Below are 57,570 nucleotides of genomic sequence, written 5' to 3'. Positions count from 1 at the left end.
GGCAACAAAACTAGTATTCCGAAAACAAGACGTGCTGGCTTTTCTTCCCCGTATCTTCTTTTTGTGATTCGTTTATGGACGTGCCTCCTTTCCTGGGGGCAAGCAACATATGAAAGAAATGGCGTGAATTTTTTTGGGCAATACGAACACAGAATAAAAATTGAAGAATGTAGGGCGAAATTTCACAAGTTTTGGATTAGGAAAGCCTTGGTTTGCAAGTAAATTTCTGAAAAATTCTACTAAAATAGTTTTTTCCTAAATTTCCATGTCTGAATCTCCAGTGATTTTGGGACAAAACGCGACAAATTTCAGGTCAAACGGATGAGCATTCACCCACGAAAAGAAATCAAACAGTTTCACACACAAACGAACCTTCCTTTTAGCCTGGCAGTGATCAATAAAATATTTATTACGAATCTTGTGGGACTAATCTGGGGCTCAAATATCAGCAAAAATTCAATAGACACAGTTTCAAACGTCTGGTAAAAATTTCAGACCAAAAGACCTAAAGAGTGAGGTGTAGTAAGTCCCAGACCAATCTTCAACAAAACTAGTTTTCTGAAAACAAGACGTGCTGTCTTTTCTTCTTCGTATCGTCTTTTTTCTTATTCGTTTATGGACTTGCCTCCTTACCTGGGTGCAACTAACATATGAAAGTACTTGCGTGAATGTTTTCAACGCAATACGGACGCAGAATAAAAACTGTAGAAATTAGGGCGAAATTTCACAAGTGTTGGTAGAGGATTGCCTTAATTTGCACGAAAATTTCTGAAAAATTCATCCAAAATAATTTTTTTCCTGAAATTCCATGTAAGAATCTTCATTGAGTTTGGGACAAAGCTCGACAAATTTCAGGTCAAACGAATGAGTATTCACCCACGAAAAAAATCAAATAGTTTCATACACAAACGAAGCTTTCTTTCAGCCCTGGTAGTGATCAATAAAAATATTTATTGCCAATCTTGTGGGACTAATCTGGGGCTCAAATCTCAGCAAAAACTCAAAAGATACAGTTTCGAACGTCTGGTAAAAATTTCAGACCAAAATACCTAAAGAGTAAGGTGTAGTAAGTCCTAGACCCAGCGGCAACAAAACTAGTATTCCAAAAACAAGACGTGCTGAATTTTCTTCCCCGTATCTTCTTTTTGTGATTCGTTTATGGCAGTGCCTCCTTTCCTGGGGGCAAGCAACATATGAAAGAAATGGCGTGAATTTTTTTGGGCAATACGAACACAGAATAAAAATTGAAGAATGTAGGGCGAAATTTCACAAGTTTTGGATTAGGAAAGCCTTGTGTTGCAAGAAAATTTTTGAAAAATTCTACTAAAATAGTTTTTTCCTAAATTTCCATGTCTGAATCTCCAGTGATTTTGGGACAAAACGCGACAAATTTCAGGTCAAACGGATGAGGATTCACCCACGAAAAAAAATCAAACAGTTTCACACACAAACGAACCTTCCTTTTAGCCTGGCAGTGATCAATAAAATATTTATTGCCAATCTTGTGGGACGAATCTGGGACTCAAATTCTAACCAAAACTCAATAGAATCAATGACGAATGTCAGGTAAAAAATTCATACCAAACAACCCAAGGAGTAAGGCGTTGTAAATCCTGGACCGAGAGTGAACAAAACTGGTTTTCTGAAAACAAGACGTGCTGTCTTTTCTTCTTCGTATTGTCTTTTTTCTTATTCGTTTATGGACTTGCCTCCTTACCTGGGTGCAACCAACATATGAAAGTACTTGCGTGAATGTTTTCAACGCAATACGGACGCAGAATAAAAACTGTAGAAATTAGGGCGAAATTTCACAAGTGTTGGTAGAGGATTGCCTTAATTTGCACGAAAATTTCTGAAAAATTCATCCAAAATAATTTGTTTCCTGAAATTCCATGTAAGAATCTTCATTGAGTTCGGGACAAAGCTCGACAAATTTCAGGTCAAACGAATGAGTATTCACCCACGAAAAAAATCAAACAGTTTCACACACAAACGAAGCTTCCTTTCAGCCCTGGTAGTGATCAATAAAAATATTTATTGCCAATCTTGTGGGACTAATCTGGGGCTCAAATCTCAGCAAAAACTTCAGACCAAAATACCAAAAACTTCAAATCTCAAAAGACACAGTTTTGAACGTCTGGTAAAAATTTCAGACCAAAATACCTAAAGAGTAAGGTGTAGTAAGTCCCAAACCGAGAGTGAAAAAAACTGGTTTTCCAAAAACAAGACGTGATGGCTTTTCTACCCCGTATCTTATTTTTGTGATTCGTTTATGGGCATGCCTCCTTACCTGCGTACAAGCAACATATGAAAGTACTTGCGTGAATGTTTTCAACGCAATACGGACGCAGAATAAAAATTTCAGAAAGTAGGGCCAAATTTCACACAAGTTTTGGTAGAGGGTAGCCTTGGTTTGCACGAAAATTTCTGCTAATTTCAAACGAAATGGTTTTTTCCTAAAATTTGAAGTAAGAATCTCCAGTGATTTTGGGACAAAACGCGACATATTTTAGGTCAAACAGATGAGTATTCACCCTCGAAAAAAAATCAAACAGTTTCACAGACAAACGAACCTTCTTTCAGCTCTGGTTGTGATCAATAAAATATTTATTGCGAATCTTGTGGGACTAATTTAGGGCACAAATCTTAGCCAAAACCAAATAGACACAGTGGCGAACGTCTGGTAAAAATTTCAAACCAAAACACCGAAGGAGTAAGGTGTAGTAAGTCCCAAACCGAGAGTGAAAAATACTGGTTTTCCGAAAAAAAGACGTGCTGGCTTTTCTTCCCCGTTTAGTGTTTTTGTTATTCATTTATGGATGTGCCTCCTTACCTAGGTGCAAGTAACATATGAAAGTACTTGCGTGAATGTTTTGAACGCAATAGGGACGTAGAATAAAAACTGCAGAAATTAGGGCGAAATTTCACAAGTGTTGGTAGAGGATAGCCTTAATTTGCACAAATTTTTTTGCAAAATTCTCCCGAAATAGTTTTTTCCTGAAATCCCAGGTAAGAATCTCGAATCAATTTGGCACAAAACGCGACAAATTCAGGTCAAACGGATGTGTATTCACCCATGAAAAAAATCAAACAGTTTCACACACAAATGAAGCTTCCTTTTAGCATTGGCAGTGATCAATAAAAATATTTTTTGCCAATCTTGGCTTTTCTGCTAAATATTTCAGACCAAAACACCTAAAGAGTAAGGTGTTTTAAGTCCTAGACCCAGCGTCAACAAAACTGGTTTTCCGAAAACAAGACGTAGTGGCTTTTCTTCCTCGTATCTTCTTTTTGTGATTCATTTATGAAAGTAGTTGCGTGAATGTTTTCAACGCAATACGGACGCAAAATAAAAATTGCAGAAAGTAGGGCGAAATTTCACACAAGTTTTGGTAGAGGGTAGCCTTGGTTTGCATGAAAATTTCTGCAAATTTAAACGAAATGATTTTTTCCTAATATTTGACGTAAGAATCTCTAGTGATTTTGGAAGAAAACGCGAAAAATTTTAGGTCAAACAGATGAGTATTCACCCTCGAAAAAAAATCAAACAGTTTAACACACAAACGAACTTTCCTTTCAACCCTGGTGTTGATCAATAAAATATTTATTGCCAATCTTGTGGGATGAATTTTGGGCTCAAATCTCAGCCAAAACTAAATAGACACAGTGACGAACGTCTGGTAAAAACTTTAAACCAAAACACCCAAGGAGTAAGGCGTAGTAAGTCCCAGACCGATAGTGAAAAAAAATGGTTTTCCGAAAACAAGAGGTGCTGGCTTTTCTTCCCCGTCTTTTTGTCATTTGTTTATGGACGTGCCTCCTTACCTAGGTGCAAGCAATGTTTTCAACATATGAAAGTACTTGCGTGAATGTTTTCAACGCAATACAAACGCAGAATAAAAACTGCTGAAAGTATAGCAAAATTTCACAAGTTTTGGTAGAGGATAGCCTTGGTTTGCACGAAATTTTCTTAAAAATTCTACCGAAATAGTTTTTCCCTAAAATTGCATGTAAGAATCTCCAGTGATTTTGGGACATAATGCGACAAATTTCAGTTGAAACGCATGAGTATTCACCCACGAAAAAAAATTAAACATCTTCACACACAAACGACCCTTTCTTCATCCCTGGTAGTGATTAATAAAATATTTATTGCCAATCTTGTGGGACGAATCTGAGGATCAAATCTCAGCCAAAACTCAATAGACACAGTGACGAACATCTGGTAAAATTTCCAGACCAAAACACCCAAGGAGTAAGGCATAGTAAATCCCAGACCGAGAGTGAACGAAATTCGTTTTCCGAAAACAAGACGTGTTGGCTTTTCTTCCCCGTATCTTCTTTTTGTGATTCGTTTATGGACGTGCCTCCTTATCTGGGTGCAAGCAACATATGAAAGTACTTGCGTGAATGTTTTCAATGCAATACAGACGCTGAATAAAAATTGCAGAAAGTAGGTCGTTTTGGTAAAGGATGCCTTGGTTTGCACGAAATTTTTTGAAAAATTCTCCCGAAATAGTTTTTTCTGAAATTCCAGGTAAGAATATCCATTTAATTTAGGACAAAACGAGACAAATTTCAGGTCAAAAGGATGAGTATTCACCCACGAAAAAAATCAAACAGTTTCACACACAAACAAATTCCTTTTAGCTTTGGCAGTGATCAATAAAATATTTATTGCCAATCTTGTGGGACGAATCTGAGACTGAAATCTCTGCAAAAGATCAATAGAATCAATGACGAACGTCTAGTAAAAATTTCAAACCAAACCACTCAAGGAGTAAGGCATAGTAATTCCCAGACCGAGAGTGAACATAACTGGTTTTCCGAAAACAAGACGTGCTGGCTTTTCTTCTTCGTATCTTCTTTTTGTGATTCGTTTATGGACGTGCCTCCTTAGCTGGGTGAAAGCAACATATGAAAGTACTTGCGTGCTTGTTTTCAACGCAATACGGACACAAAATAAAAATTGCACAAAGTAGGGCGAAATAGTGATAGAGATCAAATAAGAGAGGATTTTACTAATGGAGGAAGAGGCCATCCACCCAAACATGTAAAGTTCTTCCTTGTAGTCTTCTAAAAAATTAAAGAAGAATTAAAATAAAGAGAGGACCAAGCCTAAAGCCAAAAGAATACTACAAGCATTCAAGAATGGGCTTCAATTAATATCTCTCTTTATAGTTTCTTTTCTATAAATTTATAAATAATATAGAATAGTGTTTAGGAAGGTGCTAAAGAGGGAATCCTAAAGATACCTCTTGTGTAAACCATCTTTAGGCGTTAGATTTAAGAAAAGTCTAGAAGGTGTCCCTTCACTCTCCATTTTAGGCGCTAGAAGTGGAAGAGTGTAGGCAACCCTTGATAGCTTCCCTTGTAAGCTTCTCTGTAACTCATGACCGGTCCTTACTCCTATAAAAGCAGGGCTTGAGTCTTTGAAATGATAAGATTCATATTTTGAGTAAAGAACCTCTCCCAAATTGGTGAGTGATTGAGTGAGACTTGTCTTCTCCTCTTCTAGTCTTATCTTGAGAGCATTCTTGGAACCTCAAGTGGCGACATCTACACTCATCTTGAAGCCTTTCATCCTCAAGTGGTCATCTCCAAGATCTCCAACCACATAAGTTCCCTATTTCGTTTCATCTTCTTCATCCATTTTCAATTCAAAAAAAATCCTAAAACATGTTTTTAATGTTTCTAGTCATTTTAATCAGTTCATTTGCATCTTAGCTTGTTTTTGTTCGGTTCATTTGATTCCTTGCTTGTTTTAATCGGTTCATTTGATTCCTAGCTTGTTTTGTTCGGTTCATTTGATTCCTAGCTTGTTTTAATGGGTTCATTTGCTTCCTAGCTTGTTTTAATTGGTTCATTTGCCATAATATGGGTTTCTGTATGAATTTGGCTTGGTTACTCATGATTTGGTGAGTTCTTAAATGTTAAGAACATTGATCCAATTCTTAGAAAGTGCCTAATCATATTCCAACTCAAGTTGAATCCAAAACATGTCCATATAATATCTCTTTCATGTTATTGAAATAACATCAAATAGTTAATTCCTAAACTTCCACGTAAGAATCTCCATTGAATTTGGGATTAAATGCGACAAATTTAGGGTCAAACGGATGAGTATTCAACCACGAAAAAAATCAAACAGTTTCACACACAAACGAACCTTCCTTTCAGTCCTGGCAGTGATAAATAAAATATTTATTAACAATCTTGTGGGACGAATCTGGGGCTCAAATCTCATCCAAAACTCAATAGACACAGTGATGAACCTTTGCTAAAAATTTCAGACCAAAACAACCAAGGAGTAAGGCGTAGTAAGTCCAAGACCGAGAGTGAACAAAACTGGTTTTCCGAAAACAGGACGTCATGGCTTTTCATCCCCGTACCTTTTTGTGATTCGTTTATGGGCATGCCTCCTTACTTGGGTGCAAGAAACATATGAAAGTAGTTGCGTGAATTTTTTTTGCGCAATACTAACGTAGAATAAAAGTTGCAGAAAGTATGGCAAAATTTCACAAGTTTTGGTAGAGGATAGCATTGGTTTGCACGGAAATTTCTGAAATATTATCCTGAAATAGTTATTTCCTGAAATTCCAGGTAAGAATCTGCACCGAATTTGGGACAAAACGCGACAAATTTCAGGTCAAACGAATGAGAATTCGCCCACGAAAAAAATCAAACAGTTTCACACACAAACGAACATTCCTTTCAGCTCTAACAGTGATTAATAAAATATTTATTGCCAATCTTGTGGGACGAATATGGGGTTCAAATCTTAGCCAAAACTCAATAGACACAGTGACATACTTCTAGTAAAATTTTAGACCAAAACGCCCAAGGAGTAAGGCGTAGTAAGTGTCACACCGAGAGTGAACAAAATTGGTTTTCCGAAAACAAGACATTCTAGGTTCTCTTCTTCGTATCTTCTTTTTGTGATTCGTTTATGGACGTACCTCCTGACCTGGGTGCAAACAACATATGAAAGTACTTGCATGAATTTTTTTCAGCTCAATACGGGCACAAATTAAAAATAGAAGAAAGTAGGGAGAAATTTCACAAGTTTTGGTAGAGGATAACTTTGGTTTGCACGAAAATTTCTAAAAAATTCTCCAGAAATAATTTTTTCTTGAAAATTCAGGTAAGAATCTCCACTGAATTTGGGACAAAACACGAAAAATTTCAGGTCAAATGGATGAGTATTCTCCCACCAAAGAAATCAAACAATTTCACACATAGACGAACCATCCTTTCAGCCCTGGCAATGATAAATAAAATATTTATTGCCAATCTTGTTGGACGAATCTGGGGCTCAAATCTCAGCCAAAACTCAATAGACACAGTGAGGAACGTATGGTAAAAATTTCACACCAAAACGCCCAAGGAATAAAGCGTGGTATGTCCCATACAGAGAGTGAACAAAATTGGTTTTCGAAAACAAGACGAGCTGGCTTTTCTTCCCGGTATCTTCTTTTTGTGATTCATTTATGGAAGTGCCACCTTACCTGGGTGCAAACAACATATGAAAGTACTTGGATGAATTTTTTCACCGCAATATGGATGCAGAATAAAAATTGCAGAAAGTAGGACAAAATTTTACAAGTTTTGGTGGAGGATAGCATTGGTTTGCACGAAAATTTATTGAAAAATATCCCAAAATAGTTTTTTCCTTAAATCCCAGGTAAAAATCTCCACTTAGTTTGGGACAAAACGCGACAAATTTCACGTCAAACGGATGAGTATTCTCCCACGAAAAAAATCAAACAGTTTCGCATACAAACGAACCTTCCTTTAAGCCTAGGCAGTGATCAATAAAATATTTATTGCCAATCTTGTGGGATGAATCTGGGGCTGAAATCTCAGCCAAAACTCAATTGACACTGTGATGAACGTCTGGTAAAAATTGCAGACCAAAACACCCAAGGAATAAGGCGTAGTAAGTCCCAGACCGAGAGTGAACAAAACTGATTTTTCGAAAACAAGACGAGGTGGCTTTTCTTTCCCGTATCTTCATTTTGTGATTCGTTTATGGACGTGCCTCCTTACCTAGGTGCAAGCAACATATGAAAGTACTTGCATGAATTTTTTTCAGCGCAATACGGATGCAGAATAAAAATTGCAGAAAGTAGGGCGAAATTTCAAGTTTTGCAGAGGATAGCCTTGGTTTGCAAGAAATTTTCTAAAAAATTCTCCTAAAATAGTTTTTTCCATAAATTTCAGTAAGAATCTCCACTGAAATTGGGACAAAACTATACAAATTTTGAGGTTAAACGGATGTGTATTCCCCACGAAAAAGATGAAACAGTTTCACACACAAACGAACCTTCCTTTCTTCCCTGCAGTGATTAATAAAATATTTATTTCCAATCTTTTGGGCGAATCTGGGGCTCAAATCTCAGCCAAAACTCAATAGACACAGTGACGAACATCTGGTAAAAATTTCAGACCAAAACACGCAAGGAGTAAGGCGTAGTAAGTCTCAGACCGAGAGTGAACAAAACTGGTTTTCCAAAAAGAAGACAAGGTGGCTTTTCTTCCCTGTATCTTCTTTTTGTGATTCGTTTATAGACGTGCCTCATTACTGGGGTGCAAGCAACATATGAAAGTACTTGCGTGAATTTTTTCAGCGTAATACGGACGCAGAATAAAAATTGAAGAAAGTTGGGTGAAATTTCATGTTTTGCCAAAGGATGGCCTTGGTTTGCGAGAAAATTTCTGAAAAATTCTCCCGAAATAGTTTTTTTCCTGAAATTCCAGGTAAGAATCTCCACTTAATTTGGGACAAAACGTGACAAATTTCAGGTCAAACGGATGAGTAATCTCCCACGAAAAAATGAAACAGTTTCACACACAAAGGAACCTTCCTTTCAGCCCTGACAGTGTTCAATAAAATATTTATTTCCAATCTTGTGGGACATATCTGGGGCTCAAATCTTAGCCAAAACTCAATAGACACAGTGACGAACATCTGGTAAAAATTTCAGACGAAAACACCCAAGGAGTAAGGCGTAGTAAGTCCCAGACCGAGATTTAACAAAATTGGTTTTCTGAAAATAAGACAAGCTGGCTTTTCTTCGCCGTATCTTCTTTTTGTGATTTGTTATTGGACGTGCCTCATTACCTTGGTGCAAGCTACCTATGAAAGTACTTGCGTGAATTTTTTCAGCACAATACGGACACAGAATAAAAATTGCAGAAAGTAGGGGGAAATTTCAGAAGTTTCGGTAGAGGATAGCCTTGGTTTGCACAAAAATTTCTGAAAAAATTTTCCGAAATAGTTTTTCCCTGAAATTCCAGGTCAGAATCTGCACTGAATTTGGGACAGAAGTTGACAAATTTTAGTTCAGACGGATGAGTATTCTCCCACGAAAAAAATCAAATTGTTTCACACACAAAAGAACCTTCCTTTTTGCCCTAGCAATGATCAATAAAATATTTATTTCCAATCTTGTGGGACGTATTTGGGACTCAAATATCAGCAAAAACTCAATAGAAATAGTGACGAACGTCTGGTAAAAATGTCAGACCAAAACACTGAAGAAGTAAGGCATAGTAAGTCCCAGACCGAGAGTGAACAAAACTGGTTTTTGGAAAACAAGACGAGCTGGCTTTTCTTCCCCGTATCTTCTTTTTGTGATTTCTTTATGGACAAGCCTCCTTACCTTGGTGCAAGCAACATATGAAATTACTTGCGTTAATTTTTTCAGCGCAATACAGACGCAGAATAAAAATTGCAGAAAGTATGGTGAAATTTCAATAGTTTTAATAGAGGATAGTCTTGGTTTGCACGAAAATTTTATAAAAATTCTCCAGAAATAGTTTTTTTCTGAAATTCCAGGTAAGAAACTCTACAAAATTTTGGACAAAACGTGACAAATTTCAGGTTAAACGGATGAGTACTCTCCCACGAAAAAAATCGAACAGTTTCACACACAAATGAACCTTCCTTTCAGCCCTTGTAGTGATCAATAAAATATTTATTGCCAATCTTGTGGGATGAATTTGGGGCTGAAATCTCAGCCAAAATTCAATTGACACAGTTTCGAACGTCTCGTAAAAAATTCTCAGCAAAACACCCAAGGAGTAAGGCCTAGCAAGTCCTAGACCGAGAGTGAACAAAATTGGTTTTCCGAAATCAAGACGAGCTGGCTTTTCTTCCCCGTATCTTATTTTTGTGATTTGTTTATGTTCGTGCCTCCTTACCTGGGTGCAAGCAACATATGAAAGTACTTGCATGAATTTCTCCAGCGCAATAGTGATGCAGAATAAAAATTTCAGAAAATTTGGCGAAACTTAACTAGTTTTGGTAGAGGATACCTTGCTTTGCACGAAAATTTCTGAAAAAATCTCCCGAAATAGTTTTTTCCTGAAATTTTAGGTAATAATCCCCACTCAAATTGGGACAAAACGCAACAAATTTCAGGTCAAACGGGTCAGTATTCTCCCACGAATAAAATCAAACAGTTTCACACACAAACGAACCTTCCTTTCAGCACTGGTAGTGATCTATAAAATATTTATTGCCAATCTCATGGAACGAATCTCTGGCTCAAATCTCAACCAAAACTCAATAGACACAGTGACAAACGTCTGGTAAAAGTTTCAGAGCAAAACACCCAAGGAGTAAGGCGTAGTAAGTCCCACACCGAGAATGAACAAAACTATTTTTCCGAAAACATATCGAGCTGGGGTTTCTTCCCCGTATCTTCTTTTTGTGATTCGTTTATGTCTGTCCCTCCTTACATAGGTGCAAACAACATATGAAAGTACTAGGATGAAATATACGCAAAATAAAAATTGCTGAAAGTAGGGCGAAATTTTACAAGTTTTTGTAGAGGATAGCCTTGCTTTACACAGAAATTTTTTAAAAATTCTCCCAAAATACTAATTTCTTGAAATTCCACGTATGAATCTCCATTGCATTTGGGACAAAATCCGACAAATTCCATGTCAAACGGATGAGTATTCACCCATAAAAAAAATTAAACAGTTTCACACACAAACGAACCTTCCTTTCAACCCTAGCAGTGATCAATAAAATATTTATTGCCAATCTTGTCAGACGAATCTGTGGCTCAAATCTTAGCCAAACAACGTATGAAAGTATGCACGTTATGGACGTGCCTCCTTAACTGGGTGCAAAGAACGTATGAAAGTATTTGCGTGAATTTTTTCAGAAAAATACGGACGCAGAATAAAAATTGCAGAAAGTAAGGAGAAATTTCACAAGTTTTGGTAGAGGATAGCCTTGGTTTGCACAAAATTTCTTAAAAATTCTCCCAAAATAGTTTTTTCCTGAAATTCCACATACAAATCTCTAATGAATTTGGGGCAAAACGTGACGATTTTCGAATCAAACGAATGAGTATTCACCCACGAAAAAAATCAAACAGTTTCACACACAAACAAACCTTCCTTTCAGCCCTGGCAGTGATCAATAAAATATTTATTGCCAATCTTGTCGGACGAATCTCTGGCTCAAATCTCAGCCAAAACTAAATAGACACAGTGACGAACGTCTGGTTAGAATTTCAGACCAAAACACCCAAGGAGAAAGGCGTAGTAAGTCCTAGACCGAGAGTGAACAAAATTGGTTTTCTGGAAAATAAACATCCTGGCTTTTCTTCCTCGTATCTTCTTTTTGTGATTCGTTTATGGACGTGCCTCCTAAACTCGTTGCAAACAACATACTAAAGTACTTGCGTGATTTTTTTCAGCAGAAACGGATGCAAAATAAACATTACAGAAAGTAGGGCGAAATTTCACAAGTTTTGGTAGAGGATATAGCCTTGGTTTGCACGAAAGTTTCTGAAAAATTCAACGTAAGAATATAAACTAAATTTGGGACAAAACGCGACAAATTTCAGGTCAAACAGATGAGTATTCACCCACGAAAAAATTAAACAGTTTCATACACAAACGAACCTTCCTTTTAGCCCTTCCAGTGATTAATAAATTCTTTATTGCCCATCTTGTGAGATAAATCTTGGGCTCAAATATCAGCCAAAACTCAATAGAAACAGTGACGAACGTTTGGTAAAAATTTCAGAGAAAAATACCCAACGAGAAAGGCATAGTTGATCCCACACCGAGAGTGAAAAAACTGGTTTTCCAAAAAAAAAACGTTCAGGTTTCTGTTCCCCGTATCTGCTTTTTGTGATTCGTTTATGGACGTGCCTCCTTACCTGGGTGCAAAGAACATATTAAAGCACTTGCTATATTTTTTTCAGTGCAATACGGATGCAGAATAAAAATTGCAGAAAGTACGGCGAAATTGCAGAAAAATTCTCCCGAAATTTATTTTTCGTGAAATTCCACGAAATAATCTCCACTGAATTTGGGACAAAATGTGACAAATTTAAGGTCAAATGGATGAGTATTCATGCACCAAAAAAATTAAACAGTTTCACAAACAAACAAACCTTCCTTTCAGACCTGGTAGTGATAAATAAAATATTTATTGTTAATCTTGCGGAACGAATCTGGGGCTCAATTCCCAGCCAAAACTCAATAGACACAGCGAAAAACGTCTGGTAAAAATTTCAGACCAAAACACCCAAGGAGAAAGGCGTAGTAAGTCCTAGACCGACAGTAAACCACATTGGTTTTCTGAAAGCAAAACGTCCTGGCTTTTCTTCCTCGTATCTTCTTTTTGTGATTTGTTTATGGACGTGCCTCCTTAACTGGGTGCAAACAACGTATGAAAGTACTTGCGTGAAATTTTTCAGAACAATATGGACGCAGAATAAAAATTGCAGAAAGTAGGGAGAAATTTCACAAGTTTTGGTAGAGGATAGCCTTGGTTGGCACGAAAATGTCTAAAAAATTCTCCCGAAATAGTTTTTTCCTAAAATTCCACATACGAATCTATAATGAATTTGGAAGAAAACGCGACGAATTTCAGGTCAAACGGATGAGTATTCACCCACGAAAAAAATCAAATAGTTTCACACACAAACGAACCTTCCTTTTAACCCTGGTAGTGATCAATAAAATATTTATTGCCAATCTTGTCGGACGAATCTGTGGCTCAAATCTCAGCCAAAACTAAATAGACACAGTGACGAACGTCTGGTTAAAATTTCAGACCAAACGACCCAAGGAGTAAGGTGTAGTAAGTCTCAGACCGAGAGTGAACAAAACTAGTTTTTCGAAAGCAAAATGTCCTGGTTTTTATTTCCGTATCTTCTTTTTCTGAATCATTTATGGACGTGCCTCCTTAACTGGGTGAAAAAAACATATGAAAATACTTCCGTGAATTTTTTCAGCGCAATACAGATGCAAAATAAAAATTGCAGAAAGTAGGGCGACATTTAAGATGTTTTGGTAGAAGATAACCTTGGTTTGCATGAAAATTTCTTAAAAATTCTCCCGAAATAGTTTTTTCCTGAAATTCCACGTAACAATCTCCACTGAATTTTGGACAAAACCCGACAAATTTCAGGTCAAATGGGTGAGTATTCACGCACAAAAAAATAAAACAGTTTCACACACAAACGGACCTTCCTTTCCGCTCTGGCAATGATCAATAAAATATATATTTCCAATCATGTGGGACGAATCTAGAGCTCAAATCTCAGCCAAAACTCAATAGACACAGTGACAAGTGTCTGGTAAAAATTTCATACCAAAACACCCAAGGAGTAAGGCGTAGTAAGTCCCAAACCAGGAGTGAACAAAACTGGTTTTCTGAAAACAAAACGTCCTGGCTTTTCTTCCCCGTATCTTCTTTTTCTGATTGGTTTATGGATGTGTCTCCTTACCTGGGTGCAAACAACATATGAAAGTACTTGCGTGAATTTTTCAGGGCAATACGGATGCACAATAAAAATTGCATAAAGTAGGGCGAAATTTCACAAGTTTTGGTAGAGGATAGCCTTGGTTTGCACGAAAATTTCTGAAATATTCTCCCAAAATAGTTTTTTCCTGAAGTTCCACGTAAGAATCTCCACTGAATTTTGGACAAAACGAGACAAATTTAAGGTTAAACGGATGAGTATTCACCCATGAAAAAAATCAAACAGTTTCACACACAAACGAACCTTCCTCTCAGCCAAGGCAGTGAGAAATAAAATATTTATTTCCAATCTTGTGGGACAAATCTGGGGCTCAAATCTCATCCAAAACTCAATAGACACAGTTACGAACGTCTAGTAAAAATTTCATACCAAAACACTCAAGGAGTAAGGCGTAGTAAGTCCCATACCGAGAGTGAACAAAACTGGTTTTCCGAAAATAAAACGTCCTGGCTTTTCTTCCCCATATCTTTTTTTTGTGATTCGTTATGGATGTGCCTCCTTAACTGGGTGCAAAAAACATATGAAAGTACTTGCGTGAAATTTTTCAGCGCAATACGGACCCAAAATAAAAATTGCAGAAAGTTCGACGAAATTTCACTAGTTTTACTGAAATTTCACTGGTTTGCACGAAAATTGTTGAAAAATTCTCCCGAAATAGTTATTTCCTGAAATTTCACGTAAGAATATCCTATCAAATTGGGACAAAACGCGACTAATTTCATGTCAAACGGATGAGTATTCACCCACGGAAAAAATCAAACAGTTTCACCCACAACGAACCTTCCTTTCAGCCTGGCAATAATCAATAAAATATTTATTGCCAATCTTGTGGGATAAATCTGGGGCTCAAATCTCAGCCAAAACTCAATAGACAGAGTGACGAACGTCTGGTGCAAATTTCATACCAAAACACCCCATGAGTAAGGCGTAGTAAGTCCTAACTGGTTTTCCAAAAACAAAACGTCCTGGATTTTCTTCCCCGTACCTTCTTTTTGAGATTATTTTATGGACGTGCCTCCTTACCTGGGTGAAAACAACATAAGGAAACTAATTGTGTGAATTTTTTCAGCGTAATACGTTCACAACATAAAAATTGCGAAAGTAGTGCAAAATTTCACAAGTTTTGGTAGAGGATAGACTTGGATTGCAAAAAATTTCCTAAAAATTCTCCCGAAATAGTTTTTTTCCTGAAATTCCACTTACGAATCTCCACGGATATTGGGAAAAAACGTGAAATATTTCATGTCAAACGGATGAGTATTCACCCACGAAAAAAATCAAACAGTTTCACCCACAACGAACCTTCCTTTCAGCCCTGGCAGTGATCAATATAATATTTATTGTCAATTTTGTGGGAGGAATCTCAGGCTCAAATCTCAGCCAAACCTCAATAGACACAGTGACAAACGTATGGTAAAAATTTTCGACCAAAATACCCAAGGAGTAAGGCGTAGTAAGTCCCAGACCTAGGGTGAACAAAACTAGTTTTCTGAAAACAAAACGTCTTGGCTTTTCTTCCCCGTATCTTCCTTTTCTGATTGTTTTATGGACGCGCCTCCTTAACTGGTTGCAAGCAACATATGAAAGTACTTGCGTGAATGTTTTCAACGCAATACGAATGCAGAATAAAAACTGCAGAAAGTATGGCGAAATTTCACAAGTTTTGGTAGAGGATAGCTTTGGTTTGCACAAAATTTCCAGAAAATTCTCCCGAAATAGTTTTTTCCAGAAATTTAACGTAAGAATCTCCCCTGAATTTGGGACAAAACCCGACATATTTTAGGTCAAACGGATGAGTATGCACCCACGAAAAAAATCAAACAGTTTCACCCTCAAACGAATATTCTTTTCAGCTATGGCAATGATTAATAAAATATTTATTATCAATTTTGTGGTACGAATCTGGGACTCAAATCGTATCCAAAACTCAATAGACACAGTGACGAACGTCTGGTAAAAATTTCAGACCAGAACACCATAGGAAAAGGGCGTAGTAAGTCCCAGACCGAGAGTAAACAAAACTGGTTTCCGAAAACAAAAAGTACTCGCTTTTCTTCCTTGTATCTTCTTTTTCTGATACGTTTATGGACGTGCCTCCTTACCTGGGTGCACTTGCCTGAATTATTTTAGCGCAATACGAACGCAAAATAAAAATTGCAGAAAGTAGGGTGAAATTTCACAGGTTTTGGTAGAGGATAGGCTTTGTTTGCACAAAATTTCCGAATAAATCTCTCGAAATAGTTTTTTCTGAAATTCCACGTACGAATCTCCACTAAATTTGGGACAAAACACGACAAATTTCAGGTCAAACGGATGAGTATTCACCCACGAAAAAAATAGAACAGTTTCACACACAAACGAAGCTTCCTTTCAGCCATGACATTGATAAATAAAAAGTTTATTGTCAATCTTGTGGGACGAATCTGGGCCTCAAATCTCAGCCAAAACCCAATAGACACGGTGACGAACGTCTAGTAAAAATTTCAGACTAAAACACTCAAGGAAAAAGGCGTAGTAAGTCTCAAAACTACTTGTGTGAATTTTTTCAGCGCAATACGTTTCTAGAATAAAAATTGCAGAAAGTAGGCCGAAATTTCACAAGTTATGTTAGAGGATAGCCTTGATTTGCACCATATTTCCGAAAAATTCTCCCGAAATAGTTTTTTTCTGAAATTCCTCGTAAGAATCTCTATTGAATTTGGGACAAAACTCGACAAATTTCAGGTCAAACGGATGAGTATTCACCCACGAAAAAAATCGAACAGTTTCACACACAAACGAACCTTCCTTTTATCCCTGGCAGTGATCAATAAAATATTTATTACCAATCTTGTGGGACGAATCTGGGGCTCAAATCTCAACCAAAACTCAATAGACACTGTGACGAACGTCTGGTAAACATTTTAGATCAAAACACCCAAGGAGTAAGGCGTAGTAGGTCCCAGACCGAGAGTGAATAAAACTGGTTTTCCAAAAACAAAACGTTCTGGCTTTTCTACCCCGTATATTCTTTTTGTGATTCGTGTATGGACATGCCTCCTTACCATAGTGCAAACAACATATGAAAGAACTTGGTGATTTCTTTTAGCGCAATACGGACGTAGAATAAAAATTGCAAAAAGTAGGACGAAATTTCAGAACTTTTGGTAGAGGAGCCTAGGTTTGCATGAAAATTTCTGAAAAATTCTCCAGAAAAATTTCAGGTCAAACAGATGAGTATTCACCCACGAAAAAAATCAAACAGTTTCACACACAAACGAACCTTCCATAATATATTTATTGTCAATCTTGTATGACGAATCTGGGGTTCAAATATCAGCCAAAACTCAATAGACACAGCGACGAACATCTAGTAAAAGTTTCAGACAAAAACACCCAAGGAGTAAGGCGTAGTAAGTCCCAGACCGAGAGTTAACAAAATATGTTTTCCAAAAAGAAGACGTCCTGGATTTTCTTCCCTGTATCTTATTTTTGTGATTCGTTTATGAACGTGCTTCCTTACCTTGGTGAAAACAACATATGAAAGTACTTCCGTTAAATTTTTCAGCGCAATACGGACAAAGAATAAAAATTGCAGAAAATAGGGCGAAATTTTGCAAGTTTTGGTAGAAGATATCCTTTGTTTGCATGAAAATTTATGGAAAATCTCCCGAAATAATTTTTTTTCCTGAAATTCCAAGTAAGAATATCCACTGAATTTGGGAAAAAACGCAACAAATTTTAGGTCAAACGGATGAGTATACACCCACGAAAAAAATCAAACAGTTTCACACACAAACAAACCTTCTTTTCAGCTCGTGGGTGAATACTCATTCGTTTGATATTCTAACATGGAAATTCAGGAAATATCTATTTCGAGAGAATTTTTCAAAAATTTTGCGTAAACCAAGGCTCTCCTCTACCAAAACTTGTGAAATTTCGCCCTACTTTCTACCACTTTTATTCTGCATCCGTATTGCGCTGAAAAAAATTCACACAAGTACTTTCATATGTTGTTTGAACCTAGGTAAGGAGGCACGTCCATAAACGAATCACAAAGAGAAGATACGGGAAAGGAAATCTAGGACATTTTGTTTTCGGAAAACCAGTTTTGTTCACTCTCGGTCTGGGCTTTACTACGCCTTACTCCTTGGGTATTTTGGTCTAAAATTTTTACCATACATTCGTCACAGTGTGTATTGAGTTTTGGCTGAGATTTAAGCCCCATAGTCGTCCCACAAGATTGACAATAAATTTGTTATTGATCACTACCACTGCTAAAACGAAGGTTCGTTTGTGGTTGAAACAATTTGATATTTTTTTCGTGGGTGAATACTCATTCGTTTGACCTGAAATTTTTCGTTTTTTGTCCCGAATTCGGTGGAGATTCATACGTGGAATTTTAGGAAATATCTATTTCGAGAGAATTTTTTAGACAAACCAAGGCTATCCTCTACCAAAACTTGTGAAATTTCGCCCTACTTTCTGCCACTTTTATTCTGCATCCGTATTGCGCTGAAAAAATTCACACAAATACTTTCATATGTTGTTTGAAACCAGGTAAGGAGACACGTCCATAAACGAATCACATAAAGAAGATACGGGAAAGGAAAGCCAGGACATTTTGTTTTCGGAAAACCAGTTTTGTTCACTCTCGGTCTGGGCTTTACTACGCCTTACTCCTTGGGTGTTTTGGTCTGAAATTTTGACCAGACGCTCGTCACTGTGTCTATTAAGTTTTGACGGAGATTTCAGCGCCAGATTCTTCCCACAAGATTGGTAATAAATTTGTTATTGATCACTGCGAAAGTTGAAAGGAAGGTTCGTTTGTGATGAGAATCAAATAAAGGAGGCTTTTATTAATGGAGGAAGAGGACATCCACCCTCACATTTGAAGTTCTTCCTTCTAGTCTTCTCAAAATTAAAAGAAGAAATAAAATAAAGATGAGGCCCAAGCCCAAAGCCCAAGCCCAAGCCCAAGAAGGCCAAAGCCCAAAGAGCCCAAGTCCATCCCATGAGGGGCAAGGCCAAGCTTTGAAATACTCTTGTATAGTTTTAGGAGGTTTGGTTATTAAATAAAGGTGTGTGAAAATGTAAAATAAAGTCACATTGTCCATGTGACTTAGGAGAGTGGTGTAGGTGTAGTTTTTGGGAGGTGTCATAGTAGAAAAAGGTCACACCTCCCATGTGACTTGTTTTTGGTGGGAATTTCAAATGAGTTTATTTGAAATTTCCCACCTATTTTTCAGCACCTTAGGCTATAAATAGAGGTGCTTCCTTTGTAAAATTCAGATTTGGAATTTGTAGTATCAAAACTCTCCCAAATTGGTGATTGAGTGTAGTGAGAACTTGTCTTCTCCTCTTCCTAGTCTCATCTTGAGTGCCTTGGTTCTCTCAAGTGGCGGCATTGCACACTTATCTTGGAGCCTTCACACTTCAAGTGGCGTGTTCATCAACCAAGAACTACAACCACATAAGTCCTCTTTCTTCTCCATCTTCTCATTCCATTTTCGTGCCTATTTGAATTCCTAAACATGTCTTAGGTTCCTTTCTTGCTTTCTATTCGGTGTTCTTGCTTATTTTCATGTTTCAATCGGTTCATCTTCTTTCTCCTTGGATTTGTTTGGTGCATTTCAGTTTTGAAGCATTTTAATCGGTTCATTTCATTTGTTATGCATTTTAATCGGTTCATTTGCATTTTTACATCTTTTAATCGGTTCAATTGGCAAGAAATGGGTCTTCCATGTGAGTTTGGTGTTTGGTGCAAGTTTTGGTGAGTTCTTGATTATAGAACCTTGATCCAATTCTATTAAAAGTGCCTAAGCTATCTCCAACTCAAGTTGATTCCTAAGAATGTCAAGAATCATTCATATTGTGCTATTGGAATCACATCATGTGGTATCATGAGTCTTAGGTTCATTCTTGTTTAATTGTTGAGTTGTGTGCACTTTATTTCAAGAGCTCTTTTTAATTTCTTGCAATTTAAGTTTCTGTTTTAGAATTTTAATTGAGTTTTCTTGCTGTTTTTCTTTTGCTCCAAGTGTTTGAGGAAAGGTTTATGGCACTCATAATTCTTATGAGTATGGTTGCTCTTTTGGAATGGCATTATCCTTCCTAGAGTTTACCTTAAGCTTCCTTTCATTTGTTACAATTTGTGTTGTGTCTTTTAATTTTTGAATCATGTCAAGTTGTGTCTTAGTCATGTTATTCCATATATGTCATTACTTCTAGTAGTACTTTTATTGTTTTGATTGTTTCTTGCTTTGGTGTCATATAATTTTCTGAATTGATGTTGATCCTTTGTGCATTTTCTTTTTAGAATTGAGTTCATACTTGTATTCTAGACCTATACAAGTTCCAATACATCATTTTCTATTATGTCTTTGCTAGTTCATCATTCTGTTTTTTTTATTCCTATTAGGTTTCCTCTGTTTCTGAAAAGAGTGCTTACTGTTTTTCCTTATTGCAACTGATTTACGTACTGTAAAATTCTGAAATTCTGGATTTGAGATATTCAAAGTGTTAGAAAAGAATAGAAAAAAGAATCATTCAAAAATATGAAGTACACAAAAAATGATAAATAAAATAAAAAAAGTGTACATTCCTGCTGAAAAAAATACGGTAATCTGGCAGTGATTTTAAAAAATTTATTTCTCTCAATTGGCTTACTGTTTTTAATTGATTCCAGTGCCATTATTGAGTTAACATCTTGAAGTTTCTGTGGTATAAATTTCATAATCCAGTTCGCTCTACAACGTTCCAGTTAAATCAGTGAATATCAAACACAGTTTGCATAAATTTTTTTTTTTTTTCCAGTAGCTAATATTTTTGTTTTCTTCATCTACTCTAGTGCTTTTCCTTAGGTATTCTTTTGTGTGCCTACTTTTCTCATTGAGTTCTTTATTTTCTTGATTGTCTTTCATTCTTATTCTTTGAGTTTGTCTTACATATAGTATTCCTTTTGCAATTACCTTTCCTTGCTTATACCTTTTCTTGTTTGTCTTTATTGTTTCTTTGGTTTTGTGGTGGTTTGCTCTTAAGATTGGTGTGCTTGCTTTGACATATTTCATTTGAGGATTCCAAGGCCTCAAGATCAGATTGGTGCAAGAACATTATTTCTTTGAGAGTGATCTCTTTTTTCAGCCTCATTTCACTTCGGCAGTTTCATTGCCAAGCTCACTGTTTTTGCTAATTTTGTTTCTTAACTTGTTTGCTGTTTTTGTGTGTTTGCTGTTTTTTATTTGCAAAATGGCTGGCTATTCAAGTGGTGCATCTTACAAACAGCATTCTCCTTCCAAAGCTTCAGTCCTTGGTGAAGAAGAACATAGAAGAAGGAGGCATCACCATCATTCTCATGAAGAGAGCTATAACCGTGACCAAAGATATCACCAAGTCTTCAACATTGCTTGTAAAAAAGTCCCTAGTTTTAATGGTGATAGTGATCCTAATGTGTATTTAGAATGGGAGACTAAGGTTGATCATTATTTTCATGTGTATAAGGTCCAAGATGACCAAAAACTTAGAATAGTTTCTTTATCCTTTTTGGGCTATGCCAAAGAATGGTGGCATAAAATTGTAATGGACATTATATATCGCAAGAAACCTCCCGTGGTTTCTTGGAATGCTTTGAAAGAGTGTATGCGCGCGAGGTTTGTTCCTCCTTCTAGGAAGGAACACTTGTTGAAGTTCCAAAGGCTTCCTCAAGGACATAGGATGGTAGAAGAATACATTAAAGATTTTGAAACAACTTTGACTAAAATGAATATGCATGCTAATGAAGAGTCAAAGCTAAAATGGTTTGTACGTGGTTTGAGAAGAGATATTAGAGAAATTGTAGAATTAAATGAGTACTCTTCTTTAAAGAAAGTGTTTCGCCAAGCCATCAAGGTAGAATCCTATCTTTTGAAAACAACTTTCAAAAATACTCATGATTATAATTTCTACAACTCTTCTAGGAAGGATGCCAACAAAATGTCTACTCAAAATTGTCCTTCCAATTTTTCCAAACAAACCATGTTTCCAAACAAAGTTTCTACTACAAATCTTTCTACTCCTAAGTCACCTACCAAAACTTCAAATATCAAATGTTTTAAATGTTTAGGTTTTGGGCACATAGCTCTTCATTGTCCACAAAAGCAAATCTTAAAGATAAACAAGGTAACACAAGACCTAACTCACCCACTTCCCACAAGTCAAAATAAAAAAGACAAAGAAGAACAAGTTGACATGAGTCTTCTCCTTTCACCTCCAAGGTGTTTTCCTTCCTTATCTTTTTCATTACCCAAGGTTTCTATTTCAACACCATCTTGGTTAAAAAGTGTTAGGGATGATTTCATACCTCCTAATGGTTTTCACCATTTAAGATGCCTTTTCCCAAAAGATATCATCATTCCCAAACAAATTTTTCCAACTTGGTCGATTTATAGAACCTCCTTTTCTGAAATCCCATTGTTTACAAAAGATAAGTCATGTTTACATTTTTCTTCCACTTTTAATTGTAAAACTAAACTGACTTTGTTATATGCAGGGATTCAGAATTCGTGGACGAATTCTCTCCAACTCGAGGAGTATGATGAGAATCAAATAAAGGAGGCTTTTATTAATGGAGGAAGAGGACATCCACCCTCACATTTGAAGTTCTTCCTTCTAGTCTTCTCAAAATTAAAAGAAGAAATAAAATAAAGATGAGGCCCAAGCCCAAAGCCCAAGCCCAAGCCCAAGAAGGCCAAAGCCCAAAGAGCCCAAGTCCATCCCATGAGGGGCAAGGCCAAGCTTTGAAATACTCTTGTATAGTTTTAGGAGGTTTGGTTATTAAATAAAGGTGTGTGAAAATGTAAAATAAAGTCACATTGTCCATGTGACTTAGGAGAGTGGTGTAGGTGTAGTTTTTGGGAGGTGTCATAGTAGAAAAAGGTCACACCTCCCATGTGACTTGTTTTTGGTGGGAATTTCAAATGAGTTTATTTGAAATTTCCCACCTATTTTTCAGCACCTTAGGCTATAAATAGAGGTGCTTCCTTTGTAAAATTCAGATTTGAATTTTATCTAAAGAAACTATACTCAAAATTGGAGTGAGCATTTGGAGAGCTTTGAGCTTCTTCTCTAGTCTTATCTTGAAGGACCATGGTTTCCCCAAGTGGCGGCTTCCACACTCATCTAGGAGCATCCATTCTTCTAGTGGCGTGATCATCCAACCATTCCTCCATCTTCATGAGCATTCTCTTCTCCTTCCTTTCTTCTTCTTCAATTTGTTCTTATTGCCTTGAGTTTTGAGTTGTTTTTGTTTCGGTTCCTTTAATTTTCCAGCACCTATTTTCTGTTTAGTTTTTAAATTCTGTTCGGTTCTTTTGTTTTGAAGTTCAATTCTGTTCGGTTTGTTCTTTTCCTTCTCCTTTGTTGATTCAATTTGACAATATTTGGTTCATCCAAATGAGTTTGGGATTTGGTACTTGTTTTGGTGAGTTCTTGATCTTAGAACTATGATCCAACTTCTAAGAAAGTGCCTCTACATTTTCCAGCTCAAGGTGATTCCTCAAAGTGTCAAGAATCTTGTTCTATGTGGCTATTGGAATCACATCAGTTTGTGTGTGAAACTGTTTGATTATTTTCGTTGGTGAATCCTCATCCATTTGACCTGAAATATTTTGCGTTTTGTCTCGAATTCAGTGGAGATTCTTACCTGGAATTTCAGGAAATATCTATTTCGAGGGAATTTTTCAGAAATTTTCGCGCAAACCAAGGCTTCTACCAAAATATGTGAAATTTCGCCCTACATTCTGCCATTTTAATTCTGCATTCGTATTACGCTAAAAAAATTCACACAAGTAATTTCATATGTTGTTTGAACTCAGGTAAGGATGCACGTCCACAAACGAATCACGAAAAGAAGATACACAGAAGAAAAGCCAGGGCTGAAAGGAAGGTTCGTTTGTTTGTGAAACAGTTTGATTTTTTTCGTGGGTGAATACTCATCCGTTTGACCTGAAATATTTCTTGTTTTGTCCCGAATTAAGTGGAGATTTTTATGTATAATTTCAGGAAATACTCATCTGTTTGCCAGTTTTGTTCACTCTCGGTCTGAGACTTACTACGCCTTACTCCTTGTGTGTTTAGGTCTGAAACTTTTACCAGACATTCGTCACTGTGTCTATTGAGTTTTGACTGAGATTTGAGCTCCAAATATGTCCCACAAGATTAGCAATAAATTTGTTATTGATCACTGCCTAGGCTGAAAGGTCATCCGTTTGACCTGAAGTTTGTCGCGTTTCCTCCCAAATTCAATGGAGATTGTAACGTGGAATTTCAGTAAAAAATTATTTCTGGAGAACTTTTCAGAAATTTTAGTGCAAACCATGGCTATCCTCTACCAAAACTTGTGAAATTTAGCCCTACTTTCTGCAATTTTTATTTTGCGTCCGTATTGCGCTGAAAAAATTCACGCAAGTACTTTCATATGTTGTTTGCACCCAGGTAACGAAGCACGTCCATAAACGAATCACAAAAAGAAGATACGGGGAAGAAAAGGCAGGACGTCTTGTTTTCAGAAAACCAGTTTTGTTCACTCTCGGAGTAGGACTTACTACGCCTTACTCTTTGGGTATTTTGGTGTGAAATTTTTACCAGACGTTCGTCACTATGTCTATTGAGTTTTGGCTAATATTTGAACCCTAGATTCGTCCCACAAGATTAGTAATAAATATTTTATTGATCACTGCCAGGGCTAAAAGGAAGTTTCGTTTGTGTGTGAAATTGTTTCATTTTTTTCGTGGGTGAATACTCATCCGTTTGACCGGAAATTTGTCGTGTATTTTCCCAAATTCAGTGGATATTCATACGTGGAATTTTAGGAAAAAAGTATTTCGGGATAATTTTTCAGAAATTTTCGTGCAAACCAAGGCTATCTACCAACACTTTTGAAATTTCGCCCTACTTTCTGCAATTTTTATTTTGCGTCCTTATTGCACTAAAAAGATTCACGCAAGTACTTTGATTTGTTGTTTGCACCCAGGTAAGAAGGCACGTCCATAAACGAATCACAAAAAGATGATATGGGGAAGAAAAGCCAGGACGTTTTGTTTTCGAAAACCAATTTTGTTCACTCTCGGTCTGGGACTTACTACGCCTTACTTCCTTGGTGTTTTGGTATGAAATTTTTACCAGACGTTTGTTATTGTGTCTATTCAGTTTTTGCTGAGACTTGAGCCCCTGATTCGTCCCACAAAATTGGCAATAAATATTTTATTCATCATTTCCAGGGCTGAAAGGAAGGTTCGTTTGCCCTGAAGTTTGTCGCATTTTGTCCCAAATTCAGTTGAGATTCTTACGTGGAATTTTTGGAAAAAACTATTTCGGAAGAATTTTTCAGAAATTTTCGTGCAAACCAAAGCTATCCTCTACCTAAACTTGTGAAATTTCGCCGTACTTTCTATAATTTTTATTTTATGTCCATATTGCGCTGAAAAAATTCACGCAAGTACATTCAAATTTTGTTTGCAAACAGGTAAGGAGGCACTTCCATAAACGAATCACAAAAATAAGATACGAGGAAGAAAATTCAGGACGTCTTGTTTTCGGAAAACCAGTTTTGTTCACTCTCGGTCTGGGACTTACTACACTTTACTCCTTGGGTGTTTTGGTATGAAATTTTTACCAGACGTTCATCACTGTCTCTATTAAGTTTTGGCTGAGATTTGGGCCCCAAATTTGTCCCAAAAGATTGGCAATAAATATTTTATTGATCACTGCAAGAGCTAAAAGGAAATTTGTTTGTGTGAAACAATTTGTTTTTTTTTCGTGGGTGAATACTCATCCGTTTTGACCTGAAATTTTTCCAGTTTTGTGCCAAATGCAGTGGAGATTCTTCCGTGGAATTTCAGGAAAAAAACTATTTCTGGAGAATTTTTCAAAAAATTTCGTGAAAACTAAGGCTATCGTCAACCAAACTTGTGAAATTTTGCCCTACTTTCTGCAATTTTTATTCTGCGTTCGTATTGTGCAAAAAAATTAACACAAGTACTATCATATGTTGTTTGCAAACAAGTAAGGAGGCACGTCCATAAACGAATCACAAAAAGAAGATACGGAAAAGAAAAGTCAGGATGTCTTGTTTTTAGAAAACCTATTTTGTTCACTCTTATTCTACGACTTACTACGCCTTACTCCTTGGGTGTTTTGGTCTACCATTTTCACCAGACGTTCGTAATTGTGTCTATTGAGTTTTGACTGAGTTTGAGCCCCAAATTCGTCCCACAAGATTGGCAATAAGTATTTTATTGATCACTGCTGGGGCTGAAAGGAAGGTTCGTTTGTGTGTGAAGCTGTTTGATATTTTTCGTGGGCGAATACTCATCCGTTTAACCTGAAATTTTTCGCGTTTTGTCTCAAATTCAGTGGACATTCTTACCTGGAATTTCAGTAAAAAACTATGTTGGGAGAATATTTCATAAATTTTCGTGCAAACCAAGCCAGTCCTCTACCAAAATTTGTGAAGTTTCGCCCTACTTTATGCAATTTTTATTTTGCGTCCGTATTGCGCAGAAAAAATTCACACAAGTACTTTCATATGTTGTTTTCACCTAGGTAAGGAGGCACGTCCAAAAACGAATCACAAAAAGAATATACGGGGAAGAAAACCAATTTTGTTCACTCTCGGTCTGGTACTTACAACACCTTATTCTTTGGGTGTTTTGGTCTGAAATTTTTACCTGACGTTCGTCACTATATCTATTAAGTTTTGGATGAGATTTGAGCCCCAGATTCATCCCACAACATTGGAAATAAATATTTTATTGATGACTGCCAGGGTTGAAAGGAAGGTTCTTTTGTATGTAAATCTGTTTGATATTTTTCATGGGTGAAGACTCATCCGTTTGACATTAAATTTGTCGCGTTTTGTCCCAAATTTAGTGGAGATTATTACGTGTAATTTCAGGGGAAAACTATTTCGGGAGAATTTTTCAGAAATTTTCGTTCAAACCAATGTTATCCTCTACCGAAACTTGTGAAATTTCGCCCTACGTTTTGCAATTTTTATTCTGCGTCCGTATTACGCTGAAAAAATTCACGCAAGTACTTTCATATGCTCTTTTCACCCAGATAAGGAGGCACGTTCATAAACGAATCACAAAAAGAAGATACGGGGAAGAAAAGCCAGGACGTCTTGTTTTCGGAAAATCATTTTGTTCACTCTCGGTCTGGGTCTTACTACGCCTTACTCCTTCGATGTTTTGGTCTGAAATTTTTACCAGACGTTCGTCACTGTGTCTATTGATTTTTGGATAAGATTTGAGCCCCAGATTCGTCCCACAAGATTGGCAATAAACATTTTATTGATCACTGCTAGGGCGAAAAGGAAGGTTCGTTTGTGTGTGAAACTGTTTGATTTTTTTCGTGGGTGAATACTCATCCGTTTGACATGAAATTTGTCGCGTTTGTCCCAAATTCAATGGATATTCTTACGTGGAATTTCAGGAAAAAACTATTTTGGGAGAATTTTTCATGCAAGCCAAGGCTATCCTTTACCAAAACTAGCGAAATTTCGCCATACTTTCTGCAATTTTTATTCTGCGCCCGTATTGCGTTGAAAAAATTCACGCAAGTACTTTCATATGTTTTTTTCACCCAGGTAAGGAGGCACGTCTATCAACGAATCACAAAAAGAAGATATGGGGAAGAAAAGCCAGGACGTCTTGTTTTCCCAAAACCAGTTTTGTTCACTCTTGGTCTGGGACTTACTACGCCTTACTCCTTGGGTGTTTTGGTATGAAATTTTAAGAAACGTTCGTCACTATGTCTATTGTGTTTTGGCTGAGATTTGAGCCCTTGATTCGTCCCACAAGATTGGCAATAAATATTTTATTGATCACTGTCAGGGCTTAAAGGAAGGTTCGTTTGTGTGTGAAACTGTTTGATTTTTTTCGTGGGTGAATACTCATCCGTTTGACCTGAAATTTTTCGTGTTTGTCCCAAATTCAGGGGATATTCTTACGTGGAATTTCAGGAAAAAACTATTTTGGGGGAATTTTTTAGAAATTTTCGTGCAAACCAATGCTTTTCTCTACCGAAACTTGAGAAATTTCGCCCTACTTTCTGCAATTTTTATTCTACGTCCGTATTGCGCTGAAAAAATTCACGCAAGTACTTTCATATGTTTTTTTCACCCAGATAAGGAGGCACGTCCATAAACGAATCACAAAAAGAAGATACGGGGAAGAAAAGCCAAGACGTCTTGTTTTCGGAAAATCAGTTTTCTTTACTCTCGGTATGGGACTTACTACGCCTTACTTCTTGGGTGTTTTGGTCTGAAATTTTTACCAGACGTTCGTCACTTTATCTATTGTGTTTTAGCTGAGATTTGAGCCCCAGATTCGTCCCACAAGATTGGCAATAAATATTTTATTGATCATTGGAATTGATTTGAAAAACCAAAACAACACCACTGAAAATATTGTGGTCCAGAAAGCGTGACTTAAATGATTTATGATGAGCTGGATATTTTGTATTTGTTTCTAAAAATTTAAACACAATCAGTTCAGTTTCTTAACAAACTTTTGGCGTTGTTTTGACTCTAATCACATGTGCCAATTAATTATGATAATTTTTCCAAAAATAGTGTCCAATTACCGTCAGGTGTAGTGCCAGAATGCACACTTCTTTTGTATGATTTTTTTTTTCAATTTCGTTTTTTCAACTGATTCTTTTTTTGTTCTTTTGCTAATACCTCAAACTAGTGAGATCCAGAGGCTCAGAATTTTCTTATGATGCATTTAATTTTCATAAAACAAAACAGCCAAAACAGAATGGTGAAAAATAGAGGATTCTGAAATCTAAAATGAAAACAGAAAGATATACTTTGAAAACATAATGTAATTAGTGTAATGGAATTTGTGTGGATCTAACACACAAATATAAACTCAAACTAAAAGAAAAATGCACTAAAGGATCAAAACAATATAGATTTCAGATCAAGCATTCAAACAAAAACAAGAAACAATTAAATCAAGAAGAGTACTACTAGAATTTGTTGACAAATTTGGAAAACACATGACTAGACAAAACTTATGGATTCATAAAATGAAAAGACTCAAACTCATTAATATGAACCGAACAATATTGCAATCAAGACTCAAGCAACCTAAAAAAATTAAAAACAGCAACACAAAGTATCAAGAATCCTAAACATATTTGCAATTAGATGTTCAAGCACAATTTGAACACAACTACCGATTGAATTGAATAGAAAAACATTCAAATCATATTAAAATAAAAAAAACAGAAAGACAACTTGAAATAGAGATGAACAACTCAGAAATAAGAAGAACCCAAACACAAAAATGAGAAGAGAAACTTATCTCTTGAAGACCATAGCTCATGATACCAAATGATGGCATTGAGGTCTTCTTTTGGTGTAATTTTGGATGAGTTTTGCGGAAGCTTATGGAAGTTGATGGAGTAAGGCCTTCATAGGAAGTTGATGGAGCAAGGCCTTCATAGGAAGTGTGGTTTCCTTGAAGGTGCATGAAGAGTGGAAGGTTAGGGAGGTTCGGCCAACCCCTTTGAAGGTGTAAGGAATGAAGACTAAAACCTAGATGCTAGGCAAGGAGTAGAGATTATGGCTCAAGTTTGGCAGCATAACAATACTCAATTTAATCTTGAAATACATGAGGTTGGCTCCTCCTTTTATAGGCTAAGGAGGACCTGAAATGATAACCTAAATGATGAGCAAATGCAAGCCAAATGAAGTGCAAAAGAGTAGCACATGGAGGCACATGGGTGCACATGGCCTCCTAACTTGCACATGGACGTCCTAGATTAGTGGAGAGCTTCTAGAAACCGTAGCTAATCTAGGTTAACTCCTCCTTAATCCTAATTTGCAGAATTTAAACAAAGGTTCACAAGGATATGCTATTTACACCACAATTAAGACTAAGCTACACTTTGTTGGGCCTTTTTGGACGTCACCCTTCTTGGATGTCAACTCTCTTAGACGCTCCTTGTGTGGCCTAGACGCTTCTTGTGTCTCTTAAACGCTTCTTGTGTGGCCTAGACGCTCCTTGTGGGTGCCCTCTATGTAAGGTTGGTCCTAGACGCTCTCTTGGTTGCCTTTCATGCAAGGTTGGTCCTAGACGCTCCTTGTGGGTGCCCTCTTCCATCAAATACCGCTTAGGGTTGTATTACCTAATTCTTAATGGTGGATTAACTTCACTGACCTTGGTTTGAGCGTTAATGGTAATAGGGGTCGGGCGTCGGGCAAGTTTACCTGGTATGTGTCGGCCCTCGGCCAGATTTCCATGGTCTTAATCGTATTGGTCAGGTCTTCTAAGGTTCTCGGCCAAGTAGGTCGTCGGCCTCGTCGTTTCGGCCAAGTCTCTCAGGTCTCGGCCAACTTTCCCTTAGTCTTGGTTAGGTTGACCAGGTCTCGGTCAACCACTTAAGTCTCGGGCAGGAAGATCAGGGTTCGGCCTCGCCCATACCGGTACAAAATCAACTTAAGATAGGTTGAGACAAGTCATGTGTTGGAGATTCCAACACATCGACAACAATAAATCAATTTAAGATAGGTTGAGACAAGTCATGTGTTGGAGATTCCAACACATCGACAACAATAAATCAATTTACAGTATATAAATTAGTATAGTCTTCTCTTTACAAATGGTGAGGATGTAATGTCATAATTTCCTACAATAAGTGGATTGTTGCTGCATTCTAGAAGTGAGCTTCTTAGAGAAAAAGGTAATATGATGCATATTTTGGCTCAAAACTGCACCTATTTCAATGCTCCGGGCATCGGTCTCTAAGAGAGAAGGCTTAGAAAACTCTCGAAGGGCTACTACAAGGGCCTTAGTAATGGCAGCTTTCAGATTTGCAAATGTTGAGGCAGAAACATCATGCCAATAGAAAGTAATTTTGGTATAGGAAAAGCTATAGAAGCATAGCCTTTAAGTACCTGCAATAATACCTCAATCGTTTGGTACTGAGTGGTGTAGGCCAATCTAACACAGCTTGCACCTTGTCCATAGCCAGACCTTGTTCAAAAATTGTATGACCTAAGTATTCCATCTGTTGTAACCCAAAGGTGCATTTGGATAGTATTGCACACAACTCATTGTTGCAATAATTGTAAAACTGATTCCAAAATGTTTCAAATGAGATAACTATGTTGGACTATATACCAAAATATCACCAAAAAAAACAAGACATTTCCTCAACAAATTTCTAAACACATCATGCATCAAACATTGAAAACAGTGGCAGGGCATTAGTAAGCCAAAAGTAATAACAAGCCACTCATAAGGCCTTGGTGAGTTCTGTAACCAGTTTTATACTTATCCTCATCCTTGACCAAGATTTGATGATATCCGGATCCAAGATCGAACTCAGAGAAATATTAAGCTTCATATAACTAATCTAGGAGCTCATTAATAGTTAGGACAGAGAAATATTAAGCTCATACTACTAATCTAGGAGCTCATTAATAGTTAGGGAAACTATGTAATGATATTTTCAAAGCTCTACAATTAGTGCAAAACCTCCAAATTTCATTCTTTTCTCTTAACAAAGACTTGGAGCATTTAAGGGATGCACCAACCTTTAATGGGTTACCTGTAGTCCCCAACCATAATCATATCTAAGCAATTGGTCATTACATCCTGAAATCTGCCTATTGGCCCTTACAAAAAATTCATATACCTTATCCTACTATGGTGTATCCTCACAACATATATCTTACAAATGGTAATTAACCAGCCATGTACTCTACAGATTTTATGCAGCACTCGATATACATTAGGGAAATAAAATATCAGTGACAATGATTGAAGATGTTTAATTTGATTTGCATGCCTGTGCCACCAGCTTACAGACTTCATTAAAACCAAAGAAGTTCAATTCATGTGCACCAGCAACTGTGTTGCAATGATTCCCAGTACATAGCACCCTATGTAGCTCTCCCAGTACACAGAAGACTCTTTTTGTCTCTTCTTCATTGGCATCATTTTCTAAGGTCCAACCAGCTTCTGGGCACATAGCCTTTACAAGAGAAAGTCAGGTGCAGAGAGCAACAACTTTCCATGTTATTAATGCTTTCATCTTTATCTTTATTAGTTAGTTATCTTACTAATTTAGTTTTTATAGCTGTTTACGTTTTTTAATTTGATTCCTATAATCAAAGAAAACAAATTAAGAATACTAGGAATCAAAAAAGCATATGAGTGTGCCTCAAAAAGTAACCTTGGCAACAGTAGTGAGTCGGAGATCTTTAAAAACCTCTGATGTCTAAAGCTTTACCGAATGTTCTAAAAACCTCTGCTCAACATTTGTTCTTGAAGTGTAAATTTGTTGCTTTGGTTTGGAGCAACTACTCAGATGGATTGGTATTCTTTTTGTCCAACATAAAATCTCGTGTGGAATGGGGTATGAACAGCAATAGTGTGGAGCATCTGGGACCAAAGGAATAAGATTGTCTTTAAGCAAGGAAAAGTTGATGTGGAAGAAATTTTTCATATGACACAACTTAAAACCTGGCTATGGTTGAAGTATTGGAAGTTGTCCTTTAACTTTTCGTTTTCAGATTAGTGTTTGAATCCTTATATATGCATGAAAAGTTGTTCTTAGACAGGTAAAAGTGATGGGTAGGGGTAAATAAGCGGAGGGTCGGTGTCTTGGAATAGTAAGGGTGTAGGAAATAGTAGAGCAGGTGCTGTTTTGTATCTGTGTAGTCAGGTTATGCATCACTACACTTATTCTTCACTTTATAGGCAGAGCAGGAGGTGTTTGTGCAGGGAGAGATGGAATGCTAGCTTCTACAATCTTTTGTAGAAGTTAGTTAATAGTGGTGCACAAAGGGACACCAATGAGCATGTTGCAGCAATTTTGAGAATTCACGAGTGGTAAGCAAAGCTGGGATATTCTATGCTTTTGTTTTAATTGTAAAAGAAGCAAGTAAGCCTATACTGTTTTTTTAGCTTTATTTTTTGTTATGCTGATTGGGTGTGCTGGTTTTTGAATGTAAGACAGCAACTGGTATTTTAGCTAGGTACACCGCCAATAGTTTTGTTGGGTCTGTTTATTTTATAAGGATTGGCACACCCCCCTAAGTGTTCCCTTCAATTTAATTTATTCTTCACTGATAATGTATGATCATGATGATACCTTTGCATGCATAGTGTTTGGTAGTGGGGAATAGGTCAGATATACATATTGTAGCACCAAATTACAATGATTTTTATGTCTGGTACACACTTATGAATCTGGTGTATCTAGTTTTGAGTATTTGTTTCTTTCAATTATATTGTTTTTTATTGGAGTTTTATATAGGAATTTTGTGAAATATTTCATGTAGCTTTTTTAATAAATAAGGATTCAAGTATCCTTAAATATTTTTATTTATTAAGATATGTTATTGATTATTTATACGATTATATTTTGGTAGTTACTATATTTATTTTGTTTGAATTAGATTTAATTAGCATATATTTATGTATTTTTTGCAGCTTGAAGAATGAACTTATTGATATGTAGTAAAGAAACAATACATTATGTTTTTTTTCACTAAGTTTGTAGTTTTAAATTTGAAGACTTCATCGTTATCATTATACTTTAAGACATATTTTTTTATTATGTAGTTTGAACACATCTATTGAGATTTGTGAGATTTCTTGTTGAGTCACTTCTATTTCAATACACATTATCTTCAATATTTATTCTTTTTATCATAAACTTTTGTATGAGTAATTCTTCTAAAATTAAAGAAATGTATTGTTGTTTTTATCAATACTTTAAGCAACGCTTTTAAAATTGTGGTTGTTATCAAGATTTTAGGCAACAGTTTTAAAATTGTTGTCTTTATAACAACTGTGGCCTATTACAAACAACCACACTCACCTACACCATGGCTTAAAAACTGTTGCCTAAACTTTAGGCCACGGTTTTAATGCTTTAAATCATGGTCTTATGTTTTTGCCTAATGTAATAAGTGTTGTAGTGTGCTACTGAAAGTACTTTTTGGACAAATACAAGAAGATGATTGGCATGATGGATGGTAGAAACATTTAAGTTTATGGGAAAGTTTTGTTAAATAAACTTTAAATTTATTTTGTGGGTTTTAAATTTAGAAGTTAGTGAAAAGTAAAAGAATTAGAGTTTCAATAGATGATAGGCCAATAGTTATTAGTGGGGTTTTATGGCCATCATAAGGTTTTATTATGTTGTTAGTGGGGTTTTAGCCCATAATAAGATTTTATTATTTTTTGTTTTAGAAGAGTTGTTAATCCTATAAATAGGTTACTCTCTCAATTGTAACATGCACAAAATGAAAAGATATACAACAGAGAAGAGTATTCTTTTCAGAAAATAGAGTGTGCATGTTAACTTTGACAAAATTGATTGCTTTTACACTGCCATGATAAGAATAGCGAATGGAGTGGATGAATGAAACTGATAATGGAGTGCAACGGAAATTATAGTAATAAGCTAAGTTTTGAATGATGGGATTGAGTTAAGGTTGGTGAACATTTTTTCCATGATGGCTCGTCAACAACCATAGGCGTGGATTCTTTCCACGACTCTGTCAATAATGAATTGACATGAAGGAATGAGTGGTTATGATATAGTCAAGCTCATAACCTTTCTTCTATTTTCCATGACTTGTGAGTAGAAAATGAATCACATGCATCATTCTCCTCTTAGATTGAATGGGGTCAATGGAAGAACAAGATAAATAAAAAGAGACTAATTCATAATTACTGCGATCAATGAGATAGTAATAAAAAAGAAAGCTAAGAAAAGATAGAAAAGATAGAAAAGATAGAAAAGATAGAATAGAGAAAATAGTTGTATTTCCTTCTAAGTTAGATTTTAATCCGTGGAAGTTTCACCCTTAGTAATCCCATAACAAGGTAAATCTAGCAACATATTTGGTATATTTTTAGAAAATTACAACAACATTGTTTAGTTTGTGTAACTAATCCCAAACCAGTGAAAATAAGGAATATGTTATTGTTGATGTCACCATTGTTGCCTTGATTGAAGTTATTGTGCCACGTGGGAGTGATAGATTTCAGAATCCCTTTCTGTCACATCACTCGTTATGAAGCTTGTTGTTTCCTACGAAAAATGGGAATTGAATTGGGACGTTTCCGTAGCAGAGACGTTTCTTAACATTCAGATTCGTTTTTGTTTGTGTGGTGCATAGTGTAAAAGTCTGCACATGTTGAACGACTTTGAAAGTTCATGATACTTGGTTGGTTAGTATTTAGTAGTTGAACATGAACCAACATTAATTGTTTTGTACCAAAATGAACGTTATTAGTTGATTTTGGTGAATTATTTAACTCTGATCTTGTCCAATTACACGACCAAAGGTAAACAATGGTGGTCTTATCTTCTTTCTGCTGCTCTGCACAATCACTACTTGCCCGTGTGGCTATCATTATTGTGCTATTCCGGCAAATTCACGCTGCCAAGGATCGTTCATTCTGTGCTCCTTCTTCCTGTGGGAAAATTGGCAACATAAGTTATCCTTTCCGATTGAAAGGCGACCCACCTGGTTGCGGCCTCCCAAGGTACGAATTAGATTGCGTAAAGAATGTGACAGTCTTCACTTTGTTTTCAGGGAAATACCATGTTCAGCATATCAACTACCAAGCATACAGCATACAATTGACTGATGCAGGTCTTGAGGAGGACACTGCTTGCTTCATTCCTCGCTATTTCATCTCTTTAAGGAACTTCACTGACTTTGGTAGTCCTGAAAATTACGCCACCGATCCAGTAAATTTCTTGAATGGGTATGTGTATGAGCCTTCTAATTGGCCTCCGTATGTAGCGTTTCTAAACTGTAGTGATGGAGTGAGTGATGATCCTCGATACGTGGAAGTGAATGGCAGACTTTGTGATTCTGGAGGCCATGTCTATGCTGTTCTTTCTTCTTCTGCTAAATTCACAATGATGGACATCAAGGTTGGCTGCCATTTAAAGGCTGCTACCTTTACAAACAATAATCATTGCAACAAAGTTTCCTATGCTAATATACATGAGTGCCTGCATAATGGGTTTTCGTTGTATTGGGTGACACCAGTTATTTGTATAGACCATTGTGGAAAGGGTGTGAGATGCTTCATCAATGAAACCACTCATGAAATTGAATGTGAACAACATTACTATTGCCAAGTTTTCGGTGTAGGATACGGAAACAGGGACTGCGGTGAGAAAACATTCTTCTACCTGCAATTTTTCTTTGTCTCTTTTGTAAAGTACAAAATTTAATAAAGCGTGCGGTACAAAGAAATAGCTTTACTCTTTACAATATAAGCTAATGTTTTCTTTTTCTGTTCAAGGAATTCAACATCAAATTCTCTTATATATATTCGCAATTCTATACAACATAGCAAGTAAGTGCTCTCTCTCATATCTTTGTTCTCTCAATTACTACTGTATTGACTACTTAAAAGTTCATCATTTTCATTTTGATTAATTAGTAAGCTATACATCTTCTGTACTATTCATTCTAATGACCTGAAAGTTGTCACTTAATAAATTTTGAAACCCAAATCCTTCTATACTCTAACTCAACAAGTAGTTGACTGGATTTTCTAAAGAAAAAGCCTTGAAGGGATGTTCAATGGAAGTTTTCAAAGCATTCCTATATTGCCATAATGAATATTTTTTTTTCCAGCAAAGAATTAATTAAATAAAAGAGAGTATTTGAGGATGCTCTAACATTTTAGACAAAAGAGGCAAGAAACCTCCCAAACAAACAAAACCAGCAAAGCTCTGATCCAACTCAGAAAAATTCTTCAAAACTCCAACAAAACTTACAATCCTGTACCAAATTCTGCATGAAATGGTTTGTACAGATCCTATTCCCCAGCCCCCACAAAAACACTTACAATACTAAAACCAAAGGTAATAATTCCCCAGCCATATTGCATCATCTATATTGCCATTATGCATTCACGATATTTCTAAATTCATTTCAACATTAACCAAGACATATATTTGTTTGAAAATTATTTTGGAAAAGGAGCATGAACTCCATCCCCCCCAAACATCAGACAAATCAGAAACCAAAAAGTTATTTGAATGCATTGCATGACGCTAGAAATGCATAGAATCCTCAGAAATAAACGTTTTGTGGGAAAAGAAAAACTTACGTTGTTTTATACTGTATCCAAAGTATCCTTTGAATATTAGTGTTCTTTTCTTTTGATGCTATTTTATCGCTATTTTGCAGGATTCTTCATAATGGGTAATCGCTTGTCAACTGATTTCATATTTGAATAAACTTACTTATTAGACCAAGCATGGTTTATTTCCTTACACATTCCATGAAATTTATCCTCACAGGACTAATCTACAGAATAACAGGTTTACGTTACTTTTCGGAATGGCAAGAACAAGATTTTATTTCATTAGGCCCTATTTCAATATTTCTGGCTGCCAGATTCCTATTTGGAGTCGCAATTTTGCTTGCACTATTTATCCATACGTGGCGACGTAGGCATTACTCAATGTATGAAAACATTGAAACATTTTTGCTACACAACAATCTAAATCCTATTAGGTACAGATACAGAGAAATTAAGAAAATGAGCAGAGGTTACAAAGTTAAATTGGGGGAAGGAGGTTACGGATCTGTATACAAAGGAAAACTTCGAAGTGGGTCAGAAGTAGCAATAAAGATGTTGAAAAAATCGAAAGCTGATGGACAAGATTTTATGAATGAAGTGGCTAGCATTGGAAGAATACATCATGTGAATGTGGTACATCTCATTGGATATTGTGCTGAAGGACAAAAGCGTGCTCTAGTTTATGACTACATGCCAAATGGTTCATTGGATAAATACATATTCTCCAAAGAGGAAAGTATCCCTTTAAGTTATGAGAAAACATATGAAATATCTCTTGGCATAGCTCGTGGAATTGCTTATCTTCATCAAGGCTGTGATGTGCAAATTCTACATTTTGATATTAAGCCTCATAATATTCTTCTAGATGATGACTTCATTCCAAAGGTTTCAGATTTTGGACTTGCAAAGCTATATCCTGTCGAAGATAAGTCTGTTGCTTTGACTATGGCTAGAGGAACTTTAGGTTACATGGCTCCAGAATTATTCTACAATAATGTTGGTGGAGTATCCAATAAGGCCGATGTGTATAGTTTTGGAATGCTTTTGATGGAAATGGGAAGTAGGAGAAGGAACTCAAATCCTCATGCAGAACATTCAAGCCAACAGTACTTCCCCTTTTGGATATATGATCAAATTAAAGATGAAAAAGAGACTCACATAGAAGATGCCTCAGAAGAGGATAAGATTATGGTGAAAAAAATGTATGTAGTTTCCCTTTGGTGTATACAATTGAAACCAAATGACCGTCCTTCAATGAAGAGAGTTGTGGAGATGCTTGAAGAAAAAGTTGAAAGTCTTGAAATGCCTCCTAAGCCTGTTTATTATCCCCCTGAAACAGTTGGACATGATTGTGGAGACAACTCAAACCAAACATCATGGAGTGGTTCAACTAGTTCTAGCGAAAAGCTTGGCAAAACAAACACTAACATCCATGGGAGAGCAACGCTTGACGAACAAGAAAATTGCTTAGAGCTAAATGTTGGTCGTCCTTTAAATGATTGATTTGGAAGGAGTTAGCCGTTACCAGGGAAAAGGTTTTTAATTTTAAAGTGGTTGATTTCATATTTGTTGTTGCCTAGTCAGTAAAGTTTCATTTAATAATATATTTGAATAAATTGATTCTCCAAATTAAATGTACTTGAAACTTTTGGCAAAAGGTTTGGGTTTCAAAGAACTATCACTTGCACTTAATTTATATAACTCTAATATCTTGAAAATAAAGAGTTTATAACCTTCTGCAGTTGCAGGTGTGTATCTAGTCTAGTAGTTATAAAATCAAATCCACACATGTGCTCAACTAAAGTTGGAGACTCAAGTGAAAATCAAGAATGGAAACTATTTAAAACTTTCGACTCAAACTAGTTTTTTTTTTCTGCTATTATTGGAATAAATGATGCCATATAATGTCAACGATAGTCTCCTATAAAGCAATAAAATTAATTTCATATTACTCAACATGTATGAATACTTCAATCGGATGTAAAAATGTAGAAGGCAAAACCAGTTTGGCTATATCTAAGCTCTGTTTGTAGCATAAAAAGAACATTTTCTTTTCTTGAAAATCAATTCTCGTACAATTTTGGAAACAAAATTAAACAGTGAAATATTATGTCAACAGTAAATTCCCACGTCAGTGTAGCACATGAAAACCCTTCCACAGATGATTATTTACAAAATTCACATCAGATCATATTTATAAAATAGACAGGTTTTGAACATGAGCAATCTTTCTCCAGTCTTGGCCTCCCGGTTGCTGACAACGCTCTCTGAGCAATGGACAATTGCCTGAAATGGTAAGATATGAAATGGATTTGGGAAGACCCTCATCTGGTAAGCATTGGAGGCTGGGGCAGTTAACAAGAAACAATTCCTTGAGAGAGGAGAGGTGACAGAGACCCTTGTAGTCCAGTTTTTCAAGATTTTGAAAATCATAGATCCGTAGAGAAGTAAGAGAGATTGGAAGAAAACCTTCATCAGGAAAAGACTGTACATCCAGATTTCCAATAAACAATGCTTCTAGAGAGGAATTGTCTCCAAAAGACCCTTTCAGTGAGGCAATAAGTTTGGAGGAATTAGTGAGATACATCCTTTTTATATTTGATGGCAAATATCCATCAGAGAAGGACTCAACTTTAGGACATTCTCGTATGCTTATGAATTCAAGACATGGAAGGAGGATATGTATTCGTTCAGGCAATGATTCAAAACGAGGGCAATCACTGATTGTCAGATCCTGGAGCTGAGTATGAGCATGTACCTGTAAAATCATTTGTAGATTACAACAGTTGCGCAGATAAAGGGACCTGAGTGTTGGGAAGAAGTCTATAGGAAAGGTGGTTAGAGAGTCACAACTGTCATTAATCGTCAAAGTTACAAGGAAATCATATTGTCGACTCATGGGAATATTCATATTGGGGCAAGAATAAACTTTCAAGTCTTCAAGAGAAGCATGAGATATCATTTTCCCAATCCATTCCACAAACCATTCTTCCATGTTGTGTACTTGATAAATGGTGACCTCTTTCCCATTCATTTTCAACATTCCATCGTTCCCCAGAAGTTGTTTGCAGTGCCGAATATATAGTGTCTCAAAATGAAGAATTTGTACTGGCAGGTGGTCTTTCAGCTTGGGACAATAATGAATAGCAAGATGTTGAAGACGTGGAAAAGCACCTCCCATAGTTTCACATTCCCATTTCTCCCATCCTTTCATGCGGGAGAATTTCAATGTCTCCAAGGATGGAAAGGAACAAGAGCTACTCGTGTAAAAGTCAGCATCAATACTCACTACCCCATCAAGCCCTGATATTGTGAGGTCCTTGAGAAAGGGCAAATGTCCAAGGGAAGGTAAATATTGGCAGTATTTACATTGGAACAAGCTTAATGACACCATATTCAATAATGAATGATCACCAAACCAAGTTGGAAATTTTGTACCATCGTATTGGCTGATTGACAACTTCTCCAAATGCTTGGAAGGTTGGAGATTCTCAATGACATTTACATCCCTTTCTTTCAATGAGTCAACAGGGTCCTGATCCCTATTCCATTCTAACTTTAGCTCCAAGAGGTGTGTTTTATTTTTCAAATCCACTGCTTCTGCATCCGAGGGGTTCTCAATATTCTGCAGCTCCCCAATTGATAGCCTTCCATGCATATCGAGTTGTCCTAGTTGTTGAATGCTGAATTCCTTACTTCTGCCAACATCAAACGAACTCATCAACACTTGAAGATTCTTCAATTTTCCCAAATGTTCTGGCACCTTTGTCACTTCAGTATCCATAAATTCAAGGCGACGCAAATTGGTGAGTTTGTGTAAATTTGAGGGCAGTTCCTTGAACAGTGCACAATTGTTGAGCTTCAATATTTTCAAGTTGTAGAGTGAACATGTTGACTCAGGCAGTCTTTCTATGTGAGTATTGGAGAGGTCTAATGAGCGGAGATGCTTAAGATTGCCTACTGAGTCAGGCACCTTTGTAAGGTTAGAACAGTTAGACACAGACAAGACACGTAGGAATTTGAACTTGGAGAATAAATCATCTATCGACATCTTGCAATGCCAACTCCAATCTGTTGGCATAAATGTGTGTAACCTTTCAACATCATGTACACTTCCAAACCCATCAAAATATTCCACATAATTGTTTGCAAATGTAAAATGACGGGTTGTTTTGGGAATACCTTTTGCTTTGTCAACTCCCAATCTGAAACAGACGTCCTCACAAACATATTTTGCCAGATCGTTTAAAAGATCATGCATGACAAAACATGTTTTATATCTGTTTGATTGTTGAAAGAAAGACCTCGACAATAGATCATTGAAATATTGTTCACCAATATCTTCTGGACTCTTCTTAGCATGTGGATGACATTGTACAAAATTTTCAGCAATCCATAGTTGAATTAAGCACTTCTTATCAAAGTCATAATCTTTAGGAAATAAAGCACAATAACCAAAGCATCTCTTGAGATGGGAGGGAAGATGGTTATAGCTCAGTGCTAAAGCAGGAATAACATCACTATCCTCTAATTCCCAAATTTCACTTTCTAATACATTTTTCCATTCTGAAACTGATGGTTTATTGTATAGCAGACTTCCCATTGTTTTCAAGGCTAGAGGAAGTCCTCTGCATTTTTCAACTATCTTCATACCAATCTCCTTGCAGTCTGTATTTGGTTGAGTATCATTTTGAAATACATGTTTTGCAAACAGCTGCCAACAATAGTCTTCTTGTAATTCCTTCAGGTGGTGTTCGTCCGAGTGCATTGAGAGAGCAACTTTTTTACTGCGTGTGGTGACAAGAATCCTACTTCCATGAGCCCCAGAATCAAGAGCTTTCTGCATTTGTTCCCATCTAGACCGGCTTTCATTCCAAACATCATCCAAAACAAGAAGAAATCTCTTACCTAAAAGTATATCTCTTAATCTTCCCTGAACCATTTCTAGGTTTCTACTATCGTCAGTTGATCTAGTGATCGCCTCAAGAATTGTTCTTGTTACCTTGAAAACATCAAAATCATCCAAAACACAGACCCAGGCTTTGATATCAAATGTACCCTCTATCCTTTGGTCATGGTATACATGTTGGGCAAGAGTGGTCTTACCCAAACCGCCCATCCCCACAATAGAAAGTATTAATAACTTGTTACCATTGTGAGTGTGAGGTGCGAGCCAGTTAAAGATAATATCTTTGTCATCATCTCTGCCATAAATATCGTCTCTTTCACTCAAAAAAGATGTTGATGAAAATTTTTGTGACACTTTACTATTGGATCCTGAACCAACTCCAACCCCATCAGCACTAGCCTCTTTCAAACCTAGACGACTGCCTTCGTTTGCTAGTTCATCTAAGTCGTCAAGGACTTGTGCTATCCTTGTTTCAATTTCATTTTCACTGTTAAAGAAACTGACAGAAGATATGGGGGAATTCAAATTCCACACATTGTTTTCAGTTCTCTGAGATTCATCTTCCACTATGCGCATCGAGAATTCATATATTTCATCCAAGAGATCCTCAGCTTCAAACAGAGCATCTTTGACATCAGCAAGCCATGCTTTCACACGTTTATTTATGAACTGCTGTAGATCTGCATCATCAGCCAGAGCATCAATGGACCGCAGCTTCCACTTCAACTTTTTAAGCAGCTTCTGATCAAGTTTTCTTCCACGAAAGAATTCCAGAACTTGTGGAGAAGCCAGCCTGTCGAATGCAACCTGAAGGAAAGCAGAGAGAAGAGCACCACCAACCAACTCTGCAGCCATGGTAGGAATTTGGAAAGAGTAGATGAATGAAAATTGCAGCTAGTGGCAATGGCTCAGTGTTCTGAGTTTGGATATTTTTCAATTAAATTTTCTTATTTTTAACGAAAATAAATTATATTTTTAGTAGTAGTCTAGGAAGCCAATTATAATGGTCAATTTCGGTGGCTAACTAATCATTAAATAAACCGAAATCATCTAACCTTGCATGTATATATTTGAAAATAACATTGCAAAGGACAAAAAGAAATTGATGTTGCAGTAAAATATAATATAACTGAAACTCTCATGACATGAATAATTAGATTATAACTGTACTGGTAGGCCGACCGGCCTTATACACTAAATGGAAACGAACGCACGTGGCCGACCGGCCTTATACACTAAATGGAAACGAACGCACGTGGCCGACCGGCCGTATACACAATAAATGTAAGGGCATTTATGTGACAAGCTAAGGTGGTTAAGATACACCTCCGAAGAATAAGGAATATGCGTTTAGAGAAGATATGTTCCCCGGGTATTCCGGAGCACGACTGACAAGACATATCCATAACCACCCTGAGCCCAAGGGATAGAAAGCCCATTAGGCAATCCTATAAATACTGTGCTCAAGCCAGAGAAAGGTACGTTTTCATTCACTTACGAAACTGCGCTTAGAATCTCATACTTACTTGAGCGTCGGAGTGCCTTCGCAGGTACCCTCCCCCGCCCGACCGAAGTTGATAGCACGAAGGGACGACCGACCAAAGGAGACAGCAAGAAAGGACAATCGACCAGAGGAGAAGAAGATCAACACGTCAGCAATTACACCACGTCAACCGACCGTGCCTGGGCCCCATCTCTCCACTCAGGTACAATAACAAAGTGTGATGCAGCTATGTAGTAGTAGATTAAAGCATGAGGCAGGTAGCAGTATATTATAATAATGAGGAATTTTATGCATGGCTGCTCAAAGATGGTTCTGAAGTGCAGATAGTGTCAAATTCTGACGAAATGAAAGGAATTTTATGAATGATTGCTTTATTTTAAGGTTGGTGAGCATAATTTGCTTTTGATGGCTTAAACCAACAATAATTGTCAGTTTCAGCCACAAACTAACAAATAAATAAATCCAAGTAATGTAACAAATAAATAAATCTCTCTGTCTGCTATGATAATCTTTCCGTAAGTAGTAAAACTATACTTATTGATTGCTTTAGAATGGATATTTTTATCTTTAAATTCTAATCATAGATAAAATATACATGATTTATGCTTGTTTTATACAAAATTCATTAATAACTATTGTTTTTTAGTAATAACTGTTAAAGTAACATTTTTCTTAGGGAGTAATACATTGTTGGTGTGGTCATAAGTGCTTAATTTCAATAATATTTCATATTAAAATATAGATATTTATGAGTATTAATTGTTAAAATAAATATAAAATAATCTCTAATATATGAATTTATACCTTTATTTTATGATCTTTATTTAAATAAGAACATTTTATTTCCAAATTTGGTGTTTATTTCAAGTTTTTAGGGAAGAATGGAGATGACTAGACTAAAGAGGAATAATATAAGAGAAAGCTGGAGAACACACAAAAGAAGCTCAAATCCGCATCAAAGCATCTCGTTCAAGCGAGCTATATCTCGTTTGAGCGAGAGACTGCAAAAAACATTGGGCCTTTGTATGTTTCAAACGAGTCCATCAACGCGACACAAGAAGTCACCTAACCCTATCCAATTATGTTAAATAGGGGGCTTGAGACTCAACCCTAGTGTGCAAGATTAAGAGGAAAACACCATTGAGTGACTTGGAAACCCAATTGGAAGAATAGTAGGTGCTAGAAGATGTGTGGAGAATTCTACCCTGTGAATTTGGAGTAACAAGTTTAAACTCTTATGTACTAAAATGATATTTAAATATGATATAATACTGTTATTGATTGATTATTGGTATTGTTGTTTTATTTCTAACTCTTGATCTAGAATTTTAAATCTAAGTTGTATTTGTAGGTTCTTACCTAAACAACAATACTTAACATATTTGAGTGCTAGAAATAAACTTGAAATGTTAATTGTTATTATGCGTGATTCTAAGTTGTCAAAGGCTTTGTATGCACTGGTGTATAGGCTAGGGATTATTTTTTAACTGTATTATTTTTAAATATTCGTTTACCTGTTTGTACCCTTTAAACTAATTTTTTTTTAATTTTCATACACTCTTAATCATGATTAAAAGTTAAGAAAAATTATTATATAATTATAACAGTTAATAAAAAAATAAATTACTATTTTTATGCGTACTTTATTATATTTTAATAATTACCTTTTATAATGAAAATAGCTATAGCAAATTTTGTAGTTATATTTACTATTTTATAATATATAAAATAAGGTGTACCGGTATGGGCAAGGCTGACTCCTAGTCTCCCTGACCAAGACGCACCTGGCTGCCCGAGACCTGGTCTACCTGACCGATACCAAAGGAACTTGGCCGAAACCTAAGAGACTCGGCCGAGAGGACTTGGCCGACGGTCTACCTGGTCGAGACCTTAGGAGGCTTGGCCGAGACAACCAAGGCCAGGCCGACACCTTAAAAGACTTGGCCGACAGCCGACCCATATTACCACTAATGCTCAAACCCAGGTCAGTGAAGGTAACCCGTCATTAAGGATTAGGTAATGCAACCCTAAGCAGGGTCCATCTCGATAAACGGGCTCAATAAGGTAGGCCCATTAGAATAATAGAAATAGCACGCATTCCAAGGAGTAAGGTATGTCATTTATTATTGTTCACCTACCTGAGAGCTGACCACGTGCTTTACTGACTTGAGTGTCGTAGTGCCTTCGCAGGGACCCCCACCATCTGCTGTTCACCCGAAACCGAGTGCCGAAGGAGAAGCAGGAGGACGAGAAGAATCCCAGCTCATCACCCAGTAATCGCAACCTAACCGACCGAAGGAATGAGAAGACGACTTCAATAGTTCTCTAGGTCCCATCTCCCTAGTAGGAACATAAGGATTTTTTTATAACTTTTTTATACATATTTATTATCTTTTGTGTATACTCATTTTTTTTTCAATTAACTTTATAGTTTTCATGATATTCAAGAAACTACCTTCGAGTAGTTGCAATAAAACTCGGATGAGTCATCATCCCACGACCATAGATAGAGGAAAGTAATTGATACACATTCAAAAGAAGAATAAACTGTAGCCATATGCATCAGTGTTCAAAACAAACAACATCACTACACTAAGTACACATCTTCGATCTGAGCAATCTTTTCCCAGTCTTCGCCTTCGTTTTCCAGACAACGCTGTTTCAGCAAACGACAGAACCTTATTTCAAGATTTGAAACTGATTTGGGAATACCCTCCTCTGGTAAGCGTTGGACGTTGTTACAACCACAAAGCATCAATGTTTTGAGAGATGAGAGTTGATAGAGACCCTTGTAGTCTAATTTTTTTAGATTTTGACAATGACAAATGTATAGAGAAGTAAGAGAGAGTGGAAGCAAACCTTCATCAGGAAAACATTCTACATCCACTTCTTCAATCCACAGGGTTTTCAAAGAAGAACTGTCTCCGAAAGCTCCTTTCAGTGACCTAACAAGTCTAGAGCACTTATTGATTTTCAGGTCTTCTAGATTTGATGGCAAACCTCCTTCAGGTAATGACACAAGTCTTGGACAGTCTTCTATGTATAGATACACGAGAGATGGAAGCAGCATATGCATGTTTGCAGGCAATGATTCTAATTTATGGCACCTACTGATTGACAGACTCCTCAGATGATTATGGATGAGACCCTGTGAAATCATCTGTAAATTACCAAACCCACTGAGTTTAAGGATCCTGAGTGTTAGGAAGAAATCCAGTGGAAAGATACACATAGAGACACAGTCATCACTTATTGTACGTAAGTGATCAATAGTGCTGGACGACCCAACAATTTCCAGCAATGATGCTTCCATGTGTTGTCCATCCATTGTAAGCCTTGTCACGGAAGCCTCAAGTTGTTGGCAGTCTTCAATTTGTAGTCTTTCCAAAGGAACAAATGGCAGTTGTCCTTTCAGCTTTGGACATTTTTTTATGGAAAGTTGTCGTAGAGATGGAAAAGCACCTGTAAGGGCTTGACAGTCCCACTCTTCCCATTGACTCATATTGGAGAACTCCAATGTTTCAAGAGATTTAAATGAAGAAGAGTTGTTTCCATGAAAATCACCATCAATTCTCACTATCTCATTGAACCCTGAAATCTCCAGCTTCTTCAGAAATGGCAAAAGACCAAGAGGAGGAAAACGTTGCCAACATATATTGATCAACGCTAAGGCCACCAGATTCGGTAATGAATTATCGAGTAACCAATTTGGAAATTTTTTACCCACATAGTTTCTTATTGACAACTTCTTCAAGTGTTTTGAAGGTCGTAGATTCTCAATTACATCCCCAGCTTTGGTTGAATCGACAGAGGAGCTGTCCATAATATTCCATTTTAACTTTAGCTTCACAAGGTGTGGTTTGTTCTTCAAATCTGCTTTTAATGCGTAAGAGGGATTCTCAATATTCTGCAGCTCATGAATTTTTAGACTTCCATGAAGATTGAGTTCTCCTAATTTCTGAATACTGAATTCCTTATTTTTCTCAACGTAAAACGAACTCATCAATACTTGGAGATTCTTCAGTTTTCCCAAATGTTCTGGCACAATTTTGACTTTAGTATTTATAAATTCAAGGCATCGCAAATTGTCCAGTTGATGCAAATATGAGGGAAGCTCCTTCAATCTTCGACAATAGTTCAGCTTCAGTATTTGCAACTTATAGAGTAAACTTATGGAGTCAGGTAGCTTTTCTATTTCTGTTAAAGAGAGATCTAATGAGCGGAGATGCTTAAGATTTCCTACAGATTCAGGCACCTCTGTAAGGTTACGACAATTACGCAAAGACAAGACGCGTATGAACTTAAATTTGGAAAACAAGTCATCTATCGACATCTTACAATACCACCTGAGATGAAAAGTATTATTCATTCTCCAGTCAGTTTGCATAAATGTATGCAACTTTTGAGAATCAATCAAACTTCCAAACCCATCAAAATATCTGCCACGAGGTGTTGGAAATGAAAAATGACGGCATGTCTTGGGTATACCTTTTGGTTCATGAACTCCTAACCTGATGCAGATGTCCTCACAAACGAATTTTGCCAAATCATTTAGAAGGTCATGCATCATAAAATGCTTTTTCTCTTTGTTTCCGGATTGTTGAAAGAAGGACCAAGATAACATATCATTGAAATACTGTTCTCCAACTTCTTTAGGACTCCTCCTCTGTAGAGGGCTTTCTAGAAAATTTTCAGCCAACCACAGTTGAATTAAACACTCCTTGTCAAACTCAAAACCTTTGGGAAATAAGGCACAAAAAGCAAAACATTTCTTCAGATGAGAAGGAAGGTGGAGATAACTCAATCTTAAAGCAGGGAGTATATCACTTTCATTTTCTGAAAAATCCCATATCTCACTCTTCATAATGCTTTCCCATTCCCAAAAGGATGATTTATTGTGTAATAGACTTCCCATTGTTTTCAAGGCTAAAGGAAGCCCATTACATTTTTCAACTATCTTCTTACCAATCTCCATGAACTCTGGATCCGGTTGAGGACTAGCACTCTGGAATGCATGTTTTGCAAACAAGGTCCAACAATAATCTTCTTTTAATACCTTCAAATGGTGTTCTTCTGACCGCATGGTAACAGCAACTTTCTCACTTCGTGTAGTGACAAGAATCCTACTTCCTTGGGCCCCAAAACAAAGAGCTTTCTGCACTTGTTCCCATTTACATTGTCTTTCGTTCCAAACGTCATCCAAAATAAGAAGAAATTTCTTCCCCGTCAATTTTTCTTTCAGTCTTCTTTGAACCACTTCCTGCTGTATACTATGATCAGTTGAACCTGTAATTGTGTCAAGAATTGCTCTTGATACATTGAGAACATCAAATTCCTGTAGAACACTGACCCAAGCTTTAATATCAAATTTACCTTCAATCCTTGGGTCTTTGAATACATGTTGGGCAAGTGAGGTCTTACCCAACCCACCCATACCCACAATAGAAAGTATAGATAGGTTGTTGTGAGTGTCAGATGTGAGCCAGTTAAAGACAAATTCTCTGTCTTCATCTCTGCCATAAATAACACTTTCATTTGGCAAAGATGTATATGTTAATCTACTACTCGATCCTGATCCAAACCCAACACCACTAGCCTTTTTCAAACCTAGAAGATCGCTTTGGGTAGCAAGATTTTCTAGGTCCTCAATGACTTGTTCCATCCTGGATTCAATTTCATTTTCAAAGAAAGTGACAAAAGAAGATTTGAGGGAATTCCACACCTTGTTAGTAGCACTTTGAGACTCAGCTTCCACTTGAGTTTTGAAGAGCTCATAATCTATTTCCTCCAAGAGATCTTCTGCATCAAACACAACATCTTTGGCTCTGAGAAGCCAATCTCTCACATGTGGATCTGTGAACTGCTTTTGTTCTGCATCAAAAGCCACAACATCAATGGCTAGGAGCTTCATCTGCAACTCGCTGAGTTGCTTCTTATTGCGCTTTCTTGCACGAAATATGTCGACATAACGTGAAGCCAAAGTGTCAATGGTCTTCTGGACGAAAGTAGAAACAAGAGCACCGGTAACCATTTCTAGTGCCATGGTAAGAATAGGAAAGTGAGTGGATGAATGAAATTCAGTAATTTGGAGAGAAGCTTAGGCCTTTGATTGGGTGCAGTGCAATGGAATAATAGTAATAAGCAAATTTTTGAATGATGGGCTTGAGTTAAGGTTGGTGAACATTTCTGCTGCGATGGTAAGAATAGGAAAGGGAGTTGATGAATGGAACTGACTAATTAAAAGTGAAGCTTATGCCTTTGAATCGGTTTAGTGATATGTAAACAATAGTAACAACCTTTTTTTTTTTCATGATGCCTTTGAAGGCTAGTGAGCCAATAATAATGGTCAATTTCGGTGGCTAACTAATCATTAAATAAACCCAAATCATCTAACAATTGCGTACATATATTTGAAAATAACATTGTAAAGGACAAAAAGAAATTGATGTTGCAGTAAAATATAATATAACTGCAACTCTCATGACATGAATAATTAGATGATAACAAAGTGTGATGCAGGTATATAATAGTAGATTAAAGCATGAGGCTGGTAGCTGTATATTATAATAATGAGGAATTTTATGCATGGTTGCTTAAAGATGGTTCTGAAGTGCAGATAGTGGCAAATGCTGACGAAATGAGTGATAATGAGCTATTTTATGAATGAATGCTTTATTTTAAGATTGCTGAGCACAATTTGTTTTTGATGCCCTAAGCCAACAATAATTGTCAGTTTCAGCCACAAACTAACAAATAATTAAATCCAAATAATCTAACATTAATATTTGAAAGCAACCATATAGTATTGGCAGAGAGAAATTGATTTTGCAGTAAAATATAATATAACATACCTGCAACTCTTTCAATGTAATGCAACTCATTTCATAATATGCAAATAAAGTTACATTAATTGGTTAACATCCTCTTCATTTCAAAGGGAAAACTACATATTCAAAATTTTGTTGTCCTTATTGAATAGAAGAGCTCAGTCCAACCATGTTTAAAACCCAAATATATACATGATTTATGCTTATTTAATACAAAATTCATTAATAATTTTGTCTTACATAGGTTAGCTAAAGAAAGATATAGATTTTGAATTAAAAGAGTTTTAATTAACCATTACTCTCTTTGCTTGAAAGTTATTTTCACAGCTTTATCTTACTCTAAGGGTGGAAAAATACATGCAGGTCAAAATTGCTCAGAAGGTTATGAAAAGAGGATCGAAGAATGAACTAATAAGAGAGATGGTCAAATCCAATCCATCCATGTCTCCCTCTATTACAATGAAATCCTTATAATAGCTCATTCACCATATAAAATCTCTAGTCCTTATAATATGTCAGCTTGCTAAATTACTGAATTTGAGATTGCAAATGGTCTCCATGAAAGATTAGTTTTCAATTTAATTGTTCCAGATTATAACCGTTAGAAGTAAAGGAAAAAATAATATTTTACTGAAATGTAAATCTATATGAGGAAATAGAAAATTTTTAAAAATTATAAAGTGGTGCTTTTGAGCATTCACTTATGAAAGTAACATTTTTCTTATACTTTACCGGACAGCTGGGTATCTACCATGTACTACCTTGAAGGAGTATTACCACTGCTGGTGTGGTATGAAGTATTGTGAAGAATCAAAAGTAAAGCATCTGAATTACATTTCAAAGACACTTGTTCAAAGCTTCAGACTTGAATAAATAGTACTAAAACTGACTTGTAAAACTTGATCTTGATCAAAGACAATAGTTTGAATTCTGTGTAACTTCACCACCAATTTCATAAATGACTCTGCCACTTGTTTATTGGCATAGTAAGCATTAATAGGAGAAAAAAATGAGGGTTTTTAGGAAGCATGTCAATCACTCCACAGATAAATCCCTGGGATGGAGGCAATCCCACAAAATCCATGGCTAGATCTTCCTAGCAGAAATAGGAGATGGTTGCAGCAAGCTAGAAGGCAGGGTGTTAGTTGCTTGCACTTGTTGGCTAGTCAACCATTGTACAGCTAGAAGAATATGATTAACTGCTACCTTCAATTAGAACTTTAATGGTGTGTCATATAAGATGTTGCATGCTTTGCTGAACATTTATGCAGTGAATCCAATCCATGATAATCCATAAATATTTCTAATGGTAAAAGTGTTTGCTTAATCAATTTTAATAAAATTAATAACTTAAATCCATGATGTCGTATAATCCTATAAATAGCTTAATTTGTTATACATGAAAAACATGGTGAATCTTTGCCTCCAGAGACCATTGTAATTTGTTCTCCATTATATCCAACCTTAGCAGTGATAGGAAAACGTTCAAAATACAGACACTGGTCCTCTCCAATTGTAAACAATTTGGAAGTGTTCTATTCTAGTCTATTCATATATTTTTATATTGTATAATTAAATTAATTACACATTCAAATTAACATGTATAAGACTGAAATTGCATATGCAGTTTTGAAAAACTGAAAAGGATTTTTTTACCTATGATACTTAAAGTTGTGGAGGCCTATCTATACAATTATAAGGCACTGTATTAGGCACAAAAACCAGTCCTTATACAAAACTTGACAGGAAGGGATTTTACTTTTCATCCACGTTCATACTTTCAATTGGACCATTTAATATGGAATATTTCTTCAGCATATACCTTCCCATCCTTAAAATTAACTCTATTCCTATTGTCTCATAGACTCCAAATATTTTCCTTTGATCTTAGTTGAGAAAGGTTAAATTGTTGGAAATGGTTCATTGACTTATTATGAAGGACAAATTGGATTTCCACCAAACTAAAACACATATTCCAGATTTTGAACGCAATCTTACAGCTGAAAAATAAGTGTTGAATAGTTTTCTCATTACCATTGTTTAAGGGGCATACCGTGCTACTTAGTTGTATCCCCTCCTAGTAAACCAATAAACTTAGTTACAGTTTGAGTTAAATTGACATGTCACTTGTTTCTGTCTCATTTTCTATATCTAATTCAAACACCTTGTCATTATATGTTTAACTTAATTTTCAATTAATATATAAGGTTGAAAAGAAGGTTTGAGAAGAAGTAGGTTGAAGTCAGATGTTTATAGAAACTCGTCAATGTTGTTCTGGTTGAAAAGAAAAAGTAGAGGAAGAAGAACTACAGGATGACAAAGTTTGATATGAGCCATCACACTACCACCAAACAGGAAAGTTAGTTGATACACATTCTAAAAAAAACAAATATTAGTAACCGAGCATTCATCAATATTCAAAACAAACAACATCACTAAGATATAAACAGGGCTTCAATGTGAGCAATCTTTTCCCAGTCTTCACCTCCTTTCTGGCAACGCAGTTTCAGCAAAGGACATTGCCTTATTTCAAGAATTGAAATTGATTTGGGAATACCCTCCTCCGGTAAGCGTTGGAGGTTGGGGCAGTTCTTAAGAGACAATGTTAGAAGGGATGAGAGTTGACAGAGACCCTTGTACTACAATTTTTCTAGATTTGGACAACCACGGATGGTTAGGGAAGTAAGAGAGAGTGGAAGCAAACCTTCATCAGGAAAACATTCTGCATCCAGTTCTGCAATGTACAAGCTTTCCAATGAAGAACTGTCTCTAAAAGCTTTTTTCAGTGAGCCAACAAGTCTAGAGCAATTAATGATTGTCAGATGCTTCAGATTTGATGGAAAACCTCTGTCAGGGAACGACTCAAGTCTTGGACAATCATATATGTTTAGCGTCATGAGACTGTTGTAGTCCAGTTTCTCTAGATTTGGACAATCAGAGATGGTTAGAGAAGAAAGAGAGAGTGGAAGCAAACCTTCATCTGGAAAAGATTTTGCATCCACCTTTTCAATCCACAAGCTTTCTAGAGAAGGATTATCTCCCAAAGCTCCTTTCAGTGAGCCAACAAGTATAGAGCAACTCTTAAGTGTCATGTGATATAGATTTGATGGCAAACCATCGTCAGGGAACGACTCAAGTCTTGGACAGTCTTCTATGCATAGCCACTTAAGAGATGGAGGCAACATATGCATGTTTCCAGTTAATGATTCAAAATTAGGACACTCTTTGATTGTCAAATGCTCTAGATTTGATGGCAAACCTCCTTCAAGGAATGACTCAAATCGTGGACAATCTTCTATGGACAGCTTCGTGAGAGATGGAAGCAACATATGCATTTTCGCAGGCAATGATTCAAATTTAGGGCACTCTTTGATTGTCAGATCCTGGAGATGATTATGAGCATGATCTTGTGAAACCATCTGCAGATCACAAAGCCCGCTGAGAATAAGCATCCTAAGTCTTGGGAATAAATCCAGTGGAAAGGTTCTTAGAGAGACAGAGTCATTTCTGATTGACTTCAGTGGAGAATTAATGTGCAAGTATTCAAGAGAAGTGTAGAATATGATGTGCCCAACCATTTCCACAAATGATGTTTCCATGTTGTGCCAACCAGTTGTGTGCCTTTTCATTGTACCCGAGTCCAACTGCAGCTTTCCACACTCTTCTAGCCAGTTCCACTTTTCCCATTGACTCATATTGGAGAAATACAATGTTTCAAGGGATTTAAAGGAAGAAGAGTTGTTCCCATGAAAATCAGCATCAATACTCACTATCTCATCAAACCCTGAAATCTCCAGCTTCTTCAGAAATGGCAAAAGACCAAGGGGAGGAAAACGTTGGCAAGATTTACATTTGCGCAACACTAAGGACACCAGATTTGGTAATGAATTATCGAGTAACCAATTTGGAAATTGTTTACCGACATAGTTCCATATTGATAACTTTTTCAAGTGTTTGGAAGGTCGTAGATTCTCAATTACATCCCCAGCTTTTGTTGAATCTACAGAGGAGTTGCCGGTAATATTCCATTCTAATTGTAGGTCCAGAAGATGTGGTTTGTTCTTCAAATCTGCTTCTAATGCATAAGAGGGATTCTCAATATTCTGCAGCTCGTGAATTCTTAGACTTCCATGAAGATTCAGTTCTCGTAATTGCTGAATACTGAACTCCTTACTTTTCTCAACGTAAAAGGAACTCATCAATACTTGCAGATTCTTCAACTTTCCCAAATGTGTTGGCACAATTTTCACTCCAGTGTTCATAAATTCAAGGCGTCGCAAATTGTCGAGTTGATGCAAATATGAGGGAAGCTCCTTTAATCTTCGACAATAGTTCAGCTTCAATATTTGTAACATGCAGAGTAAACTTATCGAGTGAGGTAGTTTTTCTATGTCAGTGTAAGAAAGATCTAATGAACGGAGATGCTTAAGATTTCCTACAGATTGAGGCACCACTTTAAGGTTACTACAACGAGACAAAGACAATACGCGTATGAACTTAAATTTGGAGAACAAGTCATCTATCGACATCTTACAATACCAACGGAAACAAAAAGGATTATTCATTCTCCTATCAGTTCGCATAAATGTATGCAACTTTTGAGTATCAATCAAACTTCCAAACCCATTAAAATATTTAACAGTAGTGGTTGGAAATGAAAAATGACGGCTTGTCTTGGGTATACCTTTTGGTTTATCAACTCCTAACCTGATGCAGATGTCCTCACTCACATATTTTGCCAAATCATTTAGAAGGTCATGCATCATAAAACACTTTTTCTCTTCATTGTCGGATTGTTGAAAGAAGGACCACGATAACAAATCATAAAAATACTGTTCTCCAACTTCTTTAGGACTCTTTTTTTGTAAGGGGCTTTGTAGAAAATTTTCAGCCATCCACAGTTGAATTAAACACTCCTTGTCAAATTCATAACCTTTGGGAAATAAGGCACAAAAAGCAAAACATTTCTTCAGATGAGAAGGAAGGTGGAGATAACTCAATCTTAAAGCAGGGAGTATATCACTTTCATCTTCTGAAAAATCCCATATCTCACTTTTCATAATGCTTTCCCATTCCCAAAAGGATGATTTATTGTGTAATAGACTTCCCATTGTTTTTAAGGCTAGAGGAAGCCCATTACATTTTTCAACTATCTTCTTACCAATCTCTATAAACTCTGGATGTGGTTGAGTATTATCACTTTGGAATGCATGTTTTGCGAACAAGTCCCAGCAATAATCTTCCCTTAATACCTGAAGGAGGTGTTTTTCTGATCGCATGGTAACAGCAACCTTCTCACTACGTGTAGTGACAAGAATCCTACTGCCTTGGCCTCCGAAAATTAGAGGCTTCTGCACATCTTCCCATTTAGATTGTCTTTCGTTCCAAACGTCATCCAAAACGAGAAGAAATTTCTTCCCCGTAAATTTTTCTCTCAGTCTTCTCTGAACCACTTCCTGCTGTATACTGTGATCAGTTGAACCAGTAATTGTGTCAAGAATTACTTTTGATACATTGAGAACATCAAATTCCTGTGGAACACTGATCCAAACTTTAATATCAAATTTAGCTTCAATCCTTGGGTCATTGAATACATGTTGGGCAAGTGAGGTCTTGCCCAAACCACCCATGCCCACAATAGATAGTATAGATAGGTTGTTGCGAGTGTCGGATGTTAGCCAGTTAAACACAAAGTCTTTGTCATCATCTCTGCCATAAATTACACTTTCATTTGGCAAAGATGTATATGTTAATTTACTACTCGATCCTGATCCTGATCCAACCCCAACACAACTAACCTTTTTCAAACCTAGAAAATCGCTTTGGGTTGCAAGATCTTCTAGGTCCTCAATGACTTGTTTCATTCTGTAATCAATTTCTTTTTCAAAGAAAGTGACAAAAGAAGATTTGAGGGAATTCCACACCTTGTTAGTAGCACTCTGAGACTCAGCTTCCACTTGGGTTTTGGAGAGTTCATAATATATTTCATCCAAGAGATCTTCTGCATCAAACACAATATCTTTGGCCCGGAGAAGCCAATCTCTCACACGTGGATCTGTGAACTGCTTTTGTTCTGCATCAAAAGCCACAACATCAATAGCTAGGAGCTTCATCTTCAAGTGACTGAGTTGCTTCTTATTGTGTTTTCTTGCACCGAATATGTGGACAAGACGGGAAGCCAAAGTGTCAATAGTCCTCTCGACGAAAGTAGAAACAAGAGCACCGGTAACCATTTCTAGTGCCATGGTAAGAATAGAAAAGGGAGTGGATGAATGAAACTCACTAATTTGAAGTGAAGCTTACACCTTTGATTGGGTGCAGTGCAATGGAAATAATAGTAATAAGCTAATTTTTGAATAAAGGGCTTGAGTTAAGGTTGGTGAACATTTTTTCCTTGATGGCTCATCAACAACTAATAAGTGTTGAGTCTTTCCACGGCTCTGTCATTTACAAGCTGTACTGAATTGGCATTAATGAATGAGTGGTTATGATATAGTCAAAACCTTTGTTATATTACGTACAAGAGTGAAAAATGAATCACATGCATCCTTATCCTCTTCGATTGAATGGGGTCCATGGAAGAACAAGATAAATAAAAAGAGACTAATTCAAAATTACACTAAGAGAGTACTGTGTTAGTTAAGTTAAAACTTATGTCACATCCTTTTTGTTACATGTAATTATCATGATATGTCACTAAATAATGAAAAAAAAAATAACTTACAAAAAAAGAAAAGAAAACTTACAAAAAAGAAAATAGCTGTATATTAATACAAAATAACGCTGTGAGAGAACTAAGAAAGTACTGTGTTAGTTAAGTTAAAACTTGTGTCACATAATATGAAATGTTGAAGAATGATATACTTTAAATCCTTTTTGTTACATGTAATTACCATGATATGTCACTAAATAATGAAAAACAAAACAACTGTAGACATAAAATAAAAGGTTTTAGGGAGTTCTAAGATCATTTCATACTTAATAAATCAACATTAATAGTTAAAACCAATTTTAAAAAAATATACTGAAAATAGAAATTAATATTATGTTAAGAAAATGAATTATTTAGGAAAAGGTAATAATAGATAAGCTGATATCAAATAAAATCGAGGGTGCTAACGAATAGTTTGTTTTCAATCTTTTAAGGCTAATTATACAAAAAAATATTGAACAAAGAGTGAAATTAAAAAATAAAAAAAATTGGTGGTCAACACTGCCTTAAATAAAGGTGGAAGGATGCAAAAGTTATTTTAGTTAAATTGTTTATAATATAATGTAATCAGAATGTAAAATATCTTAAAAGTGATTTTATGTTATGTTAAATTATATTCATTTCTAAATTGGTCTTGGAAATCTCAACCTTATTTTTAACACAATTAAGCAAGTGGAGGCAGTGAGAAGTGAGAGAAAGAAAACATTTGTG

At 36.4% G+C, this 57,570-nt stretch overlaps 2 protein-coding genes and 1 pseudogene across 2 annotated transcripts; 1 reads left to right on the top strand and 2 right to left on the bottom strand.

Annotated features, from left to right (window-relative positions):
• The first annotated feature begins 35,124 nt into the window (after positions 1 to 35,124).
• LOC150023378 (LEAF RUST 10 DISEASE-RESISTANCE LOCUS RECEPTOR-LIKE PROTEIN KINASE-like 2.1) lies at positions 35,125 to 38,564 on the top strand (annotated as a pseudogene).
• A 366-nt stretch (positions 38,565 to 38,930) lies between these two features.
• On the bottom strand, positions 38,931 to 52,327 carry LOC137819894 (uncharacterized). Its single transcript, XM_090297825.1, has 2 exons — positions 45,914 to 52,327; positions 38,931 to 42,710 (listed from the first exon to the last, which is right to left on the bottom strand). Exons 1-2 carry the CDS (start codon positions 49,361 to 49,363, stop codon positions 39,102 to 39,104), a joined length of 7,059 nt encoding a protein of 2,352 aa, XP_090153951.1. The 5' UTR covers positions 49,364 to 52,327; the 3' UTR covers positions 38,931 to 39,101.
• A 194-nt stretch (positions 52,328 to 52,521) lies between these two features.
• On the bottom strand, positions 52,522 to 56,608 carry LOC137819862 (putative disease resistance RPP13-like protein 1). Its single transcript, XM_068623766.2, has one exon. The coding sequence runs from the start codon at positions 56,390 to 56,392 to the stop codon at positions 52,787 to 52,789; it is 3,606 nt and encodes a 1,201-aa protein (XP_068479867.2). The 5' UTR covers positions 56,393 to 56,608; the 3' UTR covers positions 52,522 to 52,786.
• Positions 56,609 to 57,570: the final 962 nt, after the last annotated feature.

The sequence above is a fragment of the Phaseolus vulgaris genome, chromosome 11, assembly GCF_051622355.1.
Source record: "Phaseolus vulgaris cultivar YP4 chromosome 11, ASM5162235v1, whole genome shotgun sequence".
Taxonomy (NCBI): domain Eukaryota; kingdom Viridiplantae; phylum Streptophyta; class Magnoliopsida; order Fabales; family Fabaceae; genus Phaseolus; species Phaseolus vulgaris.
This window is presented reverse-complemented; position numbering and strand designations above follow the sequence as displayed.

Coding starts and splice junctions, on each gene's coding strand:
- LOC137819894 (XM_090297825.1), bottom strand. CDS start 49,363: ATGGCACTAGAAATGGTTACCGGTGCTCTTGTTTCTACTTTCGTCCAG. Junction 42,711..45,913: donor AGATCGAAGATGTGTACTTA/GTGTAGTGATGT, acceptor CATTGCCACTAG/CTGCAATTTTCATTCATCTA.
- LOC137819862 (XM_068623766.2), bottom strand. CDS start 56,392: ATGGCACTAGAAATGGTTACCGGTGCTCTTGTTTCTACTTTCGTCGAG.